General features: G+C 40.1%; 2 protein-coding genes and 2 long non-coding RNA genes across 6 annotated transcripts; 2 read left to right on the top strand and 2 right to left on the bottom strand.

The window, feature by feature from the left end:
- Positions 1 to 12,596: 12,596 nt before the first annotated feature.
- lrrc73 (leucine rich repeat containing 73) lies at positions 12,597 to 41,738 on the top strand. Of its 2 annotated transcripts, none has more exons than XM_067421394.1 (6): positions 12,597 to 13,380; positions 16,307 to 16,467; positions 17,950 to 18,072; positions 18,469 to 18,569; positions 28,896 to 29,091; positions 41,383 to 41,738. In XM_067421394.1, the coding sequence occupies exons 1-6, from the start codon at positions 13,109 to 13,111 to the stop codon at positions 41,454 to 41,456; spliced, it is 927 nt and encodes a 308-aa protein (XP_067277495.1). In that variant the 5' UTR covers positions 12,597 to 13,108; the 3' UTR covers positions 41,457 to 41,738. The 2 variants fall into 2 exon arrangements, with proteins under 2 accessions (XP_067277495.1, XP_067277494.1); XM_067421393.1 differs by lacking the exon at positions 41,383 to 41,738 and adding an exon at positions 29,205 to 29,592 and having other exon boundaries at positions 12,598 to 13,380.
- Positions 32,245 to 41,404, bottom strand: LOC137044980 (uncharacterized). Its single transcript, XR_010898664.1, has 2 exons — positions 40,919 to 41,404; positions 32,245 to 33,143 (listed from the first exon to the last, which is right to left on the bottom strand). It is a non-coding gene; the product is annotated as an uncharacterized lncRNA (long non-coding RNA).
- On the bottom strand, positions 33,152 to 40,912 carry LOC137044978 (uncharacterized). 2 transcript variants are annotated; one of them, XR_010898663.1, is made up of 3 exons: positions 40,663 to 40,912; positions 33,870 to 40,135; positions 33,152 to 33,342 (listed from the first exon to the last, which is right to left on the bottom strand). XR_010898663.1 is itself a non-coding variant. In XM_067421392.1 (2 exons), exon 2 carries the CDS (start codon positions 39,897 to 39,899, stop codon positions 34,203 to 34,205), a length of 5,697 nt encoding a protein of 1,898 aa, XP_067277493.1. In that variant the 5' UTR covers positions 39,900 to 40,135; positions 40,663 to 40,912; the 3' UTR covers positions 33,401 to 34,202. The 2 variants fall into 2 exon arrangements, 1 of the variants encoding a protein (XP_067277493.1); XM_067421392.1 differs by lacking the exon at positions 33,152 to 33,342 and having other exon boundaries at positions 33,401 to 40,135.
- A 21,802-nt stretch (positions 41,739 to 63,540) lies between the features above and the next one.
- On the top strand, positions 63,541 to 66,350 carry LOC137045006 (uncharacterized). Its single transcript, XR_010898674.1, has 3 exons — positions 63,541 to 64,787; positions 64,918 to 65,053; positions 65,896 to 66,350. It is a non-coding gene; the product is annotated as an uncharacterized lncRNA (long non-coding RNA).
- The last annotated feature ends 4,378 nt before the right edge of the window (positions 66,351 to 70,728 follow it).

The raw sequence follows: 70,728 nt of genomic DNA, 5'->3' as shown, positions 1-70,728 counted from the left end.
CGCCATGTTTTATTTTGTCACCATACTTGATCCTTCAACTATTCGTGTAACTGTATTTAAATAGGGGAAACGTGGAGGTGTTTGGTACTTCTAACTTGATCTATGTTTGGTTCCATAGTGAATGAACTGGGCTTAGTGGGCTAAGCTAAATGCTATCAGATCGTCACCGCGCGTCAGAGAGATTAAGTGCACGCACTGAGACGAGAGAGGTATGTAACAACTCGTTTTAGTTAGGGGAATAACATAGTTTAATATGAAAAAGCGGTGAAGTAACCCTTTAACAAAGTATTTGAAGGTTGAGCATGCCAGCTTATTGACTACTGATACAGCGGGAACCAATCAGCTGTGCCCTAAAGAGATAGATGAGATTGCAAGCAGATTGAGTTAAAGGTGCAGTAAGAGATTTCTGCGAAACGCTGTTGATATTTGAAATTACCAACACAAACACGACCCTACCCAAAAGGATCACACCCCGATCTTGATAGCTCCACCCTAAAATTTGCAAGAAAAATATGTTGCACAGGCACCTTAACCCTCATGAGTGGTCCACCAGGTCCTGGGGCCTATTGCACAAAACTAGGATAAGGGATTAAGCTGGGATATCTTGGTGATCTTTTTATCTGTATGCAAAATTTAGTACACCGCTGTCGTGTTAGACGTACCCTGAAGGCACACTCACACCAATAACGATACCGATAACGAAAGATAACTGATATTAGCCGATAAATTGAGCCAGGACCACCGATATATCCTGGCTTAATGCCTTATCCTAGTTTTGTGCAATAGGCCCCTGGGTGTGAATCCATATATACAGCTGTATTGCCCTGTATGAATTTGTTGGAATTATTTTAAGGTGTGCTTCAGACTTACCCCTTGATAAAACATGAACAAATACATACAGTGAACTGTTGTATTTATTACAGTATTTTTTTATTATTGGACATGCATTTGACAGTAATATTTACTTTTCTTAAGAGAAAAAGAACTTTAAATGCAGCCACAAATCTAACACTGCAAACTGAAAAAGGTATTTTAGTTTTACAATATAACTGTCTAAAATCCAGGAATATCCAAATCCAAACTCATACACTATTATTTTTTGTCAGTGGAACACAAAATGAAAATTGAAGAATCTAATTGCAACTCTTTTGACAACATATTTTTTAAATATATCAATAAATGACCCCTTTATATAAATGCTTATTGTAACAAACTGTGAGCAGAGTTGAAGCTTTCAGACGCCCCGAACGGCGTTGACAAAAACAGAGCTGACGGTGAACAGAAACAGTGCTGATGGTGAACAGAAAACAGAGCTGATGGTGAACAGAAAACAGAGCTGATGGTGGACAGAAACAGAGCTGATGGTGAACAGAAACAGAGCTGATTGTGGACAGAAACAGTGCTGATGGTGAACAGAAACAGAGCTGACGGTGAACAAAAAAAAGAGCTGATGGTGAACAGAAAACAGAGCCGATGTTGAACAGAAAACAGAGCTGATGGTGAACAGAAAACAGAGCTGATGGCGAACAGAAACAGTGTTGATGGTGAACAGAAACAGAGCTGATGGTGAACAGAAACAGAGCTGATGGTGGACAGAAACAGAGCTGATGGTGGACAGAAACAGAGCTGATGGTGGACAGAAACAGTGCTGATGGTGAACAGAAACAGTGCTGATGGTGAACAGAAAACAGAGCTGATGGTGAACAGAAAACAGAGCTGATGGTGAACAGAAACAGAGCTGATGGTGAACAGAAAACGAGCTGACGGTGAACAGAAAACAGAGCTGATGGTGAACAGAAACAGAGCTGATGGTGAACAGAAAACAGAGCTGATGGTGAACAGAAACAGAGCTGATGGTGAACAGAAAACAGAGCTGATGGTGAACAGAAACAGAGCTGATGATGAACAGAAAACAGAGCTGATGGTGAACAGAAACAGAGCTGATGGTGAACAGAAAACAGTGCTGATGGTGAACAGAAACAGTGCTGATGGTGAACAGAAAACAGAGCTGATGGTGAACAGAAACAGAGCTGATGGTGAACAGAAAACAGAGCTGATGGTGGACAGAAAACAGAGCTGATGGTGAACAGAAACAGAGCTGATGGTGAACAGAAACAGAGCTGATGGTGAACAGAAAACAGAGCCGATGGTGAACAGAAAACAGAGCTGATGGTGAACAGAAACAGAGCTGATGGTGAACAGAAACAGAGCTGATGGTGAACAGAAACAGAGCTGATGGTGAACAGAAACAGAGCTGATGGTGGACAGAAACAGTGCTGATGGTGAACAGAAACAGAGCTGATGGTGGACAGAAACAGAGCTGATGGTGAACAGAAACAGAGCTGATGGTGAACAGAAAACAGAGCTGATGGTGAACAGAAAACAGAGCCGATGGTAAACAGAAAACAGAGCCGATGTTGAACAGAAAACAGAGCTGATGGTGAACAGAAACAGAGCTGATGGTGAACAAAAAACAGAGCTGATGGTGAACAGAAAACAGAGCTGATGGTGAACAGAAACAGAGCTGATGGTGAACAGAAACAGAGCTGATGATGAACAGAAAACAGAGCTGATGATGAACAGAAAACAGAGCTGATGGTGAACAGAAAACAGAGCTGATGGTGAACAGAAAACAGAGCTGATGGTGAACAGAAACAGAGCTGATGGTGAACAGAAAACAGAGCTGATGGTGAACAGAAAACAGAGCTGATGGTGAACAGAAACAGAGCTGATGGTGAACAGAAAACAGAGCTGATGGTGGACAGAAACAGTGCTGATGGTGAACAGAAAACAGAGCTGATGGTGAACAGAAACAGAGCTGATGGTGAACAGAAAACAGAGCTGATGGTGAACAGAAAACAGAGCTGATGGTGAACAGAAAACAGAGCTGATGGTGGACAGAAAACAGAGCTGATGGTGAACAGAAACAGAGCTGATGGTGAACAGAAACAGAGCTGATGGTGGACAGAAACAGAGCTGATGGTGAACAGAAACAGAGCTGATGGTGAACAGAAACCGAGCTGATGGTGAACAGAAACAGAGCTGATGGTGAACAGAAACAGAGCTGATGGTGAACAGAAAACAGAGCTGATGGTGAACAGAAAACAGAGCTGATGGTGGACAGAAACAGCTGATGGTGAACAGAAACAGAGCTGATGGTGAACAGAAACAGAGCTGATGGTGAACAGAAAACAGAGCTGATGGTGAACAGAAACAGAGCTGATGATGAACAGAAACAGAGCTGATGGTGAACAGAAAACAGAGCTGATGGTGAACAGAAACAGAGCTGAAGATGAACAGAAACAGAGCTGATGGTGAACAGAAAACAGAGCTGATGGTGAACAGAAACAGAGCTGATGATGAACAGAAAACAGAGCTGATGGTGAACAGAAACAGAGCTGATGATGAACAGAAAACAGAGCCCTGTCAATGGTGAGTTTCCAGACCAAACGTCTTGATGTGGGTCTGGCTTGTCAGGCTAGGTCCAAACAGTAACGGGATAAACCAGGCAGCCTATCAAAAAAAACAAAAAAAAAACAAGAGGAAACAATGGTGAATGTTCAGAATTGCAGTGTTATGCTAGATAAGACTTTGCAATGAATGACTCTGATAACCAGACTTACATAAGGTGAGATAATGAGACAGCTGTAAACAGTCATGGATGATGAGACCAGGCACTGAGTTATTATGGGTAATGTTGTTTGTAATGGGATAACAATAGTCTGTGACGGATTGCCCCCTGGTGGCTCTCAAGGGCACTCCAGCTGGTGATCGTGACACTTTTACACAATCACAGAGAAACATTTGAAGTGAAAAGGCAAAGGCCTATTATAGTACATCCTTAAATAAAACAGTTTAAAAGCTCTATCTTGACTAGAGCCTGTGAATAAAAATAAGAACACTAATAAAAAAAAATAGGGGCACCCCCATTAATGGTTATTTAGGTTAAAGAAGCTATTATTATATTATTAGAAAGATTTAGGTCAGTCCTAAAATTTATAGGAAGTGTCTCAAAACAAGTTCTATCATCTAAAAAAAAAAAATCATATAAAGCTAGCCTGACGTGGTCATACTCAGCTCTAGTCAGAATAGGAGTCTGAAACTGCTCCACTGGGCTGTGATTATGGGGCGTGTTTAACCGAACCAGGAAAGACCTCAATTGGACAGACCTACAACCAATCAGAGCAACGAAGCTACACATTGTCAAATGTCAACAGAGCTCAACTGCACTGTGTTGCCAAGTCCATGTTTTTTTCCGCGATTGTTTTCTATGTCCGCGGGTTCAAGCGACGATTATGTGATATATAGACCCATGAGTGCGAATTTTAGCAGGCAACCTTGCCAAAATAGCACACATTTTACCCCCCAAACGCCATTTTACCCCCGGAGAAGCATTGGTCCGAACAGTTTCTGTTCGGGGATAATTACTCCTCTATGGAGCGAAGCCAGACTGAACCGCCCGACCTAAAATTTTATGGGCGGGGCTAAGTTCGGCTGGCATCTAGGCTAATATAAAGCTATTTTTACAGTAAAACACAAAAGGACAGTTTTGAAGAAACTTTTTGTCTTTTTCTGTACAACATCTTTTCATAGTCACCATGTCCGTAAAGCTCAAAAAGGCCAACAATGGCATAACAGTAAAACAGAAAGCTCAGTGATGATCTGGGGGTGCTTCAGAAAGGCTGGAATCGGGCAGATTTGTCTTTGTAAAGGACGCATGAATCAAACCACATACAAGGTTGTCCAGGAAGAAAACTTGCTTCCTTCTGCTCTGATAATGTTCCGCAACTCTGAGGACTGTTTTTTCCAGCAAGACAATGCTCTATGCCACACAGCCAGGTCAATGAAGGTGTGGATGGAGGACCACCAGATCAAGACCCTGTCATGGCCAGCCCAATCTCCAGACCTGAACCCATTGAAAACCTCTGGAATGTGATCAAGTGGAGGATGGATGGTCACAAGCCATCAAACACATCCGAGCTGCGTGAATTTTTGCACCAAGAGAGGCATAACGTCACCCAACATCAATGTGAAAGACTGGTGGAGACGCATTAAAGCTGTGATTGAAAATCAGGGTAATTCCACCAAATATTGATTTCTGAACTCTTACTAAGTTAAAACATTAGGATTATGTTGTTTAAAAATGAATATGAACTTTTCTTTCCATTATTTGAGGTCAGACAAGACAGCACTGCATATTTTTTGTTATTTTGACCAGTTGTTATTTTTGTTCAAATAAATGCTCTAAATTATAATATTTTTATTTGGAATTTGGGAAAATATTTGTCATTATAGAACAAAAACAAAAATGTTATAGTTTACCCAAACACATACCTATAAATAGTAAAACCAGAGAAACTGACAATTTTGCAGTGGTCCTTAATTTTTTCCAGAGCTGTATATTGCCAAAAGTATTGGGACACCCCTATAAATCATTGAATTTAGGGGCCATATTTATAAAATGGTGCGTAGAAACTGTCTAAGACCATTTCTGAAGTGTGTCTACGTGTGATTCCAAAAAAACGATAGTACACACAAAAAAAGTATTTTCACGCGTACGCCTGAAATCTACAAATCGCAAATGATCTTGAGATTGGTTTCAGAGCAGACAAACACTGATTCTTTCGTTACTTGATTTTCGTTGGTATTCTGTGAAACATGATGGTAGTCTACACCTTCAACTCACTATCACAGGCCTTTACGACACACAGAACCATGGCTCATCGCACAGTGGCTGCAACTCTGCATCATCTGCAACGACACAAACTTAGTGCAATTGGAAGTTACAGATCGGAGGACTACTTTCAGGAGCTGTGTAATATCATCGCGCCGCTGAACCCATGGTACGACCGCAGAACTCCATGATTCTTACACAGGAATGAGAAAATAGTTCCTATCTATATCGGTATAAAAATCTAAACTTTTAATTTTCCATTGGTCTTAGTACACAATGTAATTACAGAATAGTCAAGTTTTAAATAGAAAAAAATATATTTTTGACAAAATAAAGTCTTTGATAATTTTTGAGAGCGATGCTTATGGACTAATATGATTTAATAATGTATGCTAAGCTATGCTAAAAGTGCTACCGCCAGATACAGAGATCGGCTGAATGGATTCTAAAACAATAAAACTCAACTAACTCTAAGGGACTTGGAAAATGAGCCTATTTTCAAAAAAAGTGGAGTGTTCTTTTAATATCAACATTAATTATACTGTATCTGCAATACATTATGTTGGTTGCTATGCTCCCTGTTTTTATCCATGCTAGGCTGCATGGTAGAGATGCACGGATGGGCTATTATTTTATCCTTAACTGCATCACAAAACTCATCATCCGCCCGCCATCCATCCGCACCAACGTTTTTGACCAATTTTCAAAGCCGCATCCGTCCGCCTCCGCTGATTGTTTTAAGGTCTATGGGGGATGCAAGACGCTGCTGAAGCGAGCCGGGGGGCTGGAAAGCTCTTCTCTTCTAGGATAGGCTACTGATCCAATGCAGCAAATATATTTAAAGGCCTCTGCACAATTTTATCATTGTAATAAAAAACTCAATTTGGCACATTATTTCAACATGCTGCTATTTAGCCCACTAATAATGCCTATTGCACTTTAATTTTTTGCAAAAAGAAAGAAAGCGTGAATAAAATACGTCATTCACATTATATGTTAATTAACTCTATGCACTGTCATGTCAGGGATGACGACTAGGACGAGCCTGGAGAAATGAAACTGTTAAATTTGACTCCATGGGAAGAGAGCGCATCTTTTTCTGGCAGACAGTGCAATTAGTTTTATACCAGCAGGCCTAACAATCATAAAAGAAACAAACTACGGAGCCTCGATATTTAAGAAACGCCAACTCTATTAATTCACTAAATTTATCTGAAAGTCCACCGCACAACAGTGCAACGTGCATATTATCATTTTTAATTGTCCATAACAACCCCAAAACTTGCCTTGCACATCTAATTAATGGACAAAGATTTCTGACTATTTTTCTTACCTTCTTCTTTGCTGTGGATGTTATTGAGCTTGTAGAAGTTCAGCTCTTGCGTTCTTCTGAATATCTTGCGCTGCCATTGCCCGATGTCATTTCTGATATCACTCCATAATCTGTCTCTCTTTTAAATACCTATTCCCAGAGTGGTAGGCACCAACCGCATATCTTTACTACATGGATGCACACAGAGTTCTTGCCCAGAAAAGAACCATACTGCCAATCCAAACTATATGCTTATAGTCAATCTATCATCTTTGACGTTAGCAGTCCTGACAGAACTGTACAATAAGTAAATTTATGAAATTTCCTCACAACGAAATATTTTATGGTCAACTGTTAGTGGTATTATAACAAAGTGGAAGCAGTTGGGAACAGCAGCAACTCACCCACAAAGTGGTAGGCCACTAAAAATCACAGAGCGGGGTCAGCACATGCAGAGGCACACAGTGCACAGAAGTCACCAACTTTCTGCAATAACTACAGACCTCCAAACTTCATGTGGCCTTCAGATTAGCTCAAGAACAGTGTTTAGAGAGCTTCATGGAATGGGTTTCCATGGCCCAGCAGCTCATCCAAACCTTACATCACCAAGTGCAATGCAAAGCGTGGGATGCAGTGGTGTAAAGCAGCCGCCACTGGACTCTAGAGCAGAGACGTGTTCTCTGGGGTGACCAATTATGCTTCTCCATCTGGCAGTCTGATGGATGATTCTGGGTTTGGCGGTTGCCAGGAGAACGGTACTTGCCTGACTGCATTGTACCAAGTGTAAAGTTTGGTGAAAGGGGGGTTATAGTGTGGGGTTGTTTTTCAGGGGTTGGGCTTGGCCCCTTAGTTTCAGCGAAAGGAACTCTTATGCATACCAAGACATTTTGGACAATTTCATGCTCCCAACTTCATGGGAACAGTTCAGGGATGGCCCCTTTCTGACATGACTTCGCACCAGTGCACAAAGTGTCGGTCCATAAAGACATGGATGAGTGAGTTTGGTGTGGAGGAACTTGACTGGCCTGCACATCCTGACCTCATCCCGACAGAACACCTTTGGAATGAATTAGAGCGGAGACTGCGAGCCAGGCCTTCTCGTCCAACATCAGTGCCTGACCTCACAAATGCGCTTCTAGAAGAATGATCAAAAATTCCCATAAACACACTCCTAAACCTTGGAAAGCCTTCCCAGAAGAGTTGAAGCTGTTAGAGCTGCAAAGGGTGGGTCAACTCCATATTAAACACTACGGATTAAGAATGAGATGTCATTAAAGTTAATTTGCATGTAAAAGCAGACTTCCCAAAACTTTTGGTAATATAGTGTAAGTACCGGTAGTCCATATGGTCATATGTGCAGTCTACTTCTGAAGTATATTTCTATGTTAAACACTTGTTTTTATTCACTGATACCATTTCCATAGAGTGAAGCTCTGAAATGTCATGCAGTAAAACATTGTTGACACTAAAATGCTATTGGTGTACAGGATGGAAAATGTTTTTTAATTGAGGACAACACAAACCATGTCACTCTGAACTTAACTGAATTAAAAATAAATACGTCTTTCATTGTAATTTTTAAATACACCTTTCCATTTTCTGAGCTTGGTTGCTGTTTCATTATGATTGCAATGATCAGGGTAAGTTGAGGTGAGTCCATTAGATATTAATTGTGTTTGTTTAATTCAGGGCTCACATTTCCCTGCTCTCACTGAGGCTGTATCAGCGATAGGGCCATGCAACCAGACACGCTGTGGGTACAATTGGTCATACTATCCACCTTCACATCTTCAGACTGTTACTGAGGGAAAGACAAGTGACATTCATGTGGACCCATTCAATATATTATTTACGTCTGCCACAGAGCTGCAGTTGGATGAAGATTATTTGTGCATATGCATGAACAATTAAATTAATTGTCTAACAGCAAAGCTTTGTATTTAGCTGTTACAACAATTATGCACAATAAACTACACTAAACGCATTCAGACAACAGTCAGATAATGAATGTAGTGGTCGAACTATATTCTATTATCTTTTTCACGGGTTATAAAGGTGATTTTTTTTGTTTAAATTTGTTAATGCTGTCAAATTGAATAAACACATCTAAAAGTTTGTTTATTTATATATATATATATATATATATATATATATATATATATATATATATATATATATATATATATATATATACAAAGTAGGGCAAAAAAGTATTTAGTCAGCAACCAATTGTTCTCCCACTTAAAAAGATGAGAGAGGCCTTTAATCTTCATCATAGGTTCACTTCAACTATGAGAGACAGAATGAAAAACAAAATCCAGAAAATCACATTGTCTGATTTTTAAAGAATTTATTTGCAAATTATGGTTGAAAATAACTTTTTGGTCACCTACAAAAAAGCAAGATTTCTGTCTCTCACAGACCTGTAACTTCTTTTTTAATTGGCTTCTCCCACTTGTTACCTGTATTAATGGCACCTGTTTGAACTCATTATCAGTATAAAAGACACCTGTCCACAACCTCAAACAATCAGACTCCAAACTCCACTATGGCCAAGACCAAAGAGCAGTCAAAGGATAACCAAAACCAGAAAATTATAGCCCTGCACCAGGCTGGGGAGACTGAATCTGTAATAGGTAAGCAGTTTGGTGTGAAGAAATCAACTGTGGGAGCAATTATTAGAAAATGGAAGACATACAAGACCACTGATAATCTCCCTCGATCTGGGGCTCCACGCAAGATCTTACCCTGTGGGGTCAAAATTTTCACAAGAACGGTGAGCAAAAATCCCAGAACCACATTGGGGAACCTAGTGAATAATCTGTAGAGAGCTGGGACCAAAATAACAAAGGCTACTATCAGTAACAAACTACGCTGCCAGGGACTCAAATCCTGCAGTGTCAGATGTGTCCTCCTGCTTAAGCCAGTACATGTCCAGGCCCATCTGAAGTTTTCTAGAGAGCATTTGGATGATCCAGAAGAGGATTGGGAGAATGTCATATGGTCAGATGAAACCAAAATATAGGGTTTTTTTTTGTAAAAAGTCAACTTGTCCTGTTTGGAGGAGAAAGAATGCTGAGTTGCACCATACCTACTCTGAAGCATCATAATTTGGGGCTGTTTTTCTGTAAAGGTACCAGGATGACCAGAATGAAATCATGAGATTTTGAGTAAAAACCTCCTTCCATCAGCAAGGGCATTGAAGATGAAACGTAGCTGGGTCTTTCAGCATGACAATGATCCCAGATACACTGCCTGGGCAACTAAGGAGTGGCTTCATAAGAAGCATTTCAAGGTCCTGGAGTGGCCAAGCCAGTTTCCAGATCTCAACCCCATCGAAAATCTTTGGAGGGAATTGAAAATCTGTGTTACCCAGCGACAGCCCCTAAACATTGTTGATCTAGAGGAGATCTGCATGGAGGAATGGGCCAAACTACCAGCAACAGTGTGTAACAACCTTGTGGCAAACTACAGAAAACGTTTGACCAACAAAGGGTAAATAACAAAGTATTGAGATGAACTTTTGTTATTGACCAAATACTTATTTTCTACCATAATTTGCAAATACATTTTTTTAAATGCTTTTTTAAACAGAAAAAAATAGATTTTCTGGAATTTCTGTGATGCAAAGCTGATTTTTTTAGCATCATTACTCCAGTCTTCCGTGTCACATGACCCTTCAGAAATCATTCTGATATAATGATTTTATTATTATAAATGTTGGAAACAGTTGTGCTGCTTAATATTACATTTTTATAATCTGTGATAAGTTTTTTTCAGGATTCTTTGATGAATAAAAAGTTATATATTATATATACATATACACACTCACCTAAAGGATTATTAGGAACACTATACTGTGTTTGACCCCTTTTGCCTCCAGTACTGCCTTAATTCTACGTGGCATTGATTCATCAAGGTGCTGAAAGCATTTTTTAGAAATGTTGGCCCATATTGATAGGATAGCATCTTGCAGTTGATGGAGATTTGTGGGATGCATATCCAGGGTACGAAGCTCCCGCTCCACCACATCTCAAAGATGCTCTATTGAGTTAAGATCTGGTGACTGTGGGGGCCATTTTTGTACAGTGAACTCATTTTCATGTTCAAGAAACCAATTAAAAAAGATTCAAGCTTTGTGACATGGTGCATTATCCTGCTGGAAGTAGTCATCAGAGGATGGGTACATGGTGGTCATAAAGGGATGGACATGGTCAGACACATTTTAAACAATGCCCAATTGGCACTAAGGGGCCAAGAAAACATCCCCCACACCATTACACCACCACCAGCAGCCTGCACAGTGGTAAAAAGGCATGATGGATCCATGCTCTCATTCTGTTTACGTCAAATTCTGACTCTGCCATCTGAATGTCTCAACAGAAATCGAGACTCATCAGACCAGGAAACATTTTTCCAGTCTTCAACTGTCCAATTTTGGTGAGCTTGTGCAAATAGTAGCCTGTTTTTCCTATTTGTAGTGGAGATGAGTGGTACCCGGTGGGGTCTTCTGCTGTTGTAGCCCATCCGCCTCAAGATTGTGCGTGTTGTGGCTTCACAAATGCTTTGCTGCATACCTCGGTTTTAACGAGTGGTTATTTCAGTCAAAGTTGCTCTTCTATCAGTTTGAATCAGTCTGCCCAATTTCCCTTTTTACACCATTCTTTGTAAACCCTAGAAATGGTTGTGTGTGAAAATCCTAGTAACTGAGCAGATTGTGAAATACTCAGACCGGCCTGTCTGGCTCCAACAACCATGCCACGCTCAAAATTGCTTAAATGACCTTTCTTTCCCATTCTGACATTCAGTTTGGAGTTCAGGAGATTGTCTTGACCAGGACCACACCCCTAAATGCATTGAAGCAACTGCCATGTGATTGGTTGATTAGATAATTGAACAGGTGTTCCTAATAATCCTTTAGGTGAATTATATATATCTGACAACCCGGATGCCGAAACACTACTGACTTTGTGATTGGTCGATAGGGTGGAGGACGGAGCTTCAGGCCAAAACACAACATGTCAACATCAACATCAGTTGAGGGCTGCAACGACAACTTTTAAATGACAATATCCTAGATATGAAATTAACATGATTTCTTAATGTCAAGTGACACACACACACACACACACACACACACACACACACACACACACACGTGTGTGTGTGTGTGTGTGTGTGTGTGTGTGTGTGTGTGTGTGTGATATTTTAAGAGACCACTTAATTAATATATGTATAATAAATGCAGTTTTTTTGTTTGTTTTTTTATTTTTATTTATCAAATGAAAGAAATTAATCCTGAAAGAAGTTTCACAGGTTATAAAAATATACTATAATATCAAGCAGCACTTCTTTCCAATATATATATATATATATATATATATATATATATATATATATATATATATATATATATATATATATATATATATATATATATATATATATATATATATAAACACCATTATGTTAGATACTATTAATCGCGAATGGTCGGTTTGTCAGCACTCCTATGCGTCTATACAGAAATGCACTTTATGATATAAACCTACACGGACAAATTTCCACTGGGATAAAATAAGTGACAACTTGTCCCGGTGTTTTTTCTAACGCAATATATGCATCCTACTACTACTTCCCAGAGCCAAGTCATCATCGGTACAGTGGAATAGATGTAGGCTACACTCGTCACCTCAAGAGCTCGCGCCCGTTTTCCGTTCACACGCGCGCTCGACACGCGCTTCTCCCCTTGTGGCCAATCCCACCATCAGCTGTCAGGCGGATTACCTCAATCCCAGAGAGTCGCCTAATGCCTGGTGGTGTTGGTGAGATGGGAACAGCCTAACGTGAGCGACATTTAGTCCACAGTGACCGACAGCACCAGCATCGTCATCTTCGGTTCATGCAATCCTTGAGGATCCCCAAGCATGTCGGGAGGCAAACGCAGAGGAAGCACAAAACGCTGAAGTAGCAGCAGCAGCAGCAGCAGCAGCAGCAGCACCACGCCTTCCGCGATATTCCCAGCCTGTAGCTGGTGCTCTGGCGTCGGTTGAAGTAGACACTGCGGATCCGAGCTCCTCCAGGATCCATAATGCCCGTTAGCCAAGCCTGACACCACCGAAATGCTGCCGGGCTCTATTCAGATAACCGGCGAGGCGCTGTCCGGTGCTGAAATCAAAGACATATGCGACAGCCTGAAGGAGAACAGCGTGCGGCTGCTGTCGGTGCGCGGCTGTCAGCTGGCCGACCGGGACTTCGGCCGTGTGTGTCGCGGCGTGGCGGAGTCGCACTCTCTCGCTCAGCTCAACCTGAACCTCGGCGTGGTGTCCACCATCGGCCGGACCAAGCAGCTGGCAGACGCTCTGAAGGCCAACAGATCCATTCAGACCCTCTTGTGAGTGTTTCCTTTAGAAGGACAGTTTTATTATATCGAGAAGTGTGTCAGGTGACTTTTCTAAGCGAGCAGACTTGAGGAATCGACGTTTCGAGAGACCTTCAAGTGAGCTGTTTTTACTTTGACAAGCAGGCTAATTAACCCCAAATCCACATCCAGTGTAGTGCATCTGCTCAGGCTTGTGTAGCTACTAATCTACCGTAATCTTTAAAAGCGCCATTGTGTGCGATGAATATTGTTGGCTATGGCTTGTGATGTAAATGTATGTAGGCTACAATGTAAACAAAGGAAACTCTTGCAGCGCACTAAAACATTCCGGTATTTCTTTCAACATACAGAAAAGGTATACATTTAGTTCTTCTTTATTCTAAGTTTAAAAAATAGTTTAGAAAAGAGTATAGATATTATTTGTTTTTATAAAATGAGTTTGAAGATCTCACATTGACTGCTGTTCGCCTCTCGACTCCAAAGGGACTCCGATTACGTCATTGTAATTTTAGCTCATTGAATTGTGACTGGTCGTCCTCCTCAGATCATTTGCACACTGGTTTTTTTCTTTCCTTCTTTTGTTTTATTTTGCGTGTCAAACTTTGATGCGGTTTTCACAAACAAAGTTACTAGTCCTACATTTGGGAAGTGTTACAGCTCCCTCTCTGTCTCCCTCAGCTCCCTGTCTGCTCAAAAAAAAAAAAAAAAAAAAATTGGTAGGCTATATATATATATATACAGTACAGGACACATTACTATTTGTAATGTTTTTAAAAGAAGTTTCTTCTGCTCATCAAGCCTGCATTTATTTGATCAAAATACAGAAAAAAACATTAATATTGTGATATATTACAATTTAAAATATTTGGTTTTCAATTTATTATACTTTAAATGATCATTTATTTCTGTGATGCAAAGCTGAATTTTCAGGATCATTATATTTTTATGTATTATTTATTTATTTATTTTGTCCTGTAAACTAGATTTGTTCTGTAAATACTTTAAAATTGTAGCCTACTCCTCAATTAGAACACTACTAACTCCTCTAACTGTGTATGGAAGCTTTTTTTTTTTACCACCGATTAAAAACATTTTATAATAATAATAATAATAATAATTTGTTACATTTATATAGCGCTTTTCAAGGTGCTCAAAGCACTTTACATATGGGGGGGGGGTCTCTTCAACCACCAACAATGTGCAGCGCCACCTGGATGATGCAACGGCAGCCACATTGTGCCAGAACATTCACCACACACACACACCAGCTGATTGGTATTGGTGGAGAGGAGACAGAGTGATGAGCCAATCAGGAGAGGGGAATGATTAGGAAGCCATGATGGGCAGAGGCCGTTGGGCAAATATGGCCATGATGTCTGGGTTACCGCCCTACTCTTTTTCCGAAGGACATCCTGGGATTTTTAACGACCACAGAGAGTCAGGACCTCGGTTTAACGCCTGATCCAGAGGCTCTGACAGGATAGTTCTCTCCATCACTATGCTGGGGTGTTAGGACCCACACAGACCACCAGCCTCACTAACACCTCTACCAGCAGCTCCTGGTTTTCCCAGTTGGTCTCCCATCCAGGTCCTGACCAGACTCAGCCCTGCTTAGCTCCAGCGGGAAACCAGTCTTGGGCTACAGGGTTATATAGCTGCTAGCAGATTTTAAAAGATAATTGCGACTTTTTATCTCACCGTTTATATCTCACAATTCTGACTTTATAACTCAGTTGTGAGAAAAAAAAGTCAGGATTGCGAGATCAAAAGTTTTTTTTTTATATTATGTGGCAGAAACAAACAATGTATGAGAGTGATTTCACCTCTAATTTCTAATTAGCCTAGTTCAAAGTAAAATGACCCTATTTACATATTTGTTAGCTCATATTACAGGTCTTATGGTGAAAAATGAATCCTTGCAAGTTAATACAAAGAAAAAAAAAATTTGTCGCGGTAATCTTTAATCAAAATCTGATTCCCGGTCTGGAATGGCGTTCCTTCTCAGATGATATCAGTTTGACGGCTCCGGTTTGAAAATGCTAAAAGGGTTACTTCAGCGATTAGCATATAGCTTTGTATCAGTAAACACTGGAGTATATTCAAATGATTGCGCATTAAATGTGAAGTAAAAAGGACCGTTAAAGAACGCAACACATGTCTCGCGGACATCCTGTTGAATTCAACCAATCAGATGATGACTTTAAAACTCCTGAAGTGTTTCCAGATAAGCGAGCCATATGCATCAGACATCAGCCAATGGTCCGTGTGGGATGTGTTTGGCTGAGACTATGACAAACTATATGCCTTTCTCATGTTCAAAGCGTTTATAAGGAGACTGATTTTCAGAAGACAGACTGAGATGAAGAACATGATCATTGGTTGTTTAACATCAGCAACACATTATTAGTAATTCCGACAATGTAGTCAAGCAAATTCATTACGGTGTCCGACGTTGTAAAGAGCATCATTGTGCAGCGTTTAAGTTGGACTTGGCCAATGAGTGTGTGGGAGCGGTTCTAACATGCATATTTATTAATCGCTGTATACTAAATAAAGCATAGGTTTCGAGTTTCATTCAAGCTATTTTGAGACATGAAGACATTTTTTATATGTAATTTTGGTGATCAAAGGTGAGCTTTAAAGGATACAATTATTGACTACAGGCAGGGGGACTTTGATGTCTGTAACTGAATAACATGAAGAAGGTGCACAGAGGCATGAAAATACATATGTTGGCATGCATTTGCATCAAGCAATTATATATATATATACATGTGAAGAGACTTTCAACCAGCATGACAAAATAATTTTCACCTACCGTCTTTAAAACTTATAAAACTTTTTTTTTTTTTTTGCTGACACTCTCTTCAGGGAATTTAGCAAATTTAGCACAGAACGTAATGTCTGACTCTATCCACTTTTCCTGTTCCCTTTATAGCCTCCACGGAAGTCCACTTTTAGATGCAGGACTGGTCACCCTGAACGCAGCCCTCTCCACTCACCCCTCTCTGGTGTCCTTGGATTTGGGAGACTGTATGCTGGGAGATGAAGCCGTCCGCCTCATTTGTGGCATGCTTCCTCCGGATGGAGCCAAATCAGGTAAAACATCACAGCTTCACCAGTTAATTAGTGTTTACATACAAAACCCTGATACACTGAGATTAAATAAGAAGTTAGTATATGTTATGTTAAGAGTGTTATTGTACACGATCAGGCATAACATTATGATTATACAGTGAAGTGAATAATACTGATTATCTCATCATTACGGCACCTGTTAGTGGGTGGGATATATTAGGTAGCATGTGAACATTATGTACTCAAAGCAGGAAAAATGGGAAAGTGTAAGGATTTGAGCGAGTTTGACAAGGGCCAAATTGTGATGGCTAGACGACTGGGTCAGAGCATCTCCAAAACTGCAGCTCTTGTGGGCTGTTCCCGGTCTGCAGTGGTCAGTATCTATCAAAAGTGCTCCAAGGAAGGAACAGTGGAGAACCGGCCACAGGGTCATTGATGCACGTGGGGAGTGAAGGCTGGCCCCTGAGGTAGAATCAAACAGACGAGCTACTGGAGCTCAAATGGTTTAAGAAGTTAATGCTGGTTCTGATAGAAAGGTGTCAGAATACATAATGTGGATGTTACTTTGACACAACCCACTTACCCAAGCATTGTTCCAGACCATGTACACTCTTTCGTGTAAACGGTATTCTCTGGTGGCTGTGGCTCTTTCAGCAGGATAATGTGTCCTTCCACAAGGCACAAATGGTTCAGGAATGGTTTGTCGAGCACAACGAGTTTGAGGTGTTGAATTGACTTCCAAATTCCCCAGATCTCAATCCAATCGAGCATCTGTGGGACATGCTGAACAAGCAAGTCCAATCTATGGAGGCTCCACCTCGCAAATCACAGGACTTAACGGATCTGCTGCTAACATCTCGGTGCCAGATACCACAGCACACCTTCAGGGGTCTAGTGGAGTCCATGCATCGATTGGTCAGGGCTGTTTTGGCAGCAAAAGTTGGACCAAAACAATATTAGGTCATAATGTTATGCCTGATCGGATTGTTAGACATTATTTGTATTTGTATCAATACTGTGTGTCTTTTGCTCTGTGTGTCTGTGAGGTAAAAGGCCCCTCACCATCTCATATATTTATACGATTTTTAAACAAAATAAACCACTTTTATTATTTATTTTCACACAAAATCTGCTGCTATATATATATATATATATATATATATATATATATATATATATATATATATTTATTTTATTTTTTCTGTAATCACTATGGGAGTAATGAAAGTACATTTTTCTTAAGGTGTGCCTTTACACCCTAATATTTAATGTCAGACTTAAACGTTTGAGATAAAAATGCTTCATGAAAGATGTATACAACATTTTGAGGACATTATAAAGGACCAGTTCATTTGCTAATTTTAACTTTAAAGTTCTATGAAGGTTACAGGAAGAACGGTTGTTGATAACAGAATGTTAGGGCCGTTTTAAGAAGTTGTGATAGCAGCTTTAAATCTAGAAGCGTGCTGGGAGCTCTTCTGAATGATCAATAACACTGCACAGGGCTGAAAGAGCTGACACTGAGTGCCAACCCAGCCATCAGCAGCCAGGGCTGGGCTCGACTGGCCATCGCCGTGGCTCACAGCTCACAGCTACGGGTCCTCAACCTCGACTACAATCCCTTAGGTGAGCCATCTTCTGTTCTTCAGTTTTCAGGTATGGATGGATGTGTGCTGCCATGATACACAGATATTGGTAAACTGATTGACAGCGAGTTTGATCAGCGATTGGTTTTCAGGGTAATTAAAATCCCACGGACAATCACTGTATAGAATTTTTAAAGTTATATGCTTGACACATAAATCTACTTAACAATTAGTTAAAAGAAGCAAGTCATTCCCTGAAGCACAGCGGATGTTACAGTGTATATATTGAGACGTTTATATTGCTGACGGTGAATGAAACAGCCAGCCAAGCGTATAAATGTTTCTGCTGGAGAAATGCAGGGATTGCATTTTGAAAAGCGCTAGGTCTGCACCCCGAGTCCTCTGTCTCAGCTTTTCCTCTGCTCGTGGTTTCCAGGGGATCACATCGCTGGGATGTTGGCTGTCTCTGTCGCATCCAGTCGAACTCTTGAAGTCCTGGACCTGGAGGGAACCGGCCTCACCAATCAGTCAGCACAGGTGCATTACAAACTCATCAAACAGCTGTTTTTAAATATATATGGTTACACTTTATTTTAAGATGTCCTTGTCACAGTGTGATTATACATTTAAAGCCACAATAAGTCATTTTTTGCCGCTTGAGGTCGCTTTTTTAAAACAAAGGCGTAGCTTGATGACGCCTTGATTTCGCGGAGCTTTTATTCTGCTGCAGATGAGCGCTTCCGCTTCTTCCGCTCATGTGTGTGTGAGAAAACACAGCACTGTTTATTACATGAGACATTTGAGTGTGTTAAAGTTGTTATAATTCTTCTCTGTGCGTTACTATGAGACACTTGTTCACACTGCAGTGAGCTAGAGATCATGTCCGGCATGGTAAAACATGGTACTCGCCGTAAATCAAGAACTCCAGATTTAACAATAAGAGCTGTAGAATAATCATTAGTTTCTGATTATTTCCATTAATGATCCACACAGTAGCTCGCCTGTCTAATAAAACACATCATATATTAAAGCGTCTTTGGTGTTTCCATGGTTTCTACAAAATAAACCGGAAATCGAGGGTAACGCGGGTGTGATGTCACTAATAGGCGACTCATAGTCTGTTTTCTGGTTAAAATCGCTGATTTCTCTGGATTTAAACATTCTTGGAAACATTTGGGATGATTTAAGTACACAAGTCAACAAAATATATAACATTGTTCGAGTGGTTTTTGGATATTTTAATCTAAAAATCGTACATATTGCGCCTTTAACTACTGGGTTATGTGCTTTCTGTTAGGATTAAGAATAGGTTTGGTTTAGGATTAGTTCCATGTAATTATGCAATATAATTTCTATAATATAATTAAAGTCAATACTATAGAAACTACCTGTAACATGTAATAAAGACACTATTATATATTGAAATTAATTATTTATGAAAGATTGTTCTTGTTACTTAATATTTACATTATATTTAGAATAAAATGCAGGCTGAGAATCTTACTATTACATGCCTTAAAGAGATAGATGAAAACAAAAAAACGTCCCATCCCAATCCCACGGAAAACCAGGGGAAAATTCCCGCCCTGTCCCGTCCCGTCCCTATCCCTGAAGAATGACTCCCGTTTCCTCCCACTCCCATGTTGTTGTTTTTTGGCCGGAATCTGTCAGTTACAGTACATTTAGTACTGATCACAGCATGCCCATGCCCAGTTGAATAAAAACCCAAAATGTTGTTTTTGTGTAAGATGGCTTTTAGTTCAATATAATGAAGATGCACACATGTGAAATTCCACGTAAATCATCTATGCAAATACAAAAAAGCAGTAAATGTCTTGCAACTTATGCCGTTTTCACCTCTTCTTTTTGGTTACTTCAGACTGCCCTAAAATGTTTTTGATGATTGTCCAACACATTCTCACACCCAACTCGTCACATATGGACGCTTGACCAGGACCCCTTGTCGTCACTTTTCAATGAACTGGGCGTACCTTTATCGTCAATTTTCGACGCGCTGGGTGCTCCATTCATTTCAATGAGAAACCTTTGGCGTCATACACAGACGCACTGGGAATGGGAATATTATCTACATGGTGAAATTTATTTTTTGATTTATTTATTGAAATTATTTATTGGTTTATAATTTTGCCATTATGACATGTTGGAGTGTGCTTCTCAATTAAATCAGCAAGCATAATTTCATTTACATTTATTTTATTTACGCTATTTAGACACATTTTAACATGTAACCCAACCCCACCCCATCCCTAAACCTACCCATTTTTGTGAACATGATATAAAACACAGGAGATAACATACGACTGCATCCACGAGTTATTCAAAAAAGTTAAATAATCCGTTTTCCGAGGCCAAACGATTGATTTGCATGAAGAAAATCCCCAAAAGCGATCAGCATCATCCGCCGAAGATCATGAACAAACACAATCAAATTTCAAATAAAACCGCCCGTACTTCAGATTTCATAGTGAAATTGCATTGGCTCTCGTATGTCTTGTGACCAATTGCGTCATTACGTCAGCATTGATTGTAAAATGTCATTGGCTCTCGTGTGTCTTGTGACTGATCGCGTCATGTTTAAGAGTCTTTTGAATTATTTGAATGAGTTATGAATGAGTTCGTTCACGGGGCAGCGGGATCATCATTTCAGCGATTAAAACATCAAGATCAACTCAGTTCTTCACATGAAGACATCGTATGACTTCAGAAGACTTGAATGCAACATGAGCTAATACTTTTATACTGTTTTGGTCAGATTTTGCAATAAATACTTGTGACTGTACATTTATTTGCCTGGCATGTGTTTTATATTGTTTAGATGTGGGTAGGTTTAGGGTAGGAGTTGGGTTAGTTGCTCCAAAATATAAAAGCAGCCTTTAAATATTAATAAAATCATGTCTGCTTTTACAAACGCAAAGAATTAAATGCGTCTGTGTATGACGCCAAAGGTTTCTCATTGAAATGAATGGAGCACCCAGCGCGTCGAAAATTGACGATAAAGGTACGCCCAGTTCGTTGAAAAGTGACGACAAGGGGTCCTGGTCAAGCGTCCATATGTGACGAGTTGGGTGTGAGAATGTGTTGGATTGTAACTCTGGGTTCTTTGATGGAAGGAAGGAGGCGGGAACCGGCGAACGTTTAACAAATTTTATTTCAAAATAAACAAAACGAAAGTAAACCGCGGGCAGCCCCTCACGGACGACTGCCCGCCCATACACACATAATAAAACGTAAACAAAACATAACATAAATCCAGGCCTGGTCCTCTCTCGTCTTCCGCTGCCTTCGCTCCTCCTTTTATGCTCCCATCATTTGGCCGTGAGACGAGACCGGTGTGTCACGCAGCTGGTACTCATTACCACTCGTCACGGGCCCGCTCTCGTGGTCCCTCGCCCCTAGCAGGCCGGGGGGCACTCCAGAGACAGCGCGTCCCTCCTTCCTCCCGGGTTTTCGGCACCAATGTAACAGGGTTCTTTAATGGAAGGAAGGAGGTGGGAACCGGCGAACGTTTAACAACTTTTATTAAATAAACAAAACGAAAGTAAACCGCGGGCAACCCCTCACGGACGACTGCCCAAACACACATAACAAAACTCGACATAAAGTCCAGGCCTGGTCCTCTCTCGTCTTCCGCTGCCTTCGCTCCTCCTTTTATGCTCCCGTCATTTGGCTGTGAGACGAGACGGGTGTGTCACGCAGCTGGTACTCATTAACACTCGTCACCGGCCCGCTCTCGCAGTCCCTCGCCCCGCTGCTTGCCACAATGATGATTTTCACGGCTAAAAAGTGCATGGGGAAGCCTTGTTTCTCTTATATAATTGGTGGTTGGCATTGGCCACCAACTGTTATGGGTGTGGAGCACGTCATTGATTTAACCAGCCACACCAAAGCAAACAGGAGTGCATAAAGAGACAGGGCAACACTAGAATGAAAACATAGTTAATTTATGTAAACAGTATATTTGTATAGATGGTATCATAGTGTAATTACTATTCCCGGTCCCGCCCACTCCCGGTAAAAAAAAATCCGCTCCCATCCCAATCACGTGATTAATAGTGATTTTGTTTCCCATCCCGTGGGATTCCCGAAAAAATGTCAGCCTCTAATACTCACTCTCTATATTTCAACAGCAACACGTTACACTGTTGTTCAATTGTTCATGGTGGGCGGCAGTGGCTGGTGGGCGGCAGTGCCTCAGTGGTTCATGTAGATTGTCTACAAACCGAAAGGTTGGCGGTTTGATCCCCGGTTCCGCCTGACCAAGTGTCGAGGTGTCCTTGAGCAAGACACCTAAACCCAGCTGCTCCCGATGAGCTGTATGGTGCCTTACATGGCTGACATTGCCGTCGGTGTATGAATGGGTGAATGTGAGGCAATATGAAAAGCGCTTTGGATGGCCAGAAGTCTGTTAAAAGCGCTATATAAATGCAGTCCATTTACCATGGTAGTCATGGTAACTATTGTTTAGCCATTGGCTATAGTGGGGAATAAAGGTAGTCAATGGCTGCTAAGATCTTCTTGGTTACAAACATTCTTCCAAATATCTTCCTTTGTGTTCAGCAGAATAAAGAAACTCATACAGGTTTGGAACAACTTGAGGTGACAGAACTATCCCTTTAAGGGAGAACATGATCTTCAGTTACGCTCCAAAACTTGTATGAATGCCTATTAGAATGCAATTCTGCTGCAAGAAAAACCATGGTCTACTCCAACCATTTAAAATACCATCGTAATTAAATCAGTGGTGACTTAGGTGTGATGCATATAAGGTAACCTGTGCAGTGGCTGCATTTAGTTTGCCCTTGAAAGGAGATTGTGCATGTATCAGATATGCACTTTATAAACCAGATGAGTAATCCTAAACCTTTTCCTATCACCACCTGCTGAGAAATAGCACTGTGGAGGGAAATAATGGATTAAGCACAACTTAAAGCCATAATACCTCTGTCATCCTCATATTATTATCTTTCTTCTGTGAAGCACAAAATGAGATGTTACGCAGAATGTCTAAATTTATCTTCATCTGTGTTTCATGGAAGAAGAAAAAAAAAACACCCCAGTGGCAATACAAAATGGATTATGCCATCAGCAAATGGCTGAACTATTCCTTTAAAAGCTCTTAAACCTTTGCTGTTTCCTTAGGGACTGTCAACAGGAGGGAGAATCAGCAGAGGGTTATTCAGTGTGTCTTAATAATTCTCCACTAGAGGGCAAGGTTGGACAGAACATCTTATTTGTGCTCTCAGTGTTTGTGTTCCTCTCATGAGGGCTGTAATTACAAGGTTTGGACCTTTGTCCTGAAAAATCACACTGAAGTCTTGATAGCTCCTCATCTGTCTTGATGTCATGGGATGGTAAAGTGTGCATTGGTTGGAGAATTTCAGCAGGTGTAGTATGTCATCCTTTGTGCCTACTGTATCATGAGTTTTTAAGTTACCCTGTAGTCAATAATTGTATCCCTAAAATCTCATCTTTGATCACCAAAATGACATATTTAAAAAACGATGTGTGCCTTTAAAAAATGATTTGTGCCTTTAAAGAGCGTGAATGTAGTTCTACACCCTTGCTTCATTTGGTTATGCACAGACTATGAATATCTAAATTAGCCCCGCATCCACTCACTTACATAAGCTCAGAAATACACACATTTGTGCGCACATTAAGTGCACTTACATTGTGCACTGCACATTGGTGCTCTTTACAATGTCGGACACATAACGATAATTAATATGATTATCCTTTTGCTCGACTTTGTTATTTAACAGCTAATAATGTTACACAAAACATGTTCCCCTTTCCCATCTCAGTCTGTCTTCAGTCTCAGTCAGCATCCTTAGAAAGGCTTTGAACATCAGTGGAGAAATGCATATAGTTCATCATAAATTATAAATCATATACATAATTCTGGAGTCTCAAGAGGAGCAGGTTATCCCAGTATAGTTTTCTGATGATATGAAAAATCGGGTAGATTTAGCTAAATCTAAATCTGATTTTTCATTTCAACAGAAAACTATCCTGGGATAACCTGCTCCTCTTGAGACTCCACTGCTTCAGATCAGTTAATAATATGCTAAAGCCCGCTCACACTTTGACCTGATTGGTTTGTCTCAATGGATTTTGCAAACACCACAGACAAAGACATACAAACTACATTAAAAACTTGCTTTTCACCACAGGAAGGGTCTTTAAAGGGATCGTTCACCCAAAAATGTGATGTTAATCTGCTTCCCCCAGGGCATCCAAGATGTAGGTGTGTTTGTTTCTTCAGTAGAACACAAATGAAGATTTTTAACTCAAATAATCAAGTTAAAAATCTTCATCAAATAATGCATATCAATGGGATGTTTTTCTATAAGAGTCACTATGAGAGTAAAAAACACATAGACATACAAATCCACATTAAACCCTGTGGCTCGTGATGAGACTTTGATGTCTTAAGACAAGAAACGATCGGTTTCTACGAGAAACCCAACTGTATTTATATGATTATTTTACCTCAAATACAACACTATGTATAAAAGCCGCGACCGCACCATCACTTCCTGCAAGTGAGGTCAAATGTACAAGATACAAGAAACAAACACACCTGCATATTGGATGTCTGGGGGTAAGCAGATAAACATCACATTTTCATTTTGGGGTGAACTATCACTTTAAGTGATAAGATGATAATGTGCATATTCTGACACATGTTCTTATTAGCTTTTCTTCCAAAACAACCTATTAAACAACAGCCAAACATGGGCAACTTAAAGGCGCAGTGTCATTTACTGTGGCTCAGTGAATTTTCACTGGTAAACCCAGTCGTTTCAATAGGAATACATGCGATCGGGATTTCTTGGGAGGGCGAAAGATTCGCTGCGTTGACAGAAAGCTGCTCGGTTTGAAATTGATTCGGTGTTCGCTGCGCTTCATACATCGCTACACTATTGACAATCAGACAATGGCTTTTTTCCCACTAAATTTCACTAATGTAACTGCACCTTAAAGCACACTAACATAGAATTGAAACGGCAATCATTCATTGAATACTACTAAATGTCCATTGCATGATGATTGATGATGATTGAATTCTTGGACTATTTTTATAATGTTTCCAGCAAGTCTTTTGGGCAGTTTAGCTGAGAATCCAGGTGAACATTTGAATCTCACTTTCTCTGCAGCGAGCCAGAGGCAAGAGAAGACACTGACTCCATCATTACATTTGTTTATAAGTCACACATTATATACATGAAAGTATTGGGACACTGGACCATTACACCAATAGGGATTGCATTCGAAATACTTTGCCATTAATATGGAGTCGGACTCTCCTTTGCAGCTATAACAGCTTCCACTTCTCTGGGAAGTCTTTCCATGACCTTTTGGAGAGTTTCTGTGGGATTTATTGCCTAGTCATCCACTGGATTTGTGAGGTCAAGCACTGATGTTGGACGTGAAGGCTGTGAATGTTCATTTCTAAAGGTGTTAGATGAGGTTGAGTTCAGGACTCTCTGTGGGCCAGTCAAGGCTTGCTGCGATAGTCTGTCTTACACACTGTTCAGACGCAACACTGGTTACAAAGGGTTGCCAACGTTTAAGTTCAGGTTGGAGTGAAACTTTCAATCTCGATTCAGTATCAATTCATATGTACTATATAGCCTGTATATACAATATATATATATATATACTGTACATAATAAGGAAAAAATTGTTTGTCTTAGCACTATTTTAGAACTTTTTTAAATGTTTCTTGGGTCAAACTATATGTGCTCGCATTCATTAATATTAACTTGTGTGTGCTTATATAGGTATCATTCTTCATTAAAAATATTAGGATGCAAGTTATTAACATTTTAAAATTTCACATTTAAAGAAATCTAGTGTTTAATCATCATATCTAAATATTTATTAAAATGCAAGACTGCAATAATTTTTTGAGCAACTAGATTAAATACATGTATATTTATTAAAGAGCCATAAGGCACCTACTGGGTATGCCATTACAAATGAACATTACTATTTTTTAGCCACAAAATGACTCTAATTTGCCTCTATATTAACCTTAATTACTATACTAACTGTAATATAAATAATAAAAATATTAGAATACAAATATTTAAGTGGTCATTAATTGACAATAATTATTGCACAAATAGTATTTAATACCAAACAATCTCCTCAAAATATTCAATAAATATTATTGAACTAAAATATAGAACATTTATTTAATTGAAAAATTGTTATGGTGTATGGTCACATTTGACCATCAATGAGTATTAGTGTGACCATTAGGAATACCTGAGGGCTAAATATATAAATAACATTGATGTTAACAATGTTGCATCTTTATCACTCTCCATAATAAAACGATCCTGTTAATATGGCTGACTTAATAATCAATGCACACTATGCTGTACTGTTTACCAAAACTTGCTGCAAACATCTGTATAGTGAAACGGTTGTGTATCCGCTTAAGCCATTCAAATGCACTGACACAGCGCTAGAAGTATTGAGCGCTCCAAGAGCCACGTGACCGCGCACCCCTGGGAGACGAGAGCATGACACAACTCAGTTTTTTCGCCTCTGGCTTTAATATTATGCCTCATTAGCGCCAAAATGCTATTTGTTGTTTGAATTTCGCATTAAAATGTTTTTTTTTTTTTAAAGCTTAGCTTTGTTTAATATCAAAAGCAGGTTTGGTAATTTGGCGTGAGATTAAGTTGGGCAGAGTGAGAGCGTGTGACAGACCCTGAAAGCGTGTCTCAAGCCAAGTGCTTGAGAGCTGGCAACCCTGAACGGTTACATCATTTACCCACCGTGGCACCACGGCCAGGCCGGCCCGTTGAAAGCCCTGGCAGGGCCCAACAGTGGAAAAACGGCTATTGGCTGCCCTCAAACAATTTATAACTTAATCTATATAGTTATCATTATAGTTATTGTCCTTAATGCGATTAGGCCTTTACAACCTGTCTTTTTGATGCAATCCAAAAAACTCCCACAATGGTGAGCTAACTTTTTCCTCTGACATGATTTTGTATGGTAGCTACACAATCGGTTTTCTTTTTCCCCCAGTTTATTACAGGTAGCAACAAGCGTTTGGGTGCAATAGTGCCACCTACTATGTACAAGATATTTTGTGCCGCCGGACTGTTTATGATATGAGCGCATGAGATTTATTTATTAAAGGGTTAGTTCACCCAAAAATGAAAAATATGTCAATAATTACTTACTCTAATGTCATTCGTCACCTGTAAAGCCTAGTTCACACTGCCCGATTTTTGCCCCGATTTTGAGTCGCCGACAGGTTTTGTGAAATCGCCGTCAAATGCCCGAGATCACAGGCAAATCGGTGCTCGTGCACGCGAGTGACAATCACGCAGTATGAATAATCAAAGACGCGATCAGAGAGAATCGCCGACGAGTCGCCGACGCCGGTGAGATATTTGGCATGCTAAATATCTGGACCTGTCGGCGATTCAAACTCCTGCTGTGTGAACAGCGTTCTGACTGAGAAATACACCGACAGCCAATGAGAGAGTGAGATACAGGGCAGCAGGAGGTTCAGGGAGGAGTTATAAAGCAGAATATCAGTATTTTAATAAATATATTTACAATTCTATCAAACAGAAACAAACGCCAAACATTTGCACATCCAGCCGCAGCAGCAGCACATTAAATAATTATTTATTTACCTCAAACTGTCTTTGCGGAACAAAATCCTGGCTCCCTTTGTCTCTCCAACAATTTCTACCGCCATAATCTTTTTTCTTTTTCTCCACAAATCAGCGCACATACAATTTGAAGCAAACTTTGTGCAGTTTATCATTTTTAATAACAATTCCAAGTCTCGCGCGAGAACTCCGGTCTGACGCACGTGTGATCTCGCGTTGTTTACTCGGCACATCGCACGTGTGTTTGGGAAACGTAGTTTGCGCACCCGAGAGAGAGAGAGTTGTCGGCGATTGTTCCTGTTGTTCAGTCATGCAGTGTGAACTCCTCTGTCGTCAAACCATCGTGCAGTGTGAACACAGCAGTGACTGAATAATAACCCAGATAGTCATGCAGTGTGAATAGAGCAGTGACCCGACGAGTTTGAAAATCGTGCAGTCTGAACTAGGCTTAAGACCTCCGTTCATCTTCAGAACACAAATGAAGATATTAGTGTTGAGATCCGATGGCTCAGAAAGGCCTTCATTGACACCAATGTCATTTCCTCTCTCAAGACCCATAAAGGCACTAAAGACGTCGTTACAAAGCCCATGATATAATACAATCATTTTATGAAGCCACGAGAATAGTTTTTTTGCGCAAAAATAAATAAATAACGACTTATATAGTGATGGGCCGATTTCAAAACAAAGATTCGAACGGTTATGAATCAGCGTATCGATTCATGATTCAGATCGCCAATGTCTCGTGATATCAGCAGTTTGACACGCGATCCAAATCGTGAATCAATACGCTGATTCATAACTGTTCAAATCTTTGTTTTGAAATCGGCCCATCACTATATAAGTCGTTATTTAGTTTTTTTTAACTATTCTCGTGTCTTCATAAAATGATTGTAGAGCCGCTGTAGTGAGATGGGCTTTGTAACGACGTCTTTAGTGCCTTTATGGGTCTTGAGAGAGGAAATGACATTGGTGTCAATGAAGGCCTTTCTGAGCCATCGGATCTCAACACTAATATCTTCATCTGTGTCTGAAGATGAACGGAGGTCTTACAGGTGTCGAACGACATGAGGGTGAGTAATTAATGAGAGAATTTTCATTTGTGGGTGAATTAACCCTTTAAGTATTTATTTCTTACCAGTTTTTCAGTGTCAAATTTTCCTCATGCCTTTCCTTGTTCCTCTGTGGTCAGGTCTTCCTAGATATGGTGGAGAACTACCCCACCTGCCTCCGTGTCCTGGTCCTGGCGGAGAACGACATCAGCCCTGAGCTGCAGCAGCAGATCTCGGACCTCCTCTCCGAAGGCGAAGAAGAGGAAGATAAGGACGGAGAGGCCCGCGGCAGCTCGGTGACCCCCAGGGAGAAACCCAACTGGGTTCCCCACAGCAGTAAGGGCTGACCCAGCCGCTCTCTCTCAGCCTGTTCTCTTTACTTCAAGACTGTTTCACTTAGATTTCCCGATTTCTCTTTCCCTCTTTGTGTGTGGATGACTTTCCTGCAGTAACTGGCTCTAAGAGGCTGGGGCAAAAGGGAAGTACAGAAATTCACATTTCCCATGCATCATCTAGGAGAGATCATTTACTACTTACGAAATAGAAATTTGAATTTCTTATAATGGCCAAGTTGTGAGTTCTCTGTCCTGTATGTACTGAAGTCTTTAGACTTAGAGGTTATTATTATTAAAGATACATTTTAAAGGAAGAGTTCAGCCAAAAATGATCACTCAACTTCATGCCGCTCTAAACCTGTATGACTTTCTGTGCAAAAGGTGAATTTTGGAAGCATATCCTGACCATATAATGAAGGTTAATGGGCACTGGAGATGCCAAGCTCCAAAATGACCACACTAAAAAAAAAAAAAAACTTAAAAGTATCAAACAAGTACTCCATATCACTACAATCAATAGGCCCTGTTTACTCCTGGTATTAAGATGGGTTTTGGTCGATCGGCCCACAAATGGATGACGCTAAATCCAGGTGTAAATGAGAACTAAAACATTTTGAGCTTGTCCACTTTCACTTTTGTAGTTGAAAATCCACTTGACCGGATTGCTTTTGTAGTGTAAACGCTCATCGAGTGTGTTCGAACAGCTACAAAAGATGCCTACAACTAGCCGGACTACTGTTGTCAGTGATATAAGTATTTGAAATTAACATGATTTCTTAATGTCTAGTGACATATCAAGATCATTTTATTATTAATTGAAATACGTACAGTTCCTTTAAACTTTGTTTAAAGACCCAAGTTTGGTTTGAAGATGAATAATGTACCAATCTCAGTGTTCTCTCACCATTCCTGATTTCTAGCACACACTAGTTTGGCTGGTCTTGCGGTTGTCAGAGCAGAAACTAAAGCTGCTGCTCTCCGTATGTTTTTCTGTCGCGTTCATATGTAAATTGCACTCATATGTAAAAAAGCTTATTTTGCCCATTAGATCGAAAGATCTGAACAAGCCCATACATTTACCCGCCCATAGACCCTCCCCTCGAAGAAATCAGGACAGAAGTGGTCGAACGTGGACAAAAGAGATTAAACACCAGGGGCCTCATGTATGAAACTTTATGTGGTTTTCATCCTAAAAGAAGCAAGATTTTGCGCATGTGAAGATTGTGCGTACATCCATCTCCTCTGAAATAACCATATATGGAGCGTACAGCGCCTAGTTTTACCATGCATAAGCTCACCTGCATATCATTTCCATACGAACAGCTCCATCCAAATGATGCCATGTTTAGTGATGCAAGACATTAAGAAAATATGACTATAAATGACATTTGTGCTGTCACATTACATTACTAAAATCATTCAGTATCCTTGTCTTGATTTAGAATAAATAAATCAAAATTGTATAAAGTGCATTTCAGAGAAGAGTTATTCTCATTATTTTCCACTGGCCAAATAGTATTTTTAATTGTTTTAAACAAATCAAAATTATGCAATTTTGCCTATAAGGTAAACATATATTTTAGGATGTTTATACGCTTTTTATGTGAACAGATTAGCCTTATTTTTGCATTGTAAATTATTGCCTGACTCGCGTCACTTACAAAACATTTTTGAAATTAAACTGTGCATATCTTACCGTTTCCTTCAAAATCTATCCTTCAAATGGTATTTTTCATAATATGAATAGTTTTCAGTCAGGTGACTGTCGCGGAGGCCTGGAGGGCAAAACAGCCATAGAACTGCAGCAAAGCCTGTCCATTTAGCATGTTAAAAACAAAAAATATGACCAAGATGCAAGTTTTTGACTTTTGATCTATACACAGAACCTGCCGCCATATTTCAATCACTAAAACAGCGGGACGTTCTGAAACGCTTAATGTGAAAAACACAATAAGGATTAAATTAAGTTTAACACTAATCTAGGATTTATTGATCTGGATTTTAAATCGAGTTGTGCTGATCGAGCAGGAGGAGGGTGATCCAACGCCAGGCTAAATAATCTTTATTAGTGCAAACCACCCTTAAAGGTGCACTATGCAACTTTCTGTCCACTGGAGGGCGCCTATTCAAAACAAATGCGTAGTTTGATGACGCAAAGTGTGAGCGCAGCATCTTGGGAGATGTGGTCTTCACCTCACAGCCGGTGGAAAATAGGACTCAGGCAGAAATCACGTTCATGGATGCGGTTATTAACGTTACTGTAGTGTGAAGCAGAGCAGGACCGAGTGTTGTGGAGCTGAACACGGCTGCTGGAGCGATTGTTAAACAAATGCCCGCCTCGCGAATACCGGGACTTTTATTATGACGGGACACAGTCCCCAGGCGCCTGCACAGATCTGCTTTTCCGGTTATGATTTTGAGGTAATGCAGCTCTGTTTATCATATTAGATACATTTAACTGTGTTTAAAATGATGTTATGACGTTACTCTGTGCGTTCACTTGTTCACACTGCTAAGAGAAAAGCGCTCCTGCCAAATAAAAGCCCAAACCGAGGGGAACGCAGATATGACGCGATTGACCGGCGACTCTCTCAAACGCTATGCTGAAACGTCCCTGTCCTTAGTTAAAATAGCAATTTTCTCACAATTTACAAATAGTTGGAAACATCTGGAATATTGTAGGTACTCAACTGAACAAAATATATAACACTGGCCTAGTGGTTTTTGGATGTTTTACTGCAAAAATACTACATAGTGCACCTTTAAAGTGCCGTAATAAAACAGCATCCGCTGCAAATATTTCTATTTAAATTCATATAAAAATGTGAACTCCTGGATAATGATTTCATGTATGTTCAGTGCTTAACTTCATTAATGAGAGGGACATATTAAATGTGGAAATGTTCAAATGGAAAAGTGAAAAAAAAGTGTGTATACATCAGGCCCCAGGTGTAAATGGGAATGTGTCTCCATCGTCTACTTGTGATCCGATCGACCAAAACGCATCTAAATACCAGGAGTAAACAGACCCTATGGTGTCCATGGTGTAGACGCACCGTTTTATAGACTTTTATAGTCAATTTCAGAGTTTGGGCAAGATTACATTTTTGTTCCTCACTGATTTGATATATAGTTCACAAGTTGCAGGGAGGGAGTGTGTGTGTGTGTGTGTGTGTGTGTGTGTGTGTGTGTGTGTGTGTGTGTGTGTGTGTGTGTGTGTGTGTGTGTGTGTGTGTGTGTGTGTGTGTGTGTGTGTGTGTGTGTGTGTGTGTGTGTGTGTGTGTGTGTGGGTCATATAATTAGAATATCATCAAAAAGTTTATTTATTTCACTAATGCCATTCAAAAAGTGAAACTTTTATATTATATTTGTTCATTACACACAGACTGATATATTTCAAATGTTTATTTATTTTTATTTTTTTGATGGTTATAACTGACAACTAAGGAAAATCCCAAATTCTGTATCTCAGAAAATTTGAGTATTGTGAAAAGTTGCAATACTGAAGACAACTGGTGCCACACTCTAATCAGCTAAAAAAAAAAAAAAAAACTGCAAAGGCCTTTAAATGGTCTCTCAGTCTAGTCCTGTAGGCTCCACAATCATGGGAAAGACTGCTGACTTGACAGTTGTCCAAAAGAGGACCACTGACACCTTGCAAAAGGAGGGCAAGACACAAAAGGTCATTGTAAAAGAGCTCTGTGTCCAAGCACATTAATAGAGATGTGAAGGGAAGGAAAAGATGTGGTAGAAAAAAGTGTACAAGCAATAGGGAGAACCGCACCCTGGAGAGGATTGTGAAACAAACCCCATTCAAAAATCAGGGGAGATTCACAAAGAGTGGACTGCAGCTGGAGTCAGTGCTTCAAGAACCACATAAATAAACATTTGAAATATATTAGTCTGTGTGTAATGAATGAATATAATGTACAAGTTTCACTTTTTAAATGGAATTAGTTAAACCAACTTTTTGATGATATTCTAATTATCCGTCCAGCACCTCTATAATCTAATTACAAGTACTTTAATGTTGGAATTACATGTAATCAGTTACTTGTCTGAAAAAATGTTTCTAGATTTAAGTGGCTCGTCACTCTATACGCCAAGTTGCCGGCTCAGGGAACTGACCCACCAAAGACGGTCCGATTAGAGACCACACGAAGATTCAGGTGTTTCCGGGAATAACCCATTTATTTTCACCACTCAACAGACTGGCTGGTTGGGCCGTGTTAATGTGTTAATCTGTGGTTTTCTATAAAATACAAACAGTAACATAAACATGAATATACATAACAATAATAGCACTGAATTACAATAATCAAACATATTGACCATAATACAGGACAATAAATTAAGATTAATAACTAAACATGAACATTAGTCCCAAAAACTGGAAGCAAAATGTAAAGCAGCTATAACTTCTACATTATTGCCGGTGCACAGCTGTAACCTGACACCTTGTTAGTGCTGCAAAGCTCGATGAGAGCAACGCATTATCAGGTCTGAGTGCGCATGCACAAAGCAATTTGTTTACAACAAGTCTCCCGTTATATACAGAGTATCACTGCGAACCTTGCCTCAAATAGGAACATAACATGTAATAATAATGAAAAGTAACACTAGCACTGACGATGATAAAGATTTGTACACAAGCATACTATCTAGCAAGTTATAGACATGAATACACGCATCTACATCGTCACCTCACGTGCGTTTTAGCTTGTTTACAGGAACGAATACAGGTCTCATCGACTATATAATTAAAAAGAGCAAACTTACTTTTGTATTCACGCACAACACTTTGACCAAAAAGGCGATATCAAGTTATTAAACTTCAGCATAACTCAAGCGAGGCGTCTCGTGTGTACCGCTGCACTGGACTGCCGTCTCTGTGAGGGTGGGGGAGATCACCTGGTCATGTGTCCGGCTGCTGATTGGCTCAGGCAAGGTGTGGTGTATGCGTGTATGCCTCAGAATACAGAGGGGGAGATTTAAGAGAGAGAGTTTAGTGACAGCAAAACATAGCCTTTTTTACAGCCGCCCCCAGATTTCCACAAGGAAATATGTACATCTGCAAAAGGGCTTCTAATCTACTATGGATTTACAATTACTTTAGTCAGGAATGGCAGGTAATTGTATAAGGCGTGCAGCTGGCCGAGTGTAAGTTTTTTCTCCCACCTGAACCTTTGCTGTTCTCACTCTGGTATCAGCTCCAGGGAAAACTTCTGACACCTTCCCCACTGGCCAGAGAGCTCTGGGTAGCTGAGGATCCACGATCAAAACCGTAGTGCCAACCTTGACTTCTGGAGTGTCGCTTTGCCATTTTTGACGGCTTTGAAGGCCAGGGAGGTAGAATTTGAGGTAGTGCCTCCAGAATTGGTCCGCTAGGATTTGGCTGTGACGCCAGCGTCGCCGACTGACAAGCTCAGACTGGGGGTATACTGTCAAGGGAAGCGAAGCATCTGGCCGCCCCATCAGGAGACAATTTGGAGTGATCGGATCAGGATCAGAGACATCAGATGATGTATATCCCAGTGGTTTGGAGTTCAAGATTCCTTCAATCTCCACCAGCACAGTTTGAAGGACCTCAATAGTCACCGATTGAGCTCCAAGAGTAACCCTCAGTGCGTTTTTCAATGAGCGAATTTCTCGCTCCCAGCAACCTCCAAAGTGTGGCGCATTTGGAGGGTTAAAATTGAATTCAATCTGCTGCTCAGCCAACTGTCTCTGAAGGTCTGGAACAAGAGCTGCAAAAGCTTCCTTTAGCTCTCTTTCACCTCCTCTGAAGTTTGTGCCTTGATCTGACCAGAGCTCATGGGGTTTCCCTCGTCTAGCTGTGAACCGTCTGAGGGCCATAAGGAAGGAGTCACTTTCCAGACTATGGAGGATATCGATGTATACTGCTCTGGTGGTGAGGCATTTGAATATTATCCCCCATTTTTTCTCACTGCGTCGACCCGTTCTGACAGCATAGGGACCAAAGCAGTCCACACCAGTGGAGTAAAAGGCGGGCTTGAAAAGACGTAGTCTCGCTGGGGGAAGGTCCGCCATTTTAGGTACCTCTGGGTTTTTTCTCCATTTTTGGCACTGCGCACACCCTCGCTGCAGATGCTTTATGGCCTCTCTACCACGCAGAACCCAGTACTTCCGCCGGAGTTCAGCGAACACCCTCTCAGGACCTGGATGGCAAAGTTTGGAATCATAACTTTGGATGATAAGTTTGGTAATGGGATGCCTTTGGTCGAGTACTATAGGGTGTATGTTGTCAGGTTCAAGGTAGGGACTATGTCGTAAACGTCCGCCAACTCTGATCAAGTTAGTTTCTACGTCGAGTTCTGGGGACAGTGCTCTTAGTCTACTGTTGCGGGCAAGCGGTTTACTGGTTTTTAGTTGTTCCAATTCTGATGGAAAGCATTCCTGTTGTGCTTGCTGCAAAACACCAATCTCAGCATTTCGGTAGTCACTGGCTGTGGGCTTACCATCGGCCGCCCCTTGAAGAGCCATGGACTCGATTAGCTCCTTCAGAGTCTTAAACTGACTGAAATTAGTTGATGTAAAGCAGACCAGAGTACTAGAATCTGTTTTACGCAATTCTTTATTGTCTAGTACCTTTGGACTGGGGCATTCCGGCCACAGATTGGGTGGATCTTTCAGGAACAGCGGTCCTTGGCACCAGCGGCTTCCTGTGTTGAGCTCGAGTAGACTCTTTCCCCGAGTGATGTCATCGGCTGGATTACTTGCGGATGGTACGTATCTCCAACTGTGTTGCTCTGTGAGATCTTGAATCTCTGCTACCCGGGTCCCTACAAATACTTTGAATCGGCAAGATTCAGATTGTAACCACGTTAGGACGGTGGTGGAGTCGGTCCACAAGATTATTTGCCGTATGGGCAGGTTCAACTCGGTTTTGAGCAATTTGGCAAGTTGAGCTCCTGTCAATGCAGCGCACAATTCCAGTCTGGGAACAGATTGTTGTTTTTTTGGTGCTACACGTGATCTTGCTGTTAAGAAGGCTACCTCTGTTTGCCCATGTTGATCTTCTGTTCGAAGATATGCCACAGAGCCATATGCACGTTCGGAGGCATCACAGAAAACGTGTATGTCTCGTAGGCTTGTTCCAGTGTCTTTGGTGGGGCTACAGTAGCATCGTGGAAGAACAATATTTGGTAGGGCTGGTAGCTCCTCCTCCCATTCAATCCAAGTTTGTAACAGATCTGTGGGCAAGTGTGGATCGTCCCAATCCCGTTTTTTGTCCCACAGTCGCTGTACAATTATCTTGGCACGAGTGGTATAAGGGATGAGGTAACCCAACGGGTCGTACTGGCTGGCTAAGATTCTGTATATGTTACGCATGGTAGTCTCACTACTGCCCTTGGCACGGTATTTGTAGGAGATTGTGTCAGACTGATGGTTCCAGAGAAGCCCCAATGTCGATTCCTTGCTGTCTGTTTGGCCTTGTGAGATCCAGAGTTCTGCACTGTCTGATATGGCATCTTGGGGCAGGTGACTTATTGTTGAAGGAGCATTGCTGGACCACTGCCTCAACTCGAAGCCACCGTCTGCCAGCAGGTTCCTTATCCGGTCAACGAAACATCTTGCTTCCTCTGCTGAGGTGAAACTTTGTAGGCAGTTGTCTACATAAAAGGATTTTCGCACAGAATTCTGGACATCATCTCCAGGCTGGCTATGGTCAAGTATATGTTTCTGAAGTGCAAAGACGGCACAGCAGGGGCTGCAGGTAGTCCCGAAAGGGAGGACTTGCCATTCGTACACTCGGGGTAGTTCCTGTGTGTTTAAGTCTCTCCAGAGAAAGCGCAAGAGCGGTTTATCTTCTGAGAGCAGTCTAATTTGGTGGAACATCCCCTTGATGTCGCTGCTGACTGCCACCGAATGTTCCCTAAATCTGAGCAGAACAGCAAGTAGGGATGGGCCTAACACTGGTCCAGGGAGCAAAAGCTCATTCAGGTTTTGTCCCTGATATTGGAATGAGCAGTTGAAGACAATCCTGTTTTTCCCATTGTGATGCACCATGTGATGCGGGATGTACCAGGAGCAGGAAGAGTCTGTCTCAACATTCTGTGGCACTTGCCTAACATAGCCTGCTTGTTCCAGTTTTGAAATCTCTGCAGTATAAGCGGCTGCTTGCTCTGGGATCCTTGTCAGCCTCCTTTCTGTTGCCCTCAGCTGCGACAAGACTGCTTCTTTCGGTGCTCTGAGTTCGGGCATGTTCTTGACTCGTAAAAGAGGGGTGGCGTATCGCTTGATGCCATCCACCTCGACCCTTACTGTCTTCCTTTCCAGAAGTTCCACCGCCTCCTGATCCAGCCTGGACCGAATGCAAATCTTTTCATTGCGCCAGGGTAGTATGTCCATCTGCCACAATTTCTCCACTTGCTTGTAGAGATCTGATTCGGGGAATGAAACTGAAGTGAAGAAACAGTGTTGTTCAGTCAAGTCCTTCCACAAGTGTTGGACCGGGCCCTGTAATGTCCAGCCGAGACGTGTCTTTATAGCTGCTGGTCCCCCTGGAGGGCCAAGCCTTACTGGTTCCACAGGAGTGATCAGATGGAGGTAATCTGACCCAATGAGCAGCACCGGACAGACCGCTTCAAAATCGTGCAATGGAAGCCCTTTAAGGTGTCGATATCTCTCCTTCAGCTTCTTCACTGGGTGTGAGTGTTCTGCTAAGCTTAGCTGTTGCGCAGTAAAGGCACCTTTGATGTGATACCGTTTAGCGGGCTGAGCGGTAGGGGAGATAGTAAATGAGACTGCTGCTCCTCTGAGAACTTGTAACTCTTGCCTGACTGTTCTTAACGGAAGGTCTTCAGGCTGGCCTTTGAGGCCCAACTGCTGAGCTGCACTATGGAGGAGAATCGTTCTCTCGGATCCATCATCTTGGATTGCGTATGCGTTCATCCTCTTCTTTCCATTTCTGAGAATCACTTTGCTGATTTTAAGTAGAACCTTTCGGCTGGTAGGTGGCTTATGAATCAGGAGAATCTCATTCATGGTGTTGAGCAGACAGGTGTTGGTATCAGCAGTTTCGTCTTGAACCGGCCTTGGATTCTCTGGTTTTCCAGTACTGATGTCATGCAGAGCCAGGAGGTGTCGACTGTTACACTGTCTGCAACGCATTTTTAAGTTACATTCTGCTGACTTATGAGTTCTACCACAGCGCCAACATCTGTTGTTGTCTTTGATCCAGCTTCGTTTCTGGTCTTTAGTAAGCTGCTTGAAGTTGGTACACTGGTTGAGAGAGTGCTTACTGTTGTCGCAGTAGGGGCAGTAGGGTCTCAGAGATGTCTTAGATGGTGGAGCAGACTGTGTAGACTCTGACATCACATTCTCAGTGCCCAGAAAGATTGTAGTGCTTTTAGTGGCTGGCTTAGAGTCTCTGATAATCTCTCTTGTACGTGTCGAAGGCCCTCGACGTTGATTGCTTGCATACCTGGTCGTGTCCTCTTGAACTTGAATTTCGAACTCTAACCATTCTGCAAAATCCAGAAGTGTAGGTATGGGTACACGATGCGGATGTGCAAACCTCCGAAACCCTGATCTCAGATCGTGTGGAAGCTTCCCAAGCAGCCGAGACACGTGAGACCCACACTGCAGTTCAAAAGTGCCCTTCCTACCTAATTGCTCCAACATGCCAACCAGTGAACGGACTTTGAGAGCGAAAAGTCTAAAGGCCTTCTGGTCTCCACTAGAAATGTTTGGGCCGTCCATTAACTCTGCAATCCGTTGTAGAGCTAGTTGATGCGGCTGGCCGTACTGCTGATCTAAAGCAGCCATTGTCCTGGTGTAAGGGTGTTGCGAATGGCAGTACGAGTCAGCAACTAGTAGAGCCTCCTCTAATTTCAGATGGTCCATCAGTACCTGAAATTTGAACCGTTCCGTTGCATGAGCTGGGAGGATATTATCCAGAGCAATTTTCAATCGTGAGAACTCTCTTGGGTTGGGATGTATGAAATCAGGAATCGTGGGAGTTGGACCTCGATAAATCAGTTCCTGTTCAGGGGAAGGTGGTGGAGTAAGCGACCGGCGTGGCGTTTGTGGATGCCTGGCAGGGTCTTGAGAGTCTCTGTAAGGAGAATTTGAGGAATCATTTCTGTGGGAGTAATGCACCTTTGATCTCTGACCCCCTTGTGGCATATAATGGTAGGAAGAGCTCGGTTTGATAATGGAGGCAAATGCTGGAGGTGGGGGGTGTGGAAGACTTCGAAGCTTGCCTTCAGTCGGGTGCTCTCCTTGAAGTTTGAAACGAGGAGCTGGTACAGGTCTGAAGCTTGTATCATCAGAACGTTCCTGTTGTTGGGTGCGTGGTGCAGGTATAGGACTGGAGCTAAACTGCCTTGGAGAGGTGACAGGTGAAAGGGGCGGACTTCCAGGACGTTGATGGTCCATTTGAATTTGTAGCCGCTTCATTTGTTGCTTAAGCTGAGAAAGCTCATTTGCATATTGGTTATTTGCACTCTGCACTGTGTCCCTTTCCTGCTGAATCATATGCAGGGCTTGGCGGAGATCCTTATTCTCTCTCCGTACAATGTCTGATGTAGACTCGCACTCCTCATCGGACCACTGTAGAGGGCTGTCGGCCTCGTATCCTGGTAGCAGCGGTGTAAAACCTGTGGCACCTTCATCTTCTTCATCGCCATCAGCCAGTCTGGTTGAATGAGTGAGTGATGACATGGGTTGTGAAACAGGCTTATGGATGGTGAAGCCAGTGAGATCATACTGATCATAACGTGTGGGAAGGACGCTTTTCCTCCTGACTCGCACAGTTGGCTCAACATCTGTAGCATGTGACATCTTCTATCTCTTTGGTAAGTCCACACTCCGGCTCGAAGGACCATGAAAAAATGTTTCTAGATTTAAGTGGCTCGTCACTCTATACGCCAAGTTGCCGGCTCAGGGAACTGACCCACCAAAGACGGTCCGATTAGAGACCACACGAAGATTCAGGTGTTTCCGGGAATAACCCATTTATTTTCACCACTCAACAGACTGGCTGGTTGGGCCGTGTTAATGTGTTAATCTGTGGTTTTCTATAAAATACAAACAGTAACATAAACATGAATATACATAACAATAATAGCACTGAATTACAATAATCAAACATATTGACCATAATACAGGACAATAAATTAAGATTAATAACTAAACATGAACATTAGTCCCAAAAACTGGAAGCAAAATGTAAAGCAGCTATAACTTCTACATTATTGCCGGTGCACAGCTGTAACCTGACACCTTGTTAGTGCTGCAAAGCTCGATGAGAGCAACGCATTATCAGGTCTGAGTGCGCATGCACAAAGCAATTTGTTTACAACAAGTCTCCCGTTATATACAGAGTATCACTGCGAACCTTGCCTCAAATAGGAACATAACATGTAATAATAATGAAAAGTAACACTAGCACTGACGATGATAAAGATTTGTACACAAGCATACTATCTAGCAAGTTATAGACATGAATACACGCATCTACATCGTCACCTCACGTGCGTTTTAGCTTGTTTACAGGAACGAATACAGGTCTCATCGACTATATAATTAAAAAGAGCAAACTTACTTTTGTATTCACGCACAACACTTTGACCAAAAAGGCGATATCAAGTTATTAAACTTCAGCATAACTCAAGCGAGGCGTCTCGTGTGTACCGCTGCACTGGACTGCCGTCTCTGTGAGGGTGGGGGAGATCACCTGGTCATGTGTCCGGCTGCTGATTGGCTCAGGCAAGGTGTGGTGTATGCGTGTATGCCTCAGAATACAGAGGGGGAGATTTAAGAGAGAGAGTTTAGTGACAGCAAAACATAGCCTTTTTTACATTGTCATTTTGGAGCCTGGTGTAGTCCTCTCTCAATTCGCTTAGGGTCAGTTAGATATTTAAGCAGCACAACTGTTTCAACCGTGATAATAATCATTAATCTTTCTTGGATCATAAATCCTCATATTAGAAGGATTTCTGAAGGACATGAATGAATTACATTTCACAATATATTCAAATAGAAAACAGTTATTTTAAATATCAAAAAAATGTAACCACTTTCAAAAACATAAACAAAACATCTTGCTGACCCCAAACTTAAGTAGATTATATGAAACAGAGTGGCCAGGATATTCGTTAAAAAATACACGGGGCAAACAAATGTCATACAGGTGTGAGGATAAATCAAAGATGAGAGAATGTGAGCTAAGGAAGAACCTTTAGTAGACAAAGAACTGGAAAAGCCTTGTCCTGTCCTCTTCATACATTTCAAACATTTACCAAATTGTCTCTGACCCTTCCAGACTCTTCCAGCTCCCAGATGGTCCTGATGACATCAGGACTGGGTGAGAGCTTTTTGGCAGAGACAGAGATGTGAAACTGGAGCTGCCTATGTTTTGTGCTCGCACTGTACGACTACTGCAGGAGCGCAACTCTCACGCCGCATGACCTGTAGCAATTAGAGCAAGACCGTTCAAAGCTGGAACAAAAACCTTAAACACCAAGTGACTTATAATACGCAATAGTGAATTATTTATTTTACAGATGTACAGTCTATTTATAAATGATTTAACCGATAACAGTATACTCTGTTAATTAAGCTGTATAGGGTTGATGTGATGGCCTGATGCCTGAATAAATCAGTTTACACCTTTTTAAATGGATTTTTCTATGATTTATTTTTTGTCTTTGTTGTGTCTGACCTGTCGGTTCAAATGTTATGATAAAACTGCATCCAAGAGATATACAGGGCTAGTATTGATGATTTGCAGTGTAAGGGTTTTGCAAATATCAACAAGAGGTAACTGCTTAAAGGTAGGGTAGGTAACACAGTATATGGTAGGTAAGAATGATCTAAAACACTTTTGTCCAAATTTGTTTAAACTTTCTTTATATGTCAATGCATAATTAAAATGTGAGTACTCTGAAAAAGAGAGTATAAAAATCGAGTGACTCTTGACTTTTTAATCTGCAATAAACACCGCTCATTATTTTCGTTCAGGACGAAACAAATGATTGGCTTGGGCGACTGTCACTCTCTCTCTCTACCATGGCGACCACCGCTTTTGCTACAGGATCCGCCCACACATGCGCGCACCCCTAGGAAGAGCAAAAGCATTCAAAAGGCACGGTGCCGGGTTTTGCAATCAGCGAAGGCAAACAATGCAAAAAAGGAAGACAGTACAAGTAAAAGCAATGCACAAAAAGTCTTTGGATAAACAAAGAAATCAAACGTGAGTAAATATCGGCGTGGCTTTTCAACAATGGTGAGAACTGAGGGACCTGAAAAACGACTCATTGCTGGCTGTATTTCTGCTGGACAGGTAATCTTTCATTCTGATTATGTATTTTTTTGGTTCATGTTTTCATGAAGCATGTATAACTAGCACACGTAGCTGCCTAATATAGCTAACATAACATTACTTAGCATAAAGTTACAATATTATACACTTAGCCATTAGTAGAGACGATGAATACTCAATATGCTTAGCTCAAGTTGATCGCTGTCGTGTTGAATTTCATAAAATTTAACTTTAGATAACAAAATGCAAGTGTAAAAGCTAGTACACCGCATCCAGGAACTTTTTTTTAGAGCTAAGTTCGCTTTAGCTCCTACTAATCAACAATGCTTTCATCATGGAAACTCTTACATGCAAAACACAGTATATGTTATGAATCTTACACGAAATTCATCTTCATCACAGTATAACTGATGATATTGGAAAAACATGATGCTACCCGTTTTCTTTGCCTTATAAATATAACTAGCTCGTTACCAAATCAAACAAAAATATATTTTAAACTTTACCAGTATCGGTATTCTAGCTTGATAGTGAGTACTAAAAGACATCTTATTTGTTTATATTTCGCGTTCATGTGTTTTGGGGGCGTGGCTTTGGAAAGAGCCCAGAAGGGAGAAGGTGGAGTGAATGGAAAAAATGAGCTGTCTTTAAAACAGTCGTGAGAGGTCTAGACACTCAAATTGTATACTTTCTTTTTTTAGAGTACTTACATTTTAATTAATTATTGATATATAAAGAACGTTTAAAATTTTTTGGAAAAAAAGTTTTTTAACCAATTCTTACCTACTCTACCTTTAAAGACTCTCCCTAATGTCGTTCCACACCCGTAAGACCTCTTTTCATCTTCAGAAGACTTTAGTTTGAGAGCTTTCTGTCCCTATATTGAAAATGTATAAAAATAATTACCCAACCCCTAAACCCGACCCTCACTGTGAAATCAGGTAACGTTGTGGAAAACGCCGCTGTTTATGGCCTTGCCCACTGATCTATGGCTCCTATTATTATCCTGCAGAGACGTATACTTGATTAAACCAGGAAAGAAATGCCTCTGCACTCAAGTGGATAGACCTACAACCAGTCAGAGCATTGGAGTAAGTGATGGATATTGAGGAACACTGTTGCTCTTGAACAGAATTCAGCTGCGCGCACGCTGGAAGAAAATGAGTGTTAACGATCTTTGCCGGTGTTGTAAAAAGAATTTATTAATTATGAATTTATGGATACACAGAGTACTTATGAACACGATCATAATTTTTGAGAGAAATAGTAACGGTGAATGCATATACGAACAAGTTCACTGTTTAGGATTAGAAAGAATTCAGCCCAAGCGCTCTTTGGGGACGTGAATGATTACGTTACTGTTGATCATCTGTCCATCATAGTATAAAGTCCCTCCTTCAGAAATACGTAACGAGTTCTGATTGGGCCAGCGCTTCCCGCGCTGTGATTGGACAGCAGCTTAGCACGTTGCCCGGAAAGTTCCTGCCTCTTATCATAACGGGGAGATACGCGCGCTCAATGTTATTGCAAAAATGTCTATATTCTATATACGTTTTTCAGATTAGTTTCAATTACCATCTAACGTTAGTTAACAAAGCTAAACAGCGTTGCACTTTGTGTCATGAGTTACATAAACTGTTAAACGGACCATCTTAAATAATAAAATACACTTACCGGTTGTGGCTCATAAACAACGCCTTCTCCAGACAAAGAGGGAACTGCGTCATCTTTTAAGAATAATCTTTCTGCGAATCCGGCGTTAAACTGATTGAGATTGAGGAAGCAGTCCTCAGCAAAATGTGCTGCACATAGTTTTAAATTGTGATTATAATTTTCCGCAAACCGAGTTAACCATAAACTGTAGCCATTGATCTCGTACAGCGTCCGTGGGAAGGCCAAACAAAGGTGATTTGACTCCGGGATGAAAATAACAGCGTTTCAATGGCATGGCGACAAGCAAAAGGACAACGCCCCTGAATTTGCGTGTTCTTGTGGGCGGAGGGTTCGTCAACAAACGGTTCTAGTGACGTCATTCCTGAAGGAAGTGCAGCGGTGTAGTCCAAACCGGCCGTTCGCTGTAGGCTTTGAAAGGGAACTTCTGTTAAATAAAATATCTCGCTTGGCATTGAACTTTGAGCTTTATAATTTTACAGGTATTATTTATGCTCTAACAGCAACATTACACACTAACTAAAGTTTGAAAGATGGAATCGCAAAGAATGGGACCTTTAAAAAAAAATACGCTGAATAAAACCCGCAGTCCATATTTCTTCCTCTTTGTTGCCATCTCTGTTGCGGGATTATCAACTGGTGCGGGTGAGGAGAATGTGCGCCGCCGGTGTGGATAATGTCATTCAGACTCACAGATTCTACTTTCTGAAAGTATGACTGACATAAGAATGTCTTCAGAACAAGTGAGTACCTAACATCCACTTCTGTTCTTTGTTTTTTATCAAAGGGGAAAAAGAGCATTGCAATAAATCACGATGATCTAATTCTGTAATATAAGTCCGCTCATCTGCTGTCATTTGTTTTCTAAAAAAAAAATTTAAAATTGAAAGCAACTATAAAGTAAATTTATAAAATAATTTGGAAACTACATTTTCACATTTACAAAGAATATATTATTAACTCAATAATAATGCACAGCTACTTGAAACTCTGAAATAATTAAGTATTAAGTAGTTGCTTATTAGCATGCATATTACTAGGATATTGTCTGTTTATTAGTACTTATAAAGAACATATTAATGCCTTATTCTGCATGACCATATTCTACATCCCTTAATCCACTCAATACCTAAACTTAAATGTGCTACAAAAACTACTGTTTTAATTATTACCGTTGCTTATTACCATATTAATAATCAGTTTATTGGTGCAAAAGTTGTAGTTAATAGTGAATATGTGTTCCCTACAATAAAGTGTTACCAATAATTTAAACTCAAATACATCTGTATTCATTTATGTATGTAATAAGGGACGTGCCATTGTACAACGACTGTCCATTTTTTCTCATTTATATTACTGGCACATGTTTTATGATCCCGTCTCTCCAGTGAACACCTGTCTGTTTCCATTACACAGGTGTGTGTGTGCTTCAGAAGCTTCAGTGTGGTGTCTGATGTCCTCTAATGCTGTTTGATGTCACCATCTTTCACAGTCTCCTTCATTTGGATTCAGGCAGTCGTGCAGCATAAATACGATACTCCTACTCGGAATACATCCAAGCATTAAAAGTACCGTAGTGCAAAGAAAAAAAGGCCGACATTACCATTACAGTCACATCGCCGTCATGTTTCAGTGCTTCAGTACTGTTACAGCAGCTCCTGTGCACAGCTGATTATGTTGTTCATACCATTTAGGACAACTGTGATCCGCATTTAAGACTTCCCAGACCCTTGTGCTTCATGCATTTTTAACCTGCACTTTCTTTTCTGCGCAGCGGTGTAATATGGTTAAAAGCTTGCTGTTTTTAGAGAGACGTTTTTCTTAGGAAAACAACTTTAGAGTCAATGCTGTTTTCGAGTATTTCAGTTATAGCACAAGGGTATTAAAAGCATTGTGTAGAGTCAATAATTTAATCCACAGACCAGCAAAGGCTTCCAGTGTGGAGCTCAAAAGCTTCATTCAGCCAAGATTCATTTATACAAAATTTGATTTAGCCCTTTTTCTTTTATGATAAGGAGAATGCCCAGAGCATATCATCTTACTATATATATATATATATATATATATATATATATAGACACACTATATTGCCAAATGTATTGGCACACTCCTCCAAATCATTGAATTCAGGTGATCCAATCATTCCCATGTCCACAGGTGAATAAATCAAGCACTAGGCATGCAGACGCTTCTACACACATTAGTGAAAGAATGGGCCACTCTCAGGAGCTCACTGAAATTTCCTCACTACTAAATATTCTGCGGTCAACTGTTAGTGGGATTATAACAAAGTGGAAGCAGTGGGGAACAGCAGCAACTCAGCCATGAAGTAGTGTGCCATGTAAAATCACAGAGCGGGGTCAGCGCATGCTCAGGCACACTGCACAGAAGTCGGCAACTTTCTGCAGAGTCAATACAAACTTCATGTGGCCTTCAGATTAGTTCAACAACAGTGTGTAGAGAGCATCATTGAATGGGTTTTGTTGAAAATCTTTTCTTTTTTGTAAAAATCACTTCTCAGAGGATGTTTTCAGAAAAGGCTTTATTCAAACCAACCAAGCCTGAGTTGCTTTTGCAAAAGACACTTCGAACTCTGTCCCTTCAACATTATATATACCATAGCTGCTTACCCAATATGGTAACTCATCCTATGGCTATATTTTGTTTTGTTTTCCTCAGCTCGTCTTTCACATGATAACATGCCAACACGTTCCAAGTTTTTTGTGTAGACTTTCCGTCTCCTCTAGGCTTCTTGACCCTTTACAGCTTCAGAAAGTCCACTAATTCAACACAGAGTCAGCACACAATTGAAATATAATAGTGTTTTTACATACAGCTTATATTAAATTACTAATTATCTAAATAATAAAAAACTTCTACAGTTTACAAGGCCAAGCAGCTCATCCAAGCCTTACATCACATAGTGCAATGTAAAGCGTGGGATGCAGTGGTGTACAGCAGCCGCCACTGGACTCTAGAGCAGAGACATGTTCTCTGGGGTGACCAATCACGCTTCTCTGTCTGGGAATCTGAAGGGCGAGTCTGGGTTTTGCGATTGCCAGGAGAACGGTTCTTGCCTGACCACATGGTGGCAAGTGTAAAGTTTGATGGAGGGTGGATTATGGTGTGAAGTTGTTGTTTTTTAGGGGTTGGGCTTGGCCCCTTAGTTCCAGTAAAATAATGCTTCAGCATACCAAGACATTTTGGACAATTGCATGCAACTTTGTGGGAACAGAACAGGCCCCTTCCTGTTCCAACATGACACACCAGTGGTCAAAGCGGCAGTCCATAAAGACGATGAGCGAGTTTGATGTGGAGGAACTTGGCTGGCCCGCACTGAGGCCTGTCCTGACCTCAACCCAAAAGCAATATAGTGTACAGAGTCTCTCTCTCTCTCTCTCTCTCTCTCTCTCTCTCTCTCTCTCTCTCTCTCTCTCTCTCTCTCTCTCTATATATATATATATATATATATATATCACGTTAAAATTATTTAACACAAATAAATTACTTAAGCACATAAAAGTGCATTATTAATAATTTATGCTAATTTATGTCAGTTAGTTGATCTTGCTCTAATAATAGCTTTGTAGGACTATTTTATTTTGATAATTAGTCAAATTAATCTGTTAAACGTAATTCTGTTGAACTGACTGAAGAATAATATATTGATATTTAAAAGTATTTAAATATTTGTTCTGTCCAATTTTGGCGTTGCTTTAAATAAAAGTAGTTATATTATTGGCTTGTATTTTTTCCAATTCAGATTCAATACAAATATGTTATTTAATTAAAAAGTCTAATATTAGTACAATAAAAAAAACTAATTTAAAAATTAATAATTGTTAATTAATTAAGTGAGTAAGTGAGTAGAGTAGCTAGTAAGTGAGCATATATTGAATGAATTAATCATATGTTCAGAGGATCTAATGTTCAGGCCTATCAGTAGCATATTTATTTTCTAGGACTACAAATTTGTGGCTATATTCCTTTGCTGGAACATTGCATTACATTCAGAAAAAGTCTGATTTCACTTTTCTTTGGCTTTATAAGATGTTCTCACAAACTATGATATCTACTGTTCCCTTCCATGACTTTGACTAAGCGGCTCTCTATTTCTGGCCAGGGATCAAATGCGGAAACGGACACTCTCTCATACAGCAGCTGCCAGGAAAGGCAAATAATAAGGAAGGAGATCATTGTCTATAATTAATGAACGGCCTCCGATCAATCTACAAAGCTGCTAAAGAACTGAGACAAATGAAAGGCCAATTTTCCAGTGGGTGATGCTGTAATGAATCCTCTTCACTGACAGGAGTATGCTAAAGGATTCAGCATGATGAAATACTCATTAGTCTAAACCATATAAGAATCTGGATGGAACTGAAATGAGATCTGAGTCGGGACACGCAGTGCATAAAAATGTTGAAGGAGTCAAGAATTATCTTTCTGCAGGTTAGTTTGATATGCCAGCAGGTGGCAATGAGTAGGATTTCTTTCATTAGTCACTTAATCATGAATTCAATCGCTGAATTAGTTGACGCTACAGCAGAGCAAAAATACTAGAGTCGCTCTATAATTTATGGAACATTTTCACATCAACAATAAAGTGTGTAAAAACAAAACAATATGCTTTCTCACGGTTAAAGGTTTAACTAAAGGTTTCAGTTTATATACAGTGGCATAGGTAATGACGGCCCCTGGGCTGCATGATTGTGAAGCACATACAAACACACACACACAATATTAGCACATCTGTGTGCATAATCTACTTCATTTAGACCAGCTAAAATCAGCATCATCAGTTTCTTATATTATCCCTTGTTCGTCCTTATAGACATTTTTTTCTTTTCAGTTTTGTTTTTTTGATAACTTTGTCTGTGGTAATGCTAACTGCATAACATTTGCCAAAGGTGTGTATTTTTATTTGAATTTTAGTATTTAACCACCATTTCCACCATTAACCACCAAAAACTATTTTGCACTAGGTACAGAAAATACACTTTTGGACAAAAATGTCCACACTGACACCCATTAAAACTGCTATTTTTAATCCCGTTGCCATTTAACTATAAAATGATGCAATCTTTGTTAATAGGCTTTTATTCTGTTGCCAAGGCTTCAAAATTTTAATTTTGACTATTTTTTACTAGATGGTGCCATTTTTTCAGGTTTGGCGGATAAAGCACTTACTTTATTTGTTTTTTTGTTTATGCATATTATAAAGCCAATTTCATAAATTATACAGCTATAACTGTGTTATATGTGTGTTGGTATGGATGTCAGAGTGTGGTGTGTATGTATGTAATAATAAAAATTGTGTGTAGGTGTGCATGTACTTGTAATATATGAGAGAGAAAAACTCAATTGCGAATAGCAAATCACAAATCCACCCGCTGTGCACCAGAGGAGCTTTGCTGGCATCTAATGGGGAAAAGTTGGCACTGCACCCAAACAAAATCTTACTGAGAGCTCATTTTTTGAGATATCAACCAAAAAAAAAAAAAAAGAATCATGGCTTTGATTTTCTAGTTTTAGAAATCAACATGTATATATATATATATATATATATATATATATATATATATATATATATATATATATATATATATATATATATATATATATATATAATTCATAAATAATTTTCATAAACTTAAACTTCTATAACTTTTTTTCGTTTTCACTTTTTTAAACTTTTTAGACTTCAACAATAATCTGCCAAGGGTCTTCTTTAAAATGAGACCAAACTGAAGTCTGTGCTCCCAAGATAACCTTTTTAGAGTTCCCTTGAGAGTTTTTCGACATGGACTTTTTTGTCCTCTATGAACCTATGTGTAATTTTTTTTAATTGATGCACAAGGGTTAAATTGAACAGTCCTCTTTGCGTGCATCTCTCTCCAACATACACACGCAGCAAAATTCTTGATCGTACATTGCTTTGGGGTAAAAATAACTCTAAAAAACCTTAGCAGCGATATACTGTCAATGAACATCCGGACGCCGTCCACACTGCTGAGAGCGGCGTTTAGATGAATATGTGAATATGTGCTGCATGCACAGGTTGTTGTGTGCTTTTGTTATTGAGAGAAAAGCACACACAGACCGGTGAAAAAGTAAGAAAGCATCATATATGATCATATCACTATGGATATGATTGTACCAGCTCTGCGATTCAGCACTCCAGTCAAGTCACATTTATTAGCCTATAACTTTATACAATATAGCATAACTTATTTATTTAAAGCCACAAATATCATAACTGTCTAGGTCTACTGTAATTAAGACATGTAAGCCTATTCAAGAATTAAAAACAGAAAGACGTATCGTTTCAGTCTTACTCAAAGGTCACGGAAACGTTACGCTCTCCATTCCACACCTGACGTTCTTGGCTTTCTTAATGAAGCGGTCGAAATGATATTGCAGCCTCATCTTATAATAAAAAATGTGTATCTATAGCACAAATTGTATTTATCATCTAATTTATATATGCCAAAATGAATTACGTGTTGACCCACTCTTTTCACACTGAGGACGATTGAGGGACAAACATAAATATTAAAAAAGGTTGAAACATTCACTGATGCTCCAGAAGGAAACACGACGCATTAAGAGCCGGGGGTGAAAACAAATAAGGTAAATTGTACGTCATTTGTTTTCTGGGAAACATGTATCTTCTGTTGCTACTGAAGGGCAGCACTAGCCTGACAAGCCAGACATCAAGATGTTTGGTCTGGAAACTCACCATTGACGGCTCAATCCGAGGGGCGGGATAAACGGTTGTCTTTCAAACTCCCTCTGCACGCGATAGGATAGCGCTACAACCAACCAGAGCAACGAAGGTGAAACAGAGCTTGTTGATAGATTAAACCATAGATATCCATTATAAAGGCTAGATGTCTCGTGCGCGCTGTTGGCCAATGGAGGTCGCCGTCCGCAACTCGCCGCCATCTTGTCACAGGCAGCTCGCTCACTCGTAACAGTGTGTTTTAATGGTGCATGTACTTTTAAATAGCCATAACTTGCAAAATTTTCAACCGATTTCCAAACTGTTTAGTTTGTTATTAACGTCAGAGATGTAGTTATGACACTACATATTTATGAATAATTATAACCATGGACTTTAATATGAAAGTTACATTGAACAGAACAGACAGGTGCAATAAAAAAAGTATTTATGTTAAATCAATATATAGGATACTAAAACTGTGTACCGAATGGCAACATGAGAAATTATATATATATATATATATATATATATATATATATATATATATATATATGTATATATATATATATATACACACACACACACACACACATATGTATATATATATATATATACACACACACACACACACACACACACAAACACACACATATACAGCTCTGAATGTTTTTTTCAGGGCTAGCTATTGCTAATATATTTATTTATATATATATATATATATATATATATATATATATATATATATATATATATATATATATATATATATATATACTTTTATAAAAAGAATATCATTATTATAATAAAATTTGTATTTAATTAAAGAAAAACATGCAAACTAAGTTTATTTTAACTTGACAAAAGATTGGTTGTCATAAAATCGTTATTGGTTTAAATAAAACCTATATAATTGAACAGCTCGATTGAGGTCTCAGCCTTGATAAAGTGAACATAAGTTATAGCTGTGATACACAAGCTGCACGATTAAGTGGTTTATCTAAACGAAAAGCTGCAATTTCAACGTGTTAAAGCATCCAGATTTGTAGCCATGTTAATAACGTTTGTAAGAAACCAAACCATTTGTAAATCCATCTAGATTTCAGCGAGATAAGAGTATTTATGTTCGTACAGATCACTCACCTTACATCAGGTTCCACAGAGCCCAACAGAAAGCTTGCCTGTGACAAGATGGCCGCCGGTGATGCCGCCATAAGACATCTAGCCTTTATTATGGATATCTATGGATTAAACATTCGCCGTATCCGGTCGGCTAAACTCCGAACACATCTTCCCTTTTTAAGAATGACTTCAGTGCCGTTCTTTGTTCTTTTCTCAGAGAAAAGCTGAACTCCAAGTCTTCCAGAATCGCAGTCAAAGCTGATTCGAAAGACCGCCGCCGTTCGCCAGTTTCTGTGTTTACTAGAATCACACAAACGCAACTCGGCCGTCGTCATTATGGCCCCGCCCACCGACTCTATACACGACGTGATTGGCCCGTCCAGATTCTGAGGAATACAGCTCAGATTGGTATTGAGAGTTCCTAGACACTTGCGGGCAGATTAAATTTGCTGCCGCTAGGGTGCGTCTAGATTTCTAGGCTAGGGCAGCACTAAAAAAAGGAAAGAAAAAAGAGAGAAAAATATATTTAAACAAAATAAGAAAATTGTGGACATCTTCATCCCGTTCAACAGTTCTCACCCCCAGCTCTTAATGCGTCGTGTTCTCTTTCTGGAGCATCAGTGAATGTTTTTTTAATATTTGTGTGAGTCCCTCAATCGTCCTCAGATGGTGAAAAGAAGAGGGTTCAAATATGAAAAAGATACTGAAAAATTGAAGATTTTGCAGGACCTGGAAGATTTTTCTGAAGAACGTTGATCATTGAACTGCTCAGGACAAACAAGAGACTCAAGAACAATATCACAAAAGAAAAAACAGCCGTTGGTCATCCAGAGAACGAACCAGGATTGAGAATTAATGGGTCATAAACTTTTGAACGGGGTCTATGGGGTAACATATCTTTTTCAGGACAGCACTAAATAAAAAATAATGCATTTTGTATGATCTCCTTCATTTTGTTAAAATTATTCACATTTTCACAGATTCTGAAAGTAGTTCACATACTTTTTCTTACAACTGTATCTGCTAGTTGTGTATATTAATCATTAAACACCATTTTGATATTGATATAGACACAGATGTTTCCCAGCTGAGCTTGTCATGTTTCAGACAAACTGTATGCCACTACTTACATCAGTTAAATGCTATACTTTCAGTGAGTCAAATATTCAATGTTTCTTTGGTCTGTTCTGACAAATGTACAGTAATTATTTTAAAAGACTAAAGACAAATGTTTTTTTTTTTTTTTTTCTTTCAGATTTGCATCAAATTCTCAGCATGGCCTCTAAAGACAAGATATTTTTTTTAAATAAAAAATCTATTTTAAAGATCATCTTGATAGTTTTAAGAATCTTTAAGAATAAAAATATCCAGTCCATGTGGATGCAAACTATACCCTGAAGGGAATAGCAGGACATTTAAAGAATCTGTCAAAACATAGTTACCATTTCACTAGGGCTGTGTTGAAAAAAATCGATTCACCAATTCTGAATTATTTTCTAAAGATCGATCCGTAACTCAGAGGGTCGATTTAATAATAGGCCTACATTTTCCCCATGAATTTTAATTTGCCGCGTAATTTAATTCACGCATGCGCGCAAGGTGGAAGGACATTAAAACAGCGAACATGGCAGCTTTTAAAACTCCAGAAACGGCGCGGACAGAGAATACTAGAGTAGGTAGACGAGTGAACTCGGGCTGCTAGATATGTCGAGAACGCAGCTTACGCCACAGCCGTTCTCACTGCAGCGCGCGCTTACTGCCAAGGACGTTATAATGGCTGGCTTGTCATGACAGCACGCGCCCTCTCCACAGCGCACAGTTGTTCTTTACAACCATCAATACTCCATTAATTTGCAGTTGAATGTCAATTATAATAGTATCAATATGTTGCATAACTACAGTCCTGTAGCCTAATATTCAGGTAACAGCTGGAAAAAAATGCTTTCTTTAAAAACACTTTCGAATAATGATAATCAATTCAAGATCTTGAGAATCGGAATCGAATCGATTCTTGAAATTTGAATCGAAACCCAGCCCTACATTTCACCATTTTCCCTTTATGAGATCAATGTACAGTGAGAGCGATTACAAACGGAGCCAAAAATATCCGCTGCAGAACAAAACGACTTCATATGATGCTGGTCACATGGTTTGGGATAAACCATTTTCAGTAGACATGTGTTAAAGTTGTTATAATTCTTCTCTGTGCGTTACTATGAGACACTTGTTCACACTGCAGTGAGCTAGAGATCATGTCCGGCATGGTAAAACATAGTACTCGCCGTAAATCAAGAACTCCAGATTTAACAATAAGACTAACTGTGTTGAGCTGAAGAGCAATCATTAGTTTCTGATTATTTCCATGAATGATCCACACAGTTGATCACCTGTCTGTTTTCTGGTTAAAATCGCTGATTTCTCTGGATTTAAACATTCTTGGAAACATTTGGGATGATGTACATTTACATTTACATTTAATCATTTAGCAGACGCTTTTATCCAAAGCGACTTACAAAAAAGAGGAGAGTAATAGACGCAACGGAACAGACAAGGCCAACAACCTGCAAGAGCTGTAAGAAATCTCAATTAATTAGCACAGTACACAATTTTTTTTTTTTTTTTTTTTTTAAAGACAGACATCTACAACAAAAACTCACGTCCGCAAAGTGCCGAACACTGGATTTTGATAGCTAAGATAGCTACAACCCATTAGGACTAAGGCTGTTGCCCCAGCTGTTGTCGTTAATGCAGATTCAGTGGCCCAATGGGTTGGTTTTGTATTCTAGCTAAACGCGCAGCAATAGCCATCTACAACAAAAACTCACGTACGCAAAATAAAGAACACTGGATTCTGATAGTTATGATAACTATGTAACATACCCGCCTGAAGGCACAAATCCGGATGAGAGACGTAGATATGATCCAGGAGTGTGCGCTTTTGGTCGTTGCTGTGGTGATCAGTAAGTGCTATTCTGTATTGGTCAAGTGCAAATGGAAAAGATGTGTCTTAAGATGTTTTTTAAGAATGGCTACAGACTCAGCAGCACGAATTGAGATCGGCAGGTCCTTCCACCAGGTGGGAACGGTCCAGGAAAATGTCCGTGAGAGCGATTTCATGCCTCTTTGGGATGGAACCACGAGGCGCCGCTCACTCGCAGAACGCAAGCTTCTGGAGGGTGTGTAAGTCTGAGCAAGTGAATTTAGGTATATTGGTGCAGAGCCAGAGGTTGTTTTGTAGGCGAGAACTAGTGCCTTGAATTTGATGCGAGCAGCCATTGGCAACCAGTGCAGTTTGATGAAGAGAGGCGTAACATGCGCTCTCTTCGGCTCATTAAAGACCACTCTCGCCGCTGCATTCTGGATCAGCTGCAAGGGTTTGATAGTGCATGCTGGAAGCCCAGCCAGAAGAGCATTACAATAATCCAGTCTGGAGAGAACAAGAGCTTGAACCAGGAGTTGTGCAGCCTGTTCTGATAGGAAGGGTCTAATCTTTCTAATGTTGTATAAAGCAAATCTGCAGGACCGGGCTGTTGCAGTAATGATGTAAGTACACAAGTCAACAAAATATATAACATTGTTCGAGTGGTTTTTGGATATTTTAATCTAAAAATCTTCCATATTGTGCCTTTAAAGGCAATTTCAAACAAACTGAAAAAGCAGTGCATTAACTATTGATCTGAGATTATAGCGTTCATTTAGCCTGACAAGCCAGACCCACATCAAGATGTTTGGTCTGGAAACTCACCATTGACGGCTCAATCCAAGGGGCGGATAAACGGTCGTCTTTCAAACTCCCTCTGCACGCGATAGGATAGCGCTACAACCAACCAGAGCAATGAAGAAGGTGAAACAGAGCTTGTTGATAGATTAAACATTCGCCGTATCCGGTCGGCAAAACTCTGAACACATCTTCCCTTTTTAAGAATGACTTCAGAGCCGTTCTTTTTTCTCGGAGAAAAGCTTAACTCCAAGTCTTCCAGAGTCGCGGTCAAAGCTGATTCGAAAGACCGCCGCCGTTCGCCAGTTTCTGTGTTTACTAGAAGCACGCAAACGCAACTCGGCCGTCGTCATTATGGCCCCGCCCACCGACTCTATACACGACGTGATTGGCCCGGCAAGAGTTTGGCGTTTACAGCTCAGAACTGTATTGAGAGTTGCTAGACGACACTCGCGGACAGATTAGATTTGCTGCCGCTAGGGTGCGTCTAGATTTCTAGGCTAGCGTTCATTCGCTTAATGGATAAAACAATATTTCTGACGCATCTTACTCAAGATTAACTTGTTTATTGAACTGTTGTATCCAACTTATTTTGCAAAGTGGAAGTAAGCTATTTTCTGTGAATGCTCCAGAGGCTTCCTCAGCACTTGATCAATCAATCAATCAGCTTTATTTATATAGCGCTTTTACAATGACAATTGTTTTAAAGCAGCTTCACAGTGTTAAACAGGACAATACTGCAACAAACTTTGATTTGGCTGTACAGTCGTTCAGGAGAAAACAGTGATGTTACCAGCTCATCTCTATCTATCATATAGCGACAATGTTGGCAGATCAGTATTATAGTTTATAAAATTAAAAAAGATCTAATTAAGTAATTTTTTTGTATAATTAGTTGAATAACTTGATAACAGCATCTTCTCTACATGTCGACAACACAAACCCAACTCTTCCAGTCTCATCTACAACTACAGTGTTTAAGGCTCAAAGTACACGTTGTTCGCAGGCAGCCAATGATAACTTTTTGTCATTTTGTCATTTTCAAAGATAAATAACCTGTTGATAATTTTTTGGGAGACACAAAGTCAATTTATCTGCACTTTGATCTTTGAAACTTTGAGAATCTTTTACATTCACAAACAAGCTCTGTTGCCAAGGTCACATGCATTTAAAAAAATTAAACGATTTTTGCACGCACACACACACACACACACACACACACACACACACACACACACACACACACACACACACACACACACACACACACACACACACACACACACACACACACACACACACACAATTACTGGACCAAATGAGAAATTTATTTTTGGCTCAAAGTTATATTGAGACTACTTTGCACTCACGTCAAAACATAAGTACAATTAATTTCTGTTCACGTTGTAATGCAGAACACTTTAGTGCTGTTATTGAGGTGGGATATAGGTAAGATTAGGACAGGTTTGGTGGTGTGGTTAGGCTTAATGGAATAGTTCAACAGAAAAATGAAAATTCTGTCATTAATTACTCCCTCATGCCGTTTCAAACCTGTGAGACTTTAATTCATCTTCAGAACACAAATGAAGATATTTTTGATGAAATCTGAGAGCTCTCTGGTCCCTCCATAGACAGCAATTTAATGAACATTTTCAAGGTCCCGAAAGGTAGTAAACATTGTTAAAGTAGTCCATGTGACTCCAGTGGTTCAACCTTAATTTCATGAAGCATTGAGAATTATTTTTTTTAGAAAAAAACTTTATAGAAGGATTTTTCTTCTGTCCGTTTCCTGTGCTGTTGTTGTAGTTAACACAATGCAGCGCTTCAGTTCTACGGCAGAACTGTCAATTGATCGTTTTGCAAAGACCCGCCCCCTTAGTTACTGTTGCTATGTCCGACAAGCATCGCGGAGCAAAGAGGATACTGACAACGCACTGACAGACAGACAGGACAGAGCAGGTTACTTTTAATATGAAATGATGTATCAATCCTAAAATTTAAATTTTTTAAAGAAATGTAAACAATAAATACTGTTTTGTGGATCGTTAATGTGTGGTTAAAGCTTGTGAACCGATCTTCTCTTCCTTTTAGTTAATTTATAGTATCAAATAAACATGAATGAACTTCAGAAAGAATGTTTTTTCAACTGCAGAAAGATGTCAGTACACACCGTTTTTCAAGTTCAAGTCCACCAACGTTAATCTACAAACTCTATTGACTGCTTTGTCGGACAAAAATGGCGAATTCAGCAGATTGTGATTGGTCAGACCGCCTGTCAATCAAACTCCCAGAGAAGAGTAAATTGGCTAGATCCTGCGTCAGTATCACATGAAGGCATCGTGGTGCTCATGTGAACTGGGTTCGGATGTACACTCACCTAAAGGATTATTAGGAACACAAACTAATACTGTGTTTGACCGCCTTTTGCCTCCAGAACTTCCTTAATTCTACGTGGCATTGATTCATCAAGGTGCTGAAAGCATTCTTTAGAAATGTTGGCCCATATTGATAGGATAGCATCTTGCAGTTGATGGAGATTTGTGGGATGCATATCCAGGGTACGAAGCTCCCGCTCCACCACATCCCAAAGATGCTCTATTGGGTTGAGATCTGGTGACTCATTGTCATGTTCAAGAAACCAATTTGAAATTATTCAAGCTTTGTGACATGGTGCATTATCCTGCTGGAAGTAGCAATCAGAGGATGGTACATGGTGGTCATAAAGGGATGGACATGCTCAGAAACAATGCTCAGGTAGGCCGTGGCATTTAAACAATGCCCAGTTGGCACTAAGGGGCCTAAAGTGTGCCAAGAAAACATCCCCCACACCATTACACCACCACCACCAGCCTACACAGTGTTAACAAGTCATGATGGATCCATGCTCTCATTTTTGTCTACACCAAATTCTGACTCTACCATCTGAATCTCTCAACAGAAATCGAGACTCATCAGACCAGGCAACATTTTTCCAGTCTTCAACTGTCCAACTTTGGTGAGCTTGTGCAACTCTTTTCCTATTTGTAGTGGAGATGAGTGGTACCCGGTGGGGTCTTCTGCTGTTGTAGCCCATCCGCCTCAAGGTTGTGCGTGTTGTGGCTTCACAAATGTTTTGCTGCATACCTCGGTTGTAACGAGTGGTTATTTCAGTCAAAGTTGCTCTTCTATCAGCTTGAATCAGTCGGCCCATTTTCCTCTGGCTTCTAGGATGGATTGAACCACTGGAGGCACATTAACTATTTTAAAGATTTCTTGACTACCTTTCTGGTCCTTGAAAGTGTTCATTAAATTGCTGTCTATGGAGGGATTTCATCAAAAATATCTTCATTTGTTTTCAGAAGATGACAGAATTTTCAGATTTGGGTGAACTAACCCTTTAAAGTAGCACTAGGTAACTTTTCAACCTTCATAATATATTTTCAAGACTCAGGTTGAATTGAGGTGGCTCGGGCATCTATTTTGGGCATCTATTTCGGATGCCTCCTGGACGCCTTCCCAGGGAGGTGTTCCGGGCACATCCCACCGGGAGGAGGCCCCGGGGAAGACCCAGGACACGCTGGAGGGATTATGTCTCCAGGCTGGCCTGGGAACGCCTCGGGGTACCCCCGGAGGAGCTGGAGGAAGTGTCCAGAGAGAAGGAAGTCTGGGCGTCTCTGCTTAGACTGTTGCCCCCGCGACCCGGCCCCGGATAAGCGGAAGATGATGGATGGATGGAGGTTGAATTACACGTCTGCCATTGCTTGATGGGGTCTGTATCGTTTTTAATCGTACTTTTAAACTTCGGGTTTTGGGTAGTAACCCGAGAACAAAAAGAACTACAAAATTCGAATGCTTTATGGCATATACGTCACTTCCACCAACACACACACTTCCTTACATTCGGACGTGCGAGCCCAACTTTGTTCGTCGGATAATATAGTCATGTCCGAAGCAGCACAGACAAATAAGAAAGAAAAGGTTTTGTTGGAGGAAAGCAATAAGAGGAAACGAAAATGTGATGGGATTAAAGGCAGGACGAGGATCAGCATTGGACAAGCGTTTGCTCGTCGGCGTGAGCTGAAGGAGGCGTGAGAGATTTTTTTTATTTTTTATTTTTTGCTGAGGAAAACATTCCAGGATTTTTCTCCACATAATGGACTTCAGTGGCAACCAAAAGGTCAAAGGTATTTATTTGTTGTGTCTCCAAAATGCCTGATAAACATGATTTATGTCCTGGTGTCCTCTACAGTGGACATTTAAAAAATCAATGCCCCGTTTTGTAACAAAAAGTCATATTTTGATTATAAACCCCATAGCATTTTCCTGAGATGTTGATTTATAACAAACAATAAGAAAATTAATCAGATTTAAATTATAATTACAAAATATTATCATATTTCCATAAGAGCGCTAAACATTAATGTCAGCCATTTTTAAAGACCAAGAAGTTGTTGTTGTCCTGGTGAAACCTCCAAACATTTGGTATCTGTGCAAAGCCCTGAATGTGCTCTATAAAGGACATCCTGACTCAAGACTGTGACATGTGTGATGCCACAGAAACTCACTAAAATATAATGTCCACTACAGTGGACAAAAGTCTATTACTGGGTCCCAGGAGGTTAAGTACTATTTACTTACATCAAACAGCAATATACTTACTGTGTTGAAATTGTATTGCAAAACACCTTTGCTGATATTGGGGTGGGGTACAGGTAGAGAAAGGGTCAGGTGTGGTGGTGTGGGTGAGTTTAAGGGTAAAGGTAGGGTCAGGTGTGGTGGTGTGGGTCAGTTTAAGGGTAAAGTTAGGGACAGTTGTGGTGGTGTGGGTCAGTTTAAGGGTAGAGTTAGGGACAGGTGTGGTGGTGTGGGTCAGTTTAAGGGTAGAGTTAGGGACAGGTGTGGTGGTGTGGGTCAGTTTAAGGGTAGAGTTAGGGTCAGGTGTGGTGGTGTGGGTGAGTTTAAGGGTAGAGTTAGGGTCAGGTGTGGTGGTGTGGATCAGTTTAAGGGTAAAGTTAGGGTCAGGTGTGGTGGTGTGGGTGAGTTTAAGGGTAGAGTTAGGGTCAGGGCCCGGTTGCATAAAACACCTTAAGTGAAAATTTCCCTTAAGATCGCCCTTAGGTTTCCCTTAAACTTAAGGGTGTTGCATAAAATAACCCTTAAGTATCACTTAAGGGTTTATTAAACTGAAACGTCATAAACCCTTAGAATTTTCCTCAAATGTCTATTTTTCACTTAAGTAATCCCTTAAAAACCGTTAAGCGTTGCATAAAGCCCCTTAACTGTCATTTTCCTAAGTATAGTTTAAGGTTAGGAAAAGTTTACCTTAAGAGTTGACGAACATTAATGAGAAAAAAATAGCTGAGTTTATTGATCCTGTTGAAGATGTAAATGTGCCAAAGTTAATTTTTCGCGATAGGCAGAATCCTCTGGACCATCTTAGCGATGAAAAACTGCTTCGCGAATATAGATTTGATCACCGCGGGATATATGAGATCGCTAACAAACTGGAAGGCGATCTTGATCATGTTACCCAGCGCAACCACTCACTACCCTCTGTCCCAGCCAACACGTGTATGTGGGGCCCACATGGGTTAAACATGGGTTACAGGGGTACAGAGTGGGCATGGGCTCAAAATGGGCATCTTATCTGGGGCCCACTTGGGTGAACTAAGTAGGTCCCACATGGGCAAACCCAGCTGGGCTCCACATGTGGGACCTAGTTGGTTCACCAATGGGAAATGAGTACATGGGTTGAAAATGGGCTACACAGCTAATTAATTTTGACCAAAAAGACAAGTGCAAACACAGTCAATTCCAAAGGTTGATTACATGGGTAGATAGCACACAAATATGCAACCTTGAAATAATTATTTTATTTTCACACTTTAACACAATGTGACTTCAATCTAATAAAAATCTAAAAATTCCAACACAATTGCAATTTTACCTAATTTTCAACCATGAATGAATGTCACGATGGCCTATTACCGAAAGTCTCCTCCAAAGGCTGAATGTTCTCTCTAAATGTGCACTCGTGGCCGGGAACCACAGAACATTTTTTCTATATATTATTTTGTAAACATAAGTCTATACATTTTCTTTTTTTTTTTTTTTTGAAATGCAAGTTATTTGTAGATAAATGTAACAAGTCATTGTTGTCCATTGTAATTTGTAGGCCTAAGTTAAATTCTATAGTTAAAGTTCTATAGCCTACATTAGTTATTTTTGTAAAGCAAGCTATTTGTAAACTAACCAGAGTAATACTATACATTGTTTATTTTTGATATGTAACTTGAAATGTGTTGCTGTGTTTTATTTTTGTGGAAAAAAAAATAAAAGAGAAGTGGTTGTTCTGTACATTGTTTATTTGTTAATGCAATTTCTAATTTGTACATTAAACTAATTCTTCTATACATATATTTTCCGGTCAAATTAAAATGTGTAAATTAAAATACTTTGGTCTATACATTACATAAAGTAGGCTACTTTTTACAACTATTTATACAGTATAATTTAGGTTTAACATCAGAAAGAACACAAATTTAAATTAACAGATAAAACAGAAGACAACATTTGTATGTAGGCTACACTTTCATTGAGCTGAGTGGGAGACCATGCTGGTCCGGGATGGGCTGCAGCCGCTGCACAATAGAGACCCTGGCTCAGCCAGAGGGACATCATCTGAGTTGTGTCCACTGTCTTCATGTTTGCTGGACTGAATCAGTCGATGCCATGTCATAAAAAGTACAACGCATTTGAATAATCAAAAAAAAAAAAAAAAAGAAGTAGGCTGGGCTACTTCAATAAAGTCTTGGACGTAAATATATAAATGTGAAAATGTATTGTAACGGTTACATTTAACATAAGAAATAATATGTTAACTAAACCATAGGTTAGGCTTTAAACCTGGTCATTGTCTGGTCTCCTGATGTCGCAGGCTTTGAAGCATGTTAAAATCCGCTCAAAATTCATAAAAAGCGAATAAAAAAATCTATTAAAAAAAACACTATTTTGCCTCTATTTCTCCTTTTAAAATCCCTTCACAAACCTGCTGTCAGTTTTCACACACCTGCTATAGGTCATTTAATGACGCTTGGTTCAGTGTTGCCAAGTCTGAAATTTGGCTACTTTTACACTATTATTGCTGTGGAATGTTTGTTGCCTGTAGTCCACAGGTTTGAGTTGGCTTTACCCTAGCAATATTTCTATCTCCCATCCGCCGCGTTTTGGCGCATTTTGGCCGTGATTCCGCAACTTTTTATTTGCAATTGGAGGGGTTTTGTTGTGTGGACCTGGCAACCCTGTATCTCGTCCGGTTTGGCTTTCGAAGCGCGCACATTGTCACAGCCTCTGTCACTTTGCTGAAAGACAGGATTTCTTGCTGACTGCCAGTGGATTCAAGGTAAGAACAAACAATTTCTAAACTGAAATGTTAATTAAAGTACATTGTTTTCAAAGCATAAGGTTAATCATAGATTTTTTTAAGTTAAAATTTTAGTTAGACTTCGCTAAATCGTGGCATTTTCCGGCGCCATGACCAAACGATAAGCATAACTGTACCCTATTATAGAAATAATCTTATTTTCTTATAATTAGTAGTATACAAACTGTGAATTATTACAAATATTTTGGAGACTTCAGCATTGAAATTGTAGGCTACCACTGTTTTCCGATATAAATCCCTCAATGGTAGTAATTTCTTAGTTTGTGTAAAGTGTGCACATCAAACTCCCAGAATGAAAGCAGGACTTATTTATATTTCCAATGTAATTATGAGACAAGCGTTCCTGCCTATGTGCTTCTTTTCCTTTTTTATTTAGTGTTAATTTAAATAACAAATGCACAAAAGTTTACCAATATAGAAGCGTTTTTTTTTTTTTTTTTTTTTTTTTTGCCGTGAGAGGCGCCTTTTTAAAATGGTTTTCTGATAGCAGTGAGCGTTTTGCGGGCTGTTTATGCGTTTATAAAGAAGCGCTATGAGCGCATGAACCAAAAAAAAAAAAAAACACCTCTAAGCAGCAAAGCGTCCGACGTCATCTCGTTTTTTAACACTGAAGAATACTGTTCCAAATAATTTACATTGGCTTCTGAAGGATTTGGTAATACTTGAGTCATAGTAATAGCTCGGATCTTCACTTAATAATTAATTAGGCTATATGCATCATTCTAATTATTAATCTGAATGTAGTACTTCTCAAAGAGGTATGAAATTTTTTGTCATTGATTAGCTAATAATTAATTGAACTGAAAACAGTAGAAAAAAAGGAAATAAGTAATTGGTTATGTAAGAAATTAGGGATATTTCCCCCAAATATAAATCTCAAATTTCTCCTGAGTACTACCAGCCCTGCACAGTTTGTATGTCTCCCTCATCTATCACACCTGATTCAAATCATGAGCTCATTAGCAGAGACTGCAAAACCTGAAATGGGTGTGTCAGCCCCCTCCACCTTCAACTCCTTTAACGGGTGTTACTCCAGACCGCACCAGGACAGTTCTGCAAGGTGCCAGTTCTTCATTTAGAGATAAGACATAATGCTTTTATCCAAAATAATGAAATCCAATTTCTCAACTGTTTACATTTACTTTAGACATAAACGACTGTGTTTACAAGAAAACTTGAAAACTTGATGGGTATAACTATTTATGATTAAATGATGACACAAATTTAGTTTTTAGGTAAACCATTCCTTTAAATATTGCCCTGTGCCCTTGTTTCTGTGTTTGATTGGTATATAATAAACCTTTGGAGCAAAAATGTTGCTCTTGTCACTTTTGTAAAAATCCACAGAAACCATTTGTGTATAGCAGATATTATATCTGATACCATTATTTTATTTCCTGAAAAATGTCAAAGTGCAGATAAATGAAAGCTTTAGCATAAGTTCTGCCAGGAAGACTTAATTGTTACGTCACTTCAACTTCTATCTATCCAATCACATTCTAATACTTGGGTATAAAAGATCGGTACTTACTCATGTTTGAGTTCGCAGATGCTGACGCACCAATTCACCGCCATCCTCCCCACCACCTCCAAGTCAAATCCTTCCCTACTCCACCCCACCACCACCACCAGGATGGTCCCTTCCATACCTCACGGGGGGGTCGGCTGCGCCTCTGCCTTCGTCTTCAGGCAGGATATGCAGAGTCCATACCCTCTGATTGCGAGCTACGGACGGGGCCTATGCCAAAGTACTTTATTGCTTGCTGGATTGTTAATAAATGGATTATTGTCACAGTATTTATTCTCCCGAGTCTTTCTGGCAGAACTCCTTTTTGTTGGAATTGAATCTCACTTTAATGCTCTTTAAATATTTTACAGGAAGCTTGAAAAAAAATGTGCTTACAAACTCTATTACCAGAAGAGACGCAGAAAAGGCAGTGTCAAAGTGGCTAATCGGTGCCAGGGACAGGGGAGGACACCGCACTGTGAGGGCACGTGGTGGACAGCAAGACGGGTAAATAATTTAAGACTTGCTTGGTTTTAAATGGTAATAAAAACTATAAAAAGATAAGAATGATAGTTGCATATCAATACAAATTCAAAATTGTTTTACCATTTGAGAGCTGTTACATACAGTGCAGATGAGGGACGTTGATTTTACTGATCTTTTTTTTTCAATTATATATCACTCATAAATGATTAAATACAAAAAGAATAGTAGCTATTAAGATTGATGTGATTTGGAATGCCTGATAAAAAAATATGATCAGAAAATCAACGTGCCTGAAAATCTGCACGCAGTGTAGAGCGACCGTAACTTGTTACAGTGACTTGTCCTGGAATCTGTCAGCTCTGCATACCCACTTCAGGTCTTGCATAATCTCAGGTCTTCTATAATAAGCTGATAAGATGAATCAGATGTATTAGATGAGGAAGACATACAAAGGCTGCATCTGACAACTTATGCAGCTGACTCGTTGCCTCTCCGACCTATCAGCCAACGACTTAACAGGCAGTGCTTAGATAGTAAGGTACCTCACAAAACTGATTTCGGAAAGACTTATGAGGCAGCACAATGGTTTAATGATCTACAACAAAACAGAAAGAGCATTGGTAACAGCATGTATTTTCTACAATACTAATTTCTCATCAAAATTACTTCAAAAGTGGTAAAAGTTGGTCAAAATGTACTTTTTTGCACAGCCAGTATGTTCAGTGCTGAGGGTATTTCAGGACAGATTTACAAACTTCTGATCTAGACCAACTTCATGTGGGGTACCAAAAGGCTTTAAGTGTGAAAAGGGGAATAAAAAAAGTGGAACAATGGTTGATTTAATTTATTTTGTCTTTTCAAAGGGTCGTTGGGAGGCCGACGACAGAGGAGTGAGGAGCTGCACTGTTTTCTTTTTCCATTTTGTTTGTGAAATACATTATTTTTGAGTGTTCAGATATGCAATTTATGTCAAATTAAGTTTGTCAGGAGCTTCATTTTAATGTATACATTTTTTATTGTTGATATTTTTGTGTTATAAAGTTATAAATGTTATAATAGTCATATTTGAATTGTTCCTAATAAACCTTGATTAAAAACGTAAATCATAAACTGGTTTCAGTTCATTGAATACCTTTAACATTTGAATGTAGTTAGTGGATTACATGTAATGTTTGTATTACGGGGTTTACTGTAAAATAAGGTAACCCAAACAGAAAATGTGCAAGCCCATATATATACCCGTTGTGGCCCATAAGAGCCCAACATTACACCTATCTGGGTCCCGTCATCAGCCCATATGGGCAGACCCATGTAGGCCCCAAATGGGTGTTACCTGAGTTACCCATATGGGCCTAGTATGAGCCCATCAAGAGACCCATCTTCAACCCATCTGGGCAAACCCATGTAAGCCCCAAATGGGTTCTACCTGGGTTAACCATGTGGGCCCCGGTATGAGCCCATCAAGATACCCACCATCAACCCTTCTGGGCAAACCCATGTGGGGCCTCCATGGAAACTGAGGACAAAATTAGCTGGGTCCCAGTTGGGTAGCCCAGGTGGGCCCCAGATATCAGCCCATGAGCAACCCCTTTGGGCCCCACATGGGTGTGTTGGCTGGGGTGTTACAGCTGCTTATAGCACTTCGGTTCTTTGCAACTGGGAGTTTCCCGTCTGGGAGATGTTTTCCATGTTCATAAATCGTCAGTTAGTAGAGTTATTCACCGGGTTGCAGAGGCTCTCTGCCGTCATTTAAGCCAAACTGTGACATTTCCATCGCGTGTTGAACTGGATGCCATTCAAACCTCTTTTTTTCGGAAAGCGGGGTTTCCTCGAATAAGTGGTGTAATCGATGGCACACATGTCAGAATTCAGGCTCCCCGCACGCATGAAGATCAGTATGTTAACAGAAAAAATTACCATTCTGTTAATGTGCAGCTAGTGTGACCATGTGTGCAGAATTAGAAATGAAATATTTTATCAATGTATTAAAATGTATTTTGACTTGTTGATAGGCCTAATTATGGTCATCGTTTGATCCTATGAAAGATACAACAATGCGTTGACACACACACGGTCTATAATTGAGAGGACGATCGGACAGCTCAAACGCAGATTTCACAGTGTCCACAACGAGCTGCGCGTCTGCAGAATTATTGTCGCCAGCGTTGTTCTTTTTAACATGTCAAAGATGTATTGTGAAGAGGGAGATGATGTCGAAGAAGAGGCTCAAGAAGCAGAAGCAGAAGAGGCTCATGAAGAAAATCAACAAGATTTTCAACGGGCTGGATTTGTTGTCAGAGATGCCGTCGTAAATGCATTCTTTAATTAGTTTAGCTAGTAGCCTATGGACAATAGTCATAAATATAAATAAATGAAATATAAATAAATAAATCATAAATAAATAAATACAAAACCTGTCAGATCTGTCATAAAAAAATATTCGTCAATTGATGTGCATTTTATTTTTCCTTCACTTTGTAGCTGCATTAGTTTGTTATTAAGAATGAAGTTGTAAAGGTCTTGATTTTCTCTAATTGCAGTTTTGTCTTCTGTAGGTTAATGTCTCTTTGCAGTTTTTCTCTTGTCGCGGCTGGAGAGGATATTTGCGTCTTTCTGCAATTCACAAGTGTTTTGAAGGAATAATGAAAAAAATCTAAAAATTACATCGAGGCTGTTCTAAGTAAAATTAACAATAGACTAAAATAATTGTTAACAAAAAGCAATAAAACCTCACTTTGCTGCATGATTTGGCGTGCTGCTGGCACTCTGCCGGCAAGGGCGCCGTAAAGGGGTGGAAGGTTAGGACGATTCTAAGGGCCCAGACTGATTTAGGGCCCAGAAGAGCAGACCCCCTTTTTCTTTTCTTATTTATTTTCTCTTTTTTATGCATACATTAAATGTGCTTGGGCCCCTCATGCAGTAAATGTGTATTTTGTCCGTTTTGACCATAGATTTTATATTTAAAAAACGAATTTCAAAATGTCAGTCACAACCTTCTCCCCCCTCCCTCACAATGGTTCATTCCACCTGCGCGGTCCGCGCTAGCGTGAGCTCTTGGTTATTGCACTTGCTATGATGAAGCGCAGACAGTGACACACGCAGGTATGTCACATCAAAAGTCGGGGCATCAAAAACGGAAAGAAGGAAAGAGAAGACAGAGAACGACGAAGTCTACAGTATGTCACACAGTTTTTCAAAAAGAAAGGCAGCTTGCCCTATTCCTCTAACGTTATTCCAAAACTTTCAGAGTTAGCCTACTTATTTTTGTTGCTACATGACCTGCTTTTATCTAGCTAAAATAATTACTGAATTATAATTTACATCCAACAATACATCTCTGATGTGCTGTCTCCGGGTTATCATGTCTCGTAGACACAGATGGCTGCTGCACACCCTTCTCCCACGCCCCCCGTCCCCGTCTCAAATGAACAAGGTGAGCCTGAGCGCGAAACTTTACGAAGATTGAAGCCTCTAAACACGTCTTATCTACTGTGTTCGCCACATGATGATAAACAAAAAGTAATCTACACGCTTCAAAAATTACAAAATCAGTTTGCCATGTTCTGTCACGTGACAGTGCTGCTGATCGATACTGTCTTACTTGATGTTCTTAAATCAGCACTAGGTAACTTTTCAACCTTCATAATATATTTTCAAGACTCTTGTGATGATACATCGACTTCCAATAGGTTGAATGAGTAATACCAAGACACACCTGGCATTACTCCTGGTGTGTCTTGATTTTGAGCCCTTTTGGCCTAGCTAGTTTTATTCCTTTACTGATTTAATTATGGGTTAGTTCTAGCTGATGTTTCCTGATTGAGCAGGTGGACCCAGCTAAAGCTTGTTCATGTAAAATATATGTCAATATGTGTACAATATGTTCTGTTGTGCTTGCAATTGCAATTGAGATAATAAATGTTCTCCCTTTTATGTAAATAAGTACATCTTTCTATATTTTTTTCTTGTTTTTGTAGGCTTTGTACTCATCTTTAGACATTTTAACTATGCAATGTGCTAAATATCTTTTTTAAAGTATACAGGCCATGTTTATTGGGTTAAATTTTATCTGTAAAAATTGTAGGGGGCCCAGAAATTTTGTTTTCCATAGGGCCCAGAATTTCTGGCGGCACCCCTGTCTGCCGGTGTTGAAGCTGATTTTTGCTGAGAAGGTCTAACGTGTGAAACAAATAACGTTACCAAGCATATTTTATTTTGTCGTGATCTTCAAATCGTTTATCCTCAGCAGTGATCATTTTTATTTGATTTAAGACAATAATGTTCTCTCACTCCGTGTAATATTCCTCTTGTTGAATCTCAGCTGCACTCTCTAACCCGCCAGCGTAGCGTGTCTATGGCAACAATAGAATTTTATAACGGTAAAACCTGGGTCGCAGTCGTGAAACACTTAGCGGCGTCCCTTACCTAAGAGAACCGTTTAAGGGATTATATGCAACACCCTTAAATCATTCCCTTAGATAAGGGGAAATCACGCCTTAAGTATCATACTTAAGGGAAAAACTTAAGGTGTTTTATGCAACCGGGCACAGGTGTGGTGGTGTGGGTGAGTTTAAGGGTAGAGTTAGGGACAGGTGTGGTGGTGTGGGTAAAGTTAAGGACAGGTGTGGTGGTGTGGGTAAAGTTAAGGACAGGTGTGGTGGTGTGGGTAAAGTTAAGGACAGGTGTGGTGGTGTGGGTGAGTTTAAGGGTAGAGTTAGGGACAGGTGTGGGTGAGTTTAAGGGTAGAGTTAGGGACAGGTGTGGTGGTGTGGGTAAAGTTAAGGACAGGTGTGGTGGTGTGGGTGAGTTTAAGGGTAAAGTTAGGGTCAGGTGTGGTGGTGTGGGTGAGTTTAAGGGTAAAGTTAGGGACAGGTGTGGTGGTGTGGGTGAGTTTAAGGGTAAAGTTAGGGTCAGGTGTGGTGGTATGGGTGAGTTTAAGGGTAAAGTTAGGGACAGGTGTGGTGGTGTGGGTGAGTTTAAGGGTAAAGTTAGGGTCAGGTGTGGTGGTGTGGGTGAGTTTAAGGGTAAAGTTAGGGTCAGGTGTGGTGGTGTGGGTGAGTTTAAGGGTAGAGTTAGGGTCAGGTGTGGTGGTGTGGGTGAGTTTAAGGGTAAAGTTAGGGTCAGGTGTGGTGGTGTGGGTCAGTTTAAGGGTAGGGTGTAAGGGAAGTGTCAACTGTGTAATTACAAATGTAACTACAGAAATTATTTACAGACGTAATTACATGCAGGTATTTTTAAATGTAAGTACTATGTATAACATGTATGTACACAATAATAGTTGCATTGTAACACAATTTTAAATTATAATGTTAGTACATAGTTTTTAAGGCCACCTAATAAAGTGGGTCCCAAATTGTTATTTTAATTGTTAGTACGTAATTGTTAATGTTAAATAGGTAGTAGTTAATGAACCTTAATATAAAATGGGTACCGTGTTTTTTTTCAAGTCTCAAGGTGTTAATTTAAGCAGTCATGCTGGAAGCTGTCAGACAAAACACCAGATAATTCTTGTTAGCTGTTGGCATGCTTTACTGACCCCAATTAGTGCTTGTAATTGTTTTGACAATTAAAATGAAGGTTTGTTAGCACACTGTTGCTAGATGCTTTAATCCTCCACTTCATAAGCACTGGAGCCTCTTGACCAGCAGTGGGCACTCCAACATCAGCTCCACGGGTACAGCGAATCACATGACACC

The sequence above is a fragment of the Pseudorasbora parva genome, chromosome 17 (assembly GCF_024679245.1).
Source record: "Pseudorasbora parva isolate DD20220531a chromosome 17, ASM2467924v1, whole genome shotgun sequence".
Taxonomy (NCBI): domain Eukaryota; kingdom Metazoa; phylum Chordata; class Actinopteri; order Cypriniformes; family Gobionidae; genus Pseudorasbora; species Pseudorasbora parva.
The sequence above is the reverse complement of the archived record's forward strand: the minus strand, read 5'-3'. Positions and strand labels throughout refer to the sequence as shown.

Coding starts and splice junctions, on each gene's coding strand:
- lrrc73 (XM_067421393.1), top strand. CDS start 13,109: ATGCTGCCGGGCTCTATTCAGATAACCGGCGAGGCGCTGTCCGGTGCT. Junction 13,381..16,306: donor AGATCCATTCAGACCCTCTT/GTGAGTGTTTCC, acceptor TTCCCTTTATAG/CCTCCACGGAAGTCCACTTT. Junction 18,570..28,895: donor TCACCAATCAGTCAGCACAG/GTGCATTACAAA, acceptor CTCTGTGGTCAG/GTCTTCCTAGATATGGTGGA.
- LOC137044978 (XM_067421392.1), bottom strand. CDS start 39,899: ATGTCACATGCTACAGATGTTGAGCCAACTGTGCGAGTCAGGAGGAAA.